Here is a 51,543-nt window from a genome sequence, read left to right on the forward strand (position 1 = left end):
GGGAGGATCGCTTGAGCCTGGGAGGTTGAGGCTGCAATGAGCTGTGATTATACCACTGTACTTCCACTTGGGTGCCAGGGTGGGACCTTATTTCTGAAAAAAAAGTACATCCTTAAAATTAAAGAGGCTTCTTGTTAATCATTGGAAACGGATATAATCCGTAGCTACTAGTCCGTAGCTACTAGGCACCTACCGCCTTCATCATCATGCTACTGTTTGAAGCTCACCTCTATGCTGGGGACCAATGGCTCTGAGACCATCATGGCTATGCCTGGCAATGCAGGAGCAGAGAGCTGACATGGGTGTCCCTCAAGCAGAGACACGGATAAGATGGCACTCTGACAGGAGGGTGAGGGTCCAGAGAGCCAGTAAATCCACAGTCACGCGACTGGTCATGGAACAAGACTGACCAAGAAAAAAGGTTTTGGAAGGTAAGAGGTTCATTTCAGATCTTCCCTTAAAGGTGCCCTGAGGCATCTTCTTCTTTAACAAGAGCACCAAAGAGGAGGTTTCTGGTAGGCAGCTCTCTCCTGAATGCTGAGCAGAACAGGCCGGCCATGCCAGGCGCTGCTTTGCTTTGTTTGAACAAAGGTCCTGGGGTCCTTACAGTGAGACACAGTTCTCACTTCCCATCTCTGCTCTCAAGGCCCTTGTGATCTTTGTGCTATCCTATTGAAGACAGATAGAGGAGAAGAACAGAGGACCCCAAACAAGTCTCTGTTCAGCCTGGACACCTGGGAAAGGGAGGAGTGTGGAAGAGGAAAGAAAGCTAGCTGGGGGACAGTGAACACCGATGTATGTGCAGATTCAGTCAGCAGCAATCTGTGAGTCAGAGGCTCTCAACATGCTCCAAAGCAAAGCTGGGTAAACACTGCCACTTTTTGTTTGCATTGAGAGTTAGCTGCCTGCAAGCACTTTAGGAAACCCTGGCAAAGAGCATTCTAAATGCATGTGGTGCCTTTGAGTTTATTTGTCTCAATTTATTCCAGTTACATTTGAGCATGACATGATTATACATCTCACACTGATTGAAGACCATGGGCCTGTGTGGCAGGCAGGGGAAGGAGGGGGGAGGAAGAGGGTTTCCTAGCGCCATCTAATTTAAAGCACCTTTAGCTGAGTGGTGCAGTGAAAAGGATGTGGCTAAAACAAATAAAAATCATAGCAGGATCAAAGTACACACACAAATTTATTCCTTCTGGAAGCAGCTTCTCTTTCCTTCTCCCCTTCCCTTGTTTTCCCCTCCTTTGAGTCCCAGTGATTCTTTCATGGCAGAACTCCAGGATGGCCTCGTCTCCTTGCAATGCAATCACAGTTTCATCTCTGATTGATGGGGCAAAGGCACCGGCACCACGGGTTTGAAGGAGATCTAAGGGCCTTCCTAATTTCATGGTGGGCATGTGAAGTGTCACATCAATCAGCGCTCTTTATGAGCAGTTCAAAGACAGTCATAGATGTTGAGAAGGTGCCTGTTTGAAGCACAGAGCCAAGGGATTTCAGGATTTTATCAACAACCTGCAGGTTCCACCTCCTGTCCCCAGTGCACCTCTTGCCTGACTGCTGGGTGGAATTTTACATGAGAATCATATGGAGCTAAAGGAGCCTACAATACCATCCAGTTCCAACCCACACTTTACATAGGAATCAGCAGAGGCTGTGAGTCTCTCTTGGGGTCACACAGAAAGCCATCTAGTCTGGAAGCAGTGGGTTATTCAAGCCTCCTGGTTGCCTGTGACAACTCAAATGAGGTTAAGCACTGATATAGTTTGGCTCTGTGTCCCCAACCCAAATCTCATGTCGAATTGTAATTCCCGGTATTGGGGAAGTGGACTGGTTGGAGGTGATTGGATCATGGGGGCAGATTTCCCCCTTGCGTTCTTGTGATGGTGAATGAGTTCTCAGGAGACCTGGTCGTTTGAAAGTGTGTGGCACCTCCCTCTTTGCTCTCTTCCTCCTTCTCCAGACACATGAAGACGTGCCTGCTTCCCCTTTGCCTTCTGCCATGACTGTAAGTTTCCTGAGGCCTCCCTGGCCTTGCAGAACTGTGAGTAATTTAAACCTCTTTCCTTTATAAATTACCCATTCTCAGGCAGTTCTTTATAGCAGCATGAGAATGGACTAATATAGTAAATTGATACTGGGTAGTGGGGCGCAGGTATAAAGATACCCAAAAATGTGGAAGTGACTTTGGAACTGGGTAACAGGCAGAGGTTGGAACAGTTTGGAGGGCTCAGAAGAAGACAGGAAGATATCTTCCAGGAAAGTTTGGAACTTCCTAGAGACTTGTTTAATGGTTTTGACCAAAATACCGATAGTGATGTGGGCAATGGAGTCCAGGCTTAGGTGGTCTCAGATGGAGATGAGGAACTTTTTGGGAACTGGAATAAAGGTGACTCTTGCTACGTTTTAGCAAAGAGACTGGTGGTATTTTGCCCTTGCCCTAAAGATCTGTGGAATTTTGAACTTGAGAGAGATGATTTAGGGTATCTGGCGGAAGAAATTTCTAAGCAGCAAAGCCTTCAAGAGGTGACTTGGGTGCTATTAAAAGCATTCAGTTTTATGTACTCACAAATGTATGGTTTGGAATTAAAACTTATGTTTAAAGGGGAACCAGAGCATAAAAATTTGGAAAGTGTGCAGCCTGATGATGTGATAGAAAAGAAAAACCCATTTTCAGAGAAGAAATTCAAGCCAGCGGGAGAAATTTGCATCAGTTATGAAAAACCAAATGTTAATCACCAAGACAATGGGGAAACTCTTTCCAGGGCATGTCAGAGTTCTTCACAGCAGCCCCTCCCATAACGGGCCCAGAGGCCTAGGAGGAAAAAATGGTTTTTTCCTAGGGCCTTGCTGCTTTGTATAGTGTAGGGATTTGGTGGTAGTGAGTTCCAGCTGTGGCTAAAGGGGCCAACATAGAGCTCAGGCTGTTGCTTCAGAGGTTGCAAGCCCCAAGCCTTGGTGGCTTACATGCAGTCTTGGACCTGTGGGGAGTCTTAGATTTCAGAGGATGTATGGAAATGCCTGGATGTCCAGGCAGAAGTCTGCTGTAGGGGCAGAGCCCTCATGGAGAACCTCTGCTAGGGCATTGAAGAAGGGAGATGTGGGGTTGGAGCCCCCACAGGGAGTCCCCACGGGGATGCTGCCCAGTAGAACTGTGAGAGGAGGGCCACCGTCCTTCAGACCCCAGAATGGTAGATCCACTGACAGCTTGCACCATGCACCTGGAAAGGCCTCAGACACTCAATGCCATCTTGTGAAAGCAAAGCCACAGGGGTGAAGCAGTCCAAGGCCATGGGAGCCCATCTCTTGATTCAGCGTGACCTAGATGTGAGACATGGAGTCAAAGGAGATTATTTTGGAACTTTAAGGTTGGTTACTGCCCTGTTGGATTTTGGACTTGGGTGGGACCTGGACCCTTTTTGTTTTGGCCAATTTCTCTCATTTGGAATGGGTGTATTTGTCTGATGCCTGTACCTCCATTGTATCTTGGAGGTAATTAACTCATATTTGATTTTACAGGCTCATAGGCAGAAGGAATTTGCCTTCTCAGATGAGACTTTAGATTTGGACTTTGGGGATAATGATGGAATGAATTAAGACTTTGGGGGACTGTTGGAAATACATAATTGTGTTTTGAAGTGTGAGGACATGGTATTTTAAAGAGACCATGAATAGAATAACATAGTTTGGCTTTGTCCCACCCAAATCTCTTCTTGAATTGTAGTTCCCGTAATCCCCATGTGTCATGGGAGGGACCTGGTGGGAAGTAGTTGAATCATGAGGGTGTTTATTAGTCTGATCTCACATTGCTATAAAGAACTGCCCAAGATGGGGTAATTTATAAAGAAAAGAAGTTTAAATGACTCATAGTTCCACAGGGCTGAGGAGGCCTCAAACAACTTACAATCACAGTGGAAGGGGAAGTAAACACATCCTTCTTTACAGGATGGCAGGAAGGAGAAGTGCCAAGTAAATGGGGGAAAAGCTCCTTATAAAACCATCAGATCTGAAAACTCAATCACTGTCACGAAAACAGCATGGAGGTAACTCCCTCCATGATTCAGTTACCTCCCACAAGGTCCCTTCTATGACATGTGGGGATTATGGGAGCTACAATTCAAGATGAGATTTGGGTGGGGACATGACAAAATCATATCACTGTACCTAAGGGATGATCCAAGACATCTCATCGTACAGTGTTCACACCTCAGGAATGATCCAAGACACCTCCTGTTGCAGTGCTCACACCTCAGGAATGACCCAAGACATCTCCTAGTGTAATGATCCTACCTCAGGGATGATCCAAGACATCTGGTGCAGTGCTCACAATTCAGGGATGATCCAAGACACCTCCTGGTCCAGTGCTCACAACTCAGGCATAATCCAAGACACCCCCTGGCGCAGTACTCCCTCCTTAGGGATGAGCCAAGACAACTGCTTGTGAAGTGCTCACATCTCAAGCGCAATCCAAGACACTTGCTGGTGCAGTGTTCCGACCTCAAGGATGATAAAATACACTTCCTGGTGCAGTGCTGACAATTCAGGCATCATCTAAGAGACCTTCTGGTGCAGTGCCTACTTGTCAAGTTTGACACATCTCCTGGTGTAGTGCTCCGACCTCGGGGATGTTATAAGATACCTCCTGGTGCAGTACTCACACCTCAGGAATGATCCAAGACAACTCCTGGTACACTGCTTCCACCTCAGGGATGATCCAAGACTCCTTCTGGTGTAGTGCTCCCACCTCAGGGATGATCCAAAACACCTCCTAGTGCAGTGCTCACTCCTCAGACATGATCAAAGACACTTCCTGGTGCAACGCTCAAGCCTTAGGGATGATTTGTGATGCCTTTTGATGCAGTGTTCACACTTCAAGGATGATCCAATACAACTTCTGGTGTAGTACTCTCTCCACAGGGATGATACAGGACAGCTCCTGCTACAATGGTCACACCTCAGAAGTGATTTAAGACAGATCCTGGTGCAGTGCTCACACCTCAGGGGTGAATCAAGACACCTCTGCTGCAGTGCTCACACCTCAGGGCTGATTCAAGACACCTCCTGGTTCAGCACCTGCACCTCAGAAATGATTCAAGACACCTCCTGGTACAGTGCCTGCACCTCAGGGATGATCTGGGACATCTCCTGGTGCAATGCTCACACCTCAAGGATGATCCAAGACACCTCCTGGTGCAGTGCTCACACTTCAGCCACCATCCAAGACACCTTATGAAGCAGTGCCTGCACCTCAGAAATGATCCAAGACACCTCCTGGTGTAGTGCTCCCTCCTCAGGGATGCTCCAAGACACCCCTCGTGTAGTGCTCCCACCTAAAGCATGATTTGAGACATCTGCTGGTGCAGTGCTTGCATCTTAGGAATGATCCAAGACACCTTCTGGTGCAGTGCTCACAAGTCAGGGTTGATCTAAGACACCTCCTGGTGCAGTGCTCACACCTCAGGGATGTTCCAAAACACCCCCTGGTGAGTAATCACAACACAGGCATGATCCAAGAAGCCTCCTGGTGCAGTGCTCACACCTCAGGGATGCTCCAAAACACTTCTTGGTTCAGTGTTCACAACTCAGATATGATTTAAGACACCCCTTGGTAGAGTGATCACACTCAGACATGATCCAAGATACCTCCTGGTGCAGTGGTCACATCTAGGGATGATTCTAAAAAACCACCTGGTACAGTGCTCACACTCAGGCATGACCCATGACACCTTCTAATCCAGTCCTCACACCTCAGGGATGATCCAAAACATCTGATGCAGTGCTCACAACTCTGGCATGATCCGAGATACCTCCTGGTGCAGTGCTCATACCTAGGAATGATCCAAAAAACCACCTAGTGCAGTGTTCACACTAAGGCATAATACAAGACATTTCCTAGTGCAGTGCACACACCTCAGGGATGATCCAAAGCACCTCCTGGTGTAGTGCTCAACCCACAGGGATGATCCAAGACACCTCCTGGTGCAGTGCTCCCACCTCAGGGATGATTCAAGACACCTCCTGGTGCAGTGCTCACACTTCAGGCATGATCTAAGATACCCCCTGTTACAGTACTCCCTCCTCAGGGATGGGTTAAGACACTTGCTGGTCAGTCATGATCAGGCATGATCCAAGACACTTGTGATGCAGTGCTCCGACCTCAGGAATAATGCAAGATAACTCCTGATGCAGTGCACACACCTCAGGGATGACTCAAGACACATCCTGGTGCAGTGCTCACATTTTAGGGATGATAAAAGACACTTCCTGGTGCAGTGCTCAAACCTCAGGCATAATCCAAGAGAGCTCCTGGTGCAGTGCCTGCACCTTAGGGATGATCAAAAACACCCCCTAGTGCAGTGCTGACACCTCAGGCACAATTTAAGACACTTCCTGGTGCAGTGTTCACACCTGAGGGACGGTCCAAGACATCTTCTGATGCAGTGCTGCCACTTCAGGGATGATCCTAGAGATCTCCTTGTGCAGTGCCTGCACCTCAGGTTTGATCCAAGACACCTCATCATGTAGTGATCCCACCTCAGAGACGATATAAGAGACCTCCTGGTACATGGGTCACACCTCAGGCATGATAAGACACTTCCGGGTGCAATGTTCACACCTCAGGGATGATCCAAGACACCTCTTGATGTAGTACTCTTCTCTCTGATGATTCAAGACACCTGCTCGTGCAGTGCTCACATCTCAGGGAGGATCCAAGACACCTCCTGCTACAGTGCTCACACCTCAGGAATGATTCAGGACATTTCCTCATGCAGTTATCCTACCTCGGGAATGATTCAAGACACCTCCTGGTGCAATGCTTAGACCTTTGAGATGATCCAAGATACCTGCTGGTACCGTGCTCAACCTTCAGGAATGATCCAAGACACCTCCTGGTGCAGTGTTCACAGGCAGAATACAAGACATCTCTTGGTGCAGTGCTCACACCTCAAGGATGACTCAAGACACCTCCTGGAGTAGTGCTCCCTCCCCAGGGATGATCCAAGACCCCTTTGGTGCAGGGCTGTTGCCTTAGGGATGATTCAAGATGTCTCCTGGTGAAGTGTTCCCACCTCAGGGAAGATTCAAGGCACCTGTTGGTGTAGTGCTCCTAGCTCAGGGATGATGCAACATGCAAGACACTTCCTGGTGCAGTGATCCCACCTCAGGGATGCTCTAAGTCACCTCGTGTAGTGCTCACAATTCAGGGATGATACTAGACACATCCTGGTACAGTGCTCACACCTCAGGTGTGATGCAAGACACCTTCTCTTGCAGTACTCCCTCCTCAGGAATGAGCCAAGACACCTGCTGGTGCAGTGCTCACACATCAGGCATGATTCAAGACACTTGCAGGTGCAATGCTCCCACCTAAGTGACGATCCAAGACACCTCTAGGTGTAGTGCTCCCAATTCAGGGAGGATAAAAGATACTTCCTGGTGCAGTGCCCAAACCTCAGGCATAATCCTACAGATCTCCTGGTGCAGTGTCTGCACCTTAAGGATGATCCAAGACACCTTCTGGTGTAGTGCTCTCACTTCAGAGATTACTTAGACACCTCCTGATGCAGTGGTTACAACTCAGTTGTCATCCGAGATACCTCCTGGTGTAGTGCTCCCTCCTCAGGGTTATCCAAAAAACCTGGTGCAGTAGTCCCTTCTCGGGGATGGATGAAGACACCGCCCTGTGCAGTACTCCCAGCTCAGAGATTATTTAAGACACCTCCTGGTGCAGTGCTCACACCTCAGGGATGATAAAAGACACTTCCTGGTGCAGTGTTCAAACCTCAGGCATAATCCAAGAGACCTACTGGTGTAGTGCCTGCACCTCAGAGATGATACAAAACACCTCCTGGTACATGGGTCACACCTCAGGGATGATATAAGATACTTCTGGGTGAAATGTTCACACGTCAGGTATGATGATCCAAAGACCTGCTGGTGAGGTGCTCACACCTCCGGGATGATCAAATAAATGTCTTGGTACAATGCTTACTCAAGGATGATTCAAGACACCTCTTGTTACAGTGATCACACCTCAGGCATGATCCAAGACATCCCTTGGTATAGTACTCTTTCCTCTGATGATTCAGGACACCTCCTGGTGCAGTGCTCACATCTCAGGGAGGATCCAAGACACTTCCTGTTACAGTGCTCACACCTCAGGGATGATTCAAGGCACTTCCTGGTACAGTGATCCTACCTCAAGGATATCCAAGACACTTCCTGGTGCAATGCTCATACCTCTGAGATGAACCAAGATACCTGCTGGTGTAGTGCACACACTCAGGCATAATTCAAGACACTTCTTGGTGCAGAGCTCGCACCTCAAAGATGACCCAAGACACCGCCTGAAGTAGTGCTGTCTCCCCAGGGATGATGCAAAACATCTCCTGGTGCAGGGCTCCCACATCAGGGATGATTGAAAACACCTTGTGCAGTTCTCACATTACAGGGATGATCCAAGACACCTCCTGCTGCAGTAATCACACCTCAGTGATGATCCAAGGCACCACCTGGTGCAGTGCTCCCACCTCAGGGATGATCCAAGATACCCCCTTTACAGTACTCCCTCCTCAGGGATGAGTTAAGACACTTGCGGGTCAGGCACAATCAAGCACGATCCAAGACACTTGCGATGGAGTGCTTTGACCTCAGGAATAATGCAAGACAACTCCTCGTGCAGTTACACCTCAGGGATGTCCAAAGACACGTCCTGGTGCAGTGCTCAGACTTCAGCGATGATAAAAGACACTTCCTGGTGCAGTGCTGAAACCTCAGGCATAATCGAAGAGATCTTCTGGTGCAGTGCCTGCACCTTAGGGATGATCAAAAACACCTCCTGGTGCAGTGCTGACACTTCAGGCATGATTTCAGACACCTCTTGTTTCAGTGCTCACACCCGAGGGATGATCCAAGACACCTCCTGGTGCAGTGCTCCCACCTCAGGGATGACCCAAGAGACCTCCTGGTGTTGTGCCTGATTCAACACACCTCATGGTGTGGTGATCCCACCTCAGAGACGATACAAGAGACCTCCTGGTACATGGGTCACACCTCAGGCATAAGACACTTCTGGGTGCAATGTTCACACCTCAGGCATGATCCAAGACACCTCTTGGTACAGTGCTCACTCCTCAAGGATGATTCAAGTCACCTCCTGTTGCAGTGCTCACACCTCAGGGAGGATCCAAGACACCTCCTGTTACAGTGCTCACACCTCAGGGATGATTCAAGACACTTCCTGATGCAGTGATCCCACCTCAGCATAGATCCAAGACACCTCGTGGTGCAGTGCTCACACCTTTGAGATGATCCAAGATACCTGCTGGTACCATGCTCAACCTTCAGGAATGATCCAAGACACCTCTTGGTTCAGTGCTCACACTCAAGCATAATACAAGATGCCCCTTGGTGCAGTGCTCACATCTCAGGGATGACCCATGACGCCTCCTGGAGTAGTACTCCCTCCCCAGGGATGATCCAAGACCCCTTTGGTGCACTGCTCTTACCTTAGGGATGAATCAAGATACCTCCTGGTGAAGTGCACCCACCTCGGGAAAGATTCAAGACACCTGCTGGTGTAGAGCTCCTACCTCAGGGATGATGCAACATGCAAAACACTTCCTGGTGAAATGCTCCCACCTCAGGGATGCTCTAAGACACCTCCTGGTGTAGTGCTCACAATTCAGGGATGATCCTAGACACCTTCTGGTGCAGCATTCACACCTCAGGTGTGATGCAAGACACCTCCTCATGCAGTACTCCCTGCTCAGGGATGAGCTAAGACACCTGCTGGTGCAGCGCTCACATGTCAGGCATAATACAAGACACCTTTTGGTGCCGTGCTCACATCTCAAGGTTGACCCAAGACACCTCCTGGAGTAGTACTGTCTCCCCAGGGATGATCGAAGACCTCTGCTGGTGAAGTGCTCCCACCTCAGGGATGAGTTAAGACCCCTTTGGTGTGGTGCTCTTACCTTAGGGATGATTGAAAACACCTCCTGAAGTGCCCACACCTCAGGAATGATCCAAGACACCTCCTGGTGTTGTGCTCCTACCTCAGGGATGATGCAACTTGGAAGACACTTCCCAGTGCAGTGCTCCCACCTCAGGGATGCTCCATGACACTACCCAGTGCAGTGCTCTCACCTCAGGGATGATCCTAAACACCTCCTGGTAAAGTGATCACCCCTCAGGCGTGATGCAAGACACCTCCTGGTGCAATGCTCCCAACTCAGGGATGATAAAAGACACTTCCTGGTGCAGTGCTCAAACCTCAGGCATAGTCCTACAGACCTCCTGGTGCAGTGTCTGCACCTCAGGGATGATCCAAGACACCTCATTACGTAGTGTTCCGACTTCAGAGATTACTTAAGACACCTCCGGGTGCAGTGGTTACAACTCAGTTATCACTCAAGATACCTCCTAGTGCAGTGATCCCTCTTCAGGGTTATCCAAAAAACCTCCTGGTGCAGTAGTCCCTTCTCGGGGATGAATGAAGACACCTCCTTGTGCAGTGCTCCCACCTCAAGGATGATAAAAGACACTTCCTGGCACAATGCTCAAACCTCAGGCATAATGTAAGAGACCTACTGGTGCAGTGCCTGCACCTCAGGGATGGTACAAAACACCTCCTGGTGCATGAATCACGCCTCTGGCATGATATAAGAAAACACTTCTGGGTGAAATGTTCACATGTCAGGTATGATGATCCAAGATACCTGCTGGTACAGTGCTCAACCTTCCGGAATGATCTGGGACACCTCCTGGTGCAGTGTTCACATTCAGGCATAATACAAGACACCTGTTGGTGCAGTGCTCACACCTCAAGGATGACCCAAGACATCTCCTGGAGTAGTGCTCTCTTCCCCGGGATGATCCAAGACAGCTCCTGGAGCAATGCTCCCACTTTACGGATGATTCAAACCCCTTTGGTGCAATGCTCTTACCTTAGGGATGATTCAAGACACCACCTGGTGAAGTGCTCCCACTTCAGGAATGATCCGAGATACCTCCTGGTGTAGTGCTCCTACCTCAGGGATGATGCAACATGCAAGACACTTCCTGGTGCAGTGCTCCCATCTCAGGGATGCTCCAAGACACCTCCTGGTGCACTGCTCTCAATTCAGGGATGATCCTAGACACATCCTGGTACAGTGCTCACACCTCAGGTGTGATGCAAGACACCTCCTCTTGCAGTACTGCCTCCTCAGGAGTGAGCCAAGACACCTGCTGGTGCAGTGCTCACACATCAGGCATGATTCAAGACACTTGCAGGTGCAATGCTCCCACCTAAGTGATGATCTGAGACACCTCCTGGTGCAGTGCTCCCAACTCAGGGGTGATAAAAGACACTTCCTGGTGCAGTGCTCAAACCTCAGGCATACTTTTACAGACCTCCTGGTGCAGTGTCTGCACCTCAGGGATGATCCAAGACACCTTCTGGTGTAGTGCTCCCACCTCAGGGATTACTTAAGACACTTCTTGGTGCAGTGGTTACAACTCAGTTATCATCCAGGATACCTCCTGGTGTAGTGCTCCCGCCTCAGGGTTATCCAAAAAACCTCCCGGTGCAGTAGTCCCTGCTCAGGGATGAATGAAGACACCTTGTGGAGTGCTCCCACCTCAGAGATTATTTAAGACACCTTGTGGTGCAATGTTCACACCTCAGGCATAATCCAAGAGACCTACTAGTGCAGTGCCTGCACCTCAGGGATGATACAGAACACCTCCTGGTGCATGAATCACACCTCAGGCATGATATAATGTGTGAAAATGTTCACACTTTATATAAGGTTCACACATTTAAGGGTGAAATGTTCACACCTCAGGTATGATTATCCAAAGACCTCCTGGTGAAGTGCTCTTACCTCCAGGAATATTCAAAACACCTCCTCTTACAGTATTCACCCCTCAGGGATGATTCAAGACACCTCCTGGTACAGTGATCACACCTCAGGCATGATCCAAGACACCTCTTGGTGTAGTGCTCACCCCTCAGGGAGGATCCAAGACACCTCCTGTTACAGTGCTTACACCTCAGGGATGATCCAAGACACTTCCTGGTGCAGTGATCACACTGAAGGGAAGATCCAAGACACCTCCTGTTACAGTGCTCACACCTCAAGGAGGATCATGCCTCAGGTATGATCCAAAACACCTCTTGGTGCAGTGCTCCTTCTTCTGATGATTCATTCTGGTGCAGTGCCTGATCCTCAGGGATGATCCAAGACATCTCCTGGTGCAGTGTTTTTACTTCAGGGATTATCCAAGACATATGGTGCAGTGCTCACAACTCAGGCATGATCCAAGATGCCTCCTGGTGCCATGCTCTCACACCTCAGGGATGAGTCAAGACCCCTTTGGTGCAGTGCTCTTACCTCAGGGATGATTCAACATACCTCCTGATGATGTGCTCATACCTCAGGAATGATCCAAGACACCTGCTGGTGCAGAGCCTGCATCTCAGGGATGATCCAAGGCACCCTTGGGTGCAGTGTTCACACCTCTAGTATGATGCGTGGAACCTCACAAGCACCTAGTGATAAGAAAAGGATCATTTAGTAAAGGAACTTGTGAGGCTGGCCTCAGAATTATCTCAGCATTGTGTTAGAAAGGCCAATATTTGTAATTCTTCAGGTGAAGAGTCTGTGAACCCACGATTTTCTCCTAGCCAAAGTTCCGGCTTGTATAATGCAGCAGAAGATAATATCTCATGTAGGAGAACTTGTTTCCCATGTATGCACTTTCTCAGTTAATGTCATCAGCAGCAACAGCTATTACTACTACATGAAGATTTATTTCAACCAACCAAAAGATGAATCCAAATCATAAGCTAAACATAGATTGGACAAAGAAAGGGCAGATGGTGAGCAGGGAATTCATTTGAATGTGAAATTAAATCCAAATAATAATCTTGAATCTGGACACACATCAGAACATAAACGTTTCCCTAATCACTAATCTAATCAGGTTTCCATATGGCTGATGGAGATTGTAAAGTGCCACCAATGATAAGGTATATGTTGCTCTCAAAGAAACTGAAAAGTTTTATATTACCATCTGAATGTTTGTGACCCCCTGGCCCCTACAAATTCATATATTGAAATTCTAACCCTTAAGGTGATGCTATTAGGACATGGGGCCTCTGGGAGGTGAGTAGGTCATGAGGATGGCACCTTCATAAATGGGATTAGTGCCCTTCTAAAAGGGACCCAAAAGAGCTTACTGGTCCCTTCCACCATGTGAGGACACAGGAAGAAGACACTGTTTATGAGCCAGAAAAATGGCCCTCGCCACACAATGAGTCTGCCTTGATCTTGGCCTTTTAGGCTCCAGAACTGTGAGAAATAAATTTTTATTGTTTACAAGCCACTTAGTTCATAGCGTTTTGTTATAGCAGCGAGCAGACCAAGGCAGACTACATGTCTATTGTGGAATTAGTCACCTAACATCTCTCTTCCCTTCTAGACTGCAATCTGTGTGAGGACAGATTATTTATTCTGAGTACATATTTTGTTTTGTGTATGACTGAGCCACCAGTAGCAACAGAACCTGGAACTTAGGGAATAACCAATAAGTATTTTCTGAATAAATGTTAATAATTTTAGTAAGATAAAAATCACAACAGATTAACCAAAATGGCAAAAAATGTGCAGAGAACACCAACCAAAAATAGGTAGCTGGGGAAGTTGGAATAAGTGTAATTCTGCTAATTTATTCACTTTGTTTTGTGACAGTATATCACAACATTCAGAAACACAGGATAAGAAGTATTTTTAAAGTTGTAAAAATAATTAAGGCTGGGTGTAGTGGCTCATGCCTGGAATCCCAGTGCTTTGGGAGGCCAAGTTGGGAGGATTGCTTGAGGCCAGGAGTTCTTGAGTCCAGCCTTGGCAACATAGAGAGATCCCATCTCTACAAAATTAAAAAAAAATTATCTGGGTGTAGGGCTGTGCACCTGAGGTCCCAGCTACTTGGGAGGCTGAGGCAGGAGGATTGCTTGAGCCCAGGAGTTCTGGGCTGCAATGAGCTGTGATGGGGCCACTGCACTTTAGCTTTCTCATGATCCTTTCGACATCCCACTCCACTCAGCAGAATTAACTTCTTCCCGTATTCATTTCCTTATATTTATATAAAAAAGAATTGCAATGAGAACAACAATGATGACTGTATTCTTCCAAGGAATAGGAGAGGAGAGAGAGAAAGAAAACAACCTAAAAATATATAAAACAACAATAGAAGAAAACCCTAGGAAGCATTCCACCAGGAGATTGAAATAAGATCCTATAACATAAGACCAAATGTATCAATTATAATTATAAATGTAAATGGGATAAATTTACACATTTTAAGAAAAAGACTCTCAGGGGGCACGTAAATCCAAAGACTTTTTGTATGTTTACAATAAGAAAAATGAACACAGAATCATGGGAATATTTCCAAGTAAATAAAAAAGAAAATAAAACCTAGAGCAAAATAGGAGTCACAATATTAATACCAGAAACTTTGAGTTCAAAGAAGAAAAACTGCATGAAGAGGATTTCTTTTTGTTGATAAAATGTTCAATCCATAATGAAGTTATACACTTCCATAAAACTAAATACAATAGACAGTATTAATATTTATTTGACGGGCCTGGTGCGGTGGCTCACGCCTGTAATCCCAGCACTTTGGGAAGCCGAGGCGGGTGGATCACGAGGTCAGCAGTTCAAGACCAACCTGGCCAAGATGGTGAAACCCCATCTCTACCAAAAATACTAAAATTAGCCAGGTGTGGTGGCGGGTGCCTGTTATCTCAGCTACTCGGGAGGCTGAGGCAGAGAATTGCTTGAAACCGGGAGGCAGAGGTTGCAGTGAGATAGCACCATTGCACTCCAGCCTGGGCAACAGAGTGAGAGTCCGTCTCAAAAAAAAAAAAAAAGAAATTATTTGAAGAGGGATTGGAACCACAAGGAGAAACTGGCGGCACTACATCTGTGGGCACTCTCGATCTCCTAGTCCCTGGAAGGTTTTGGAGACGAAGGTAAGTGGGCTTAACAGTTAATAATTACTCCATATTACTCAGAGCGTGGATGATGTCACATTAACTTTTCCCTCCAAATCAAGTAAAATTTAGCCAAAACATCCATATGCAAAGACTGGTAGCAAGCCTGACATTACATTTTTTTTTTTTTTCAATTGAAGCCTCACCCCTCCCTTGAACCCGACATAGGGACTTCTTTCTGGACAAAGGAGAGAGACCTGGTCCTCTGTCCAAGGTGGCCGCTGCTGCCCCGCCCCCAGGCCGGGCCTGTCCACTCAAAGCCTGGCAGCTCCAGCAGCGAATCAAAGCCCCTGTGCCAAGTGGGGACACAGGGATGCAGTCCCCCCCTCACTCCCACAGCCCCTTTGGCAGCCCTTCTGCCCCAGGCCTGCAGCTGAGGACCTGTCCGTTAGCTCTGCAGGTGGGCTGGAGGTATGGTCAGTTACCTTTAGCTCCTATCTTGGTCCACTTGGGCTACCGTAACAAAATACCGTAGCCGGGGTGGCTCAGGAACATCAGGAATGTGTTGCTCACAGTTCTGGATGATGGAGGTCCGAGGTCGAAGGCCCAGCAGCTTCGGTGTCTGGTGCGGAGCCGCCTTCCAGCTGGTAGGTGTCGTCTCTCAGGCCTCTTTGATAAGGGGCCCCATCCTATTGTGAGGTTTCTGCCTCTGTGACCTCATCACCGCTAATGTGAGACCCCGCCCTCACTTGGGGATGAGGATTCCAGCGTGTCAGTTTGCTGGGGACACATTCTGACCGTTGAACTCTTTAAAGCAAAGCCCTCATTTCTCCCCTTTCTTTCCGAGTGGGGCTGAGGACGCAGTGGGAAGAGTTTGACGGTCCAGATAGCCTAGCCCCAGACCCCAGACCACCAGAAATCCTGTTCAGGGGCTCAGTATTGAGAAAGGCAATGTCTGGGTCCCCTTCCTCAAGGCTGGGCAGGCAGCCCTGCTCCTATGAGAGGTGCTGCCCCTGCTACTCAGCCTTGCCCTGCGGACGCAGTCTGCTGCGGGGGTTTCCTGGCAAATCAGCCAGCACATCAGGGTCTCGAGTATGCGAATAATGGAAGACTGACGTGGAAGTCTATGTTTTAACCATCCTTGCGACAGAGCCCACCTTACTTCCTGTGACCCTGGATCCGCAATACATTCTAAATGCTGGAGATTGTAGAGGTCACATCTCCTAACTACAGTGTAACGACAGTCAAAATAACAATTCAGGAATAAACTGGAACCAGAAGACCCACTTCCTGGGAACTTAAAACAGTCATCTCATGGATAAAAGAGAAAAACCAAGTCAGCAGTGACACAGTATTTCGAAAAGAACAAAAAAGAAAAAGTTACATGCTAGAGCTTATTGGATATAGCTTGGACTATACTGAGAAAATAATTCCGCAGTTTTAAAACTGTCAAAGGAAATTAAGAAATCACTTGAAATAAAAGACAAACAAACCCAAGGAAAGCAGAAGTAAGGACTACAGATAACAGCAGAAATAATGAATTTGAAAATGGAAACAAGTGAATTGATAAATGAAGCCTGAGAGCTGACTCTAGAAAAATAGAATGGATAATCTAACTCGTTAACCAAGGAGAAATGTAAGAAAACACGAATGCTCCTCATAAGACTAGCCTTGGATAAACCAGAATTTGAAGAGAACAATTCTTACCATTGTAAGTTAAAAGAGTTTGAAAATGTAGTTGAAGAAGGTAATTTTCGAGAAGTGTATATTATTAAAATTAATTGAAGATGTGGTAACATATTCAAATGCACCAACATCTACAGAAACATTTGAGAAAGTTGTAAAAGAATCAGCGCAACAAAGTGTAGCTTGTTTGTGAGTGCATGGTGTGTGTGTGCCTATATGAGCATGTGTGCATACATATGCATATTTATGGGGTGTGTGTGCCTGTGTGTGCATGTGTGCACATGCATACGTATGGGTGATGTGCATTATGCATGGTGTGTGTGTATGTGGTAAGTGTGTGTGCCTGTCTGTGCATACATGTGCATGTGTGCATGGTGTGTGTGTGTGTGTGTGTGTTTTAGCCTTCTATAATCTTCCTCATGCTTTCCACGCTCCTTCAAATGCAAGTAATAATAATCAAAGGAAAACAAAGCCCCATATGTTTAGGGACAGTGCCATGCTTTTCTGACTGGTGAAGCTCTGTATCTTTAGGGGCGGTGCCATTCTTTGCTGACTGGTGAAGCCCTGTATCTTTAGGGACAGTGCCATGCTTTGCTGACCGGGGTGCTGGCTGTCTACTGCTGGTCCAGACCCACCTCCATCCTCACCATGCTCCATGTTGCAGGAGGCTGACTGCATGGGCCAGACCCCAGTGGCTTCTCTGCTCTTTGGCTTCTGGTCAGGTTGGCAGCCGGAGAGAGAGAGTAGAAGGGGGCAGGAGCTGGGCAAGTCCACCTGGCTCCCACCCTGTCTGTTGCTGTCATTTGCCTTCTACTTCTACCTACACCCAAACGTTGTCTCAACTTCTGCCCTTCTGCTGAGGTCTTGGCTCCTCTCAGCCTGTGTGACAGACTTGGAGATGTGCCACCCAGACGCCCCTGCCAGGAAGGACTTGCTCGCAGCTTTGAGGAGTGGTCAGAATACGGCTTCCACCTGTTAGCTCTTTAGGATCTTCCCAATGATGAGCCCCAGCCAGCCTGGGTCAAGCTTTTCATGCCCAGCTCACACCCGGAGACTGGGAGAGGGTCTTGGGAGACCCAAGGTGGGATGCTGGATGTGTACTGCACACTTGGGAGCTTCCAGACAGGCCTACACCACAGTTGAACGTCTCCCTCCACCCAATCCTCCCCCCTCCCTCCTGTCCAGGTGCTGGACCCTCATAAACATCTTGTATCCTGACTTTGTCTCAACTCCTGCTTCTGAAAAACCCAACCCACAACAGGTGGGTCCTCTCTCCGCTCCCAACCCACGATAGGTGGGTCTCTCTCCAGCTGCCATTAGCTACTCCCCCAGCCCCTTGCCTTTCAGGACTAGGGGTGGTATCTCCCAGCTGTTGCCAGTCCCAAGATACTGTGGAGGGTCATCTCAGCGATTCCCAGCACAGGCTGCTGGCTGATGGTGGCACAGTTCAGGTCGTTCACTAGCCTTCTCTGCGCACCATGATCTTGAGACAGGTTTGGCTCAGGGTCCCACAGAACAGGACAGCCTGTTGGAAACTGGCTCCTGAGGATCGTACACTCACTCCCTAATGCTGGTCTGTGGGGTCGGAGGGGGCAGCAAACTGATGGGTGGGAGGAGACCTCAAATGAATACATGCTTCACAGAAGTCTCCACGATGTTTTGTTTAACTACTGTGTTCTGAACCGTCGCCCCGCTGGAAGAGAAGACCCTCGCTCCGGGCCCCACAGCTTCCCCACAGAGCTGGGATACTGGAATAGTGTAAATGACCTTCCTTTCCCCAAAATGCCCCCAGAAGGCCCTTGCCCTCCGCCTTGTCTCACGTGTGTCAGAGGGCCTGCTGCCAGCAGGGTTGCCTCCCAGGGTCTGTCCCGGCACGGGGCGTCGTTTAGGTTGTGTGTTTCACACTGCAACACGCAGGGCCTAGCAGGCAACAGAGGAGCTCGCAGATGGGGTAATTTGGGAGCATTGTGCCTGGGTGTCTCTGGGTCAGGCAGGAAGGTGGTCAACGGCAGGGAGGTCCCACGAGGACAGTCAGGCTGGGTGCATGGGAAAGGCCCTCCGGAAGGGGCAGGCTGGTCTGGGCTGTGGGGATGTGAAGGAAGGAATGAGGCTGGAATAAGAGGGCTAGGGTCTCTAGCTCATCTTGGTTTGACTGGGAATTCATTGGTTTTAAAAGGGAAAGTCCTGCATTCAGGGAAACAGTCCCCTCTCCACCCTGAGGCCTAGGCAAATGGGAGGGAATTGGTCACTCTGAAGCAGGACTGGGTCTAGTGTGGTTGGAGTCGGGGAGATCCCAGGGGAGTGGCTCCATTGGGTTGGGTGTGTTGTGTGGGGTGCAGTCAGGGACTAAGTTGTACTCCCAAGGAGGTCAGGCTGGAAGGGCAAGTCAGGGTGGGGTCCCAGAGGGCCTTACTGATGGACCCCGACTTCATTATACATCGATTAAATAGGGTTGGGCGTTGCCCTGTCCAGCTTGGAGCAGAGTTCACACTAAGCTGTTCACATTGGGAGCGGCCAGTTGCTTGCATTGCATTCCTTAACTGGTCCAGCCTTGTGCAGATTGGCTTGCTGGAGTGGGCTCTGCCTCGAGGTATAGGAACCGGGTGCAGACCCCAGCTCAGCCCCAACTCCCCATGAGAGTTGGGGGCTGTGCCTCGCCTGTCTGCCCCTTGATTTTCTCCTTGTAGAATGGGCGCTGGATTCTGCTGTCCAAGGCCCTGCCCAGATCAGCACTTCCTGACTCTTGCACTGGGTCTTTTTCTGGCCCAGCTGAGGTCTCTGAGCCCACACCTGCCGCCTGCAGGGCTCCATCACCTTGGCAGTTACCTGGGCTCCAATCTGGCACTCTGCCCTTCCTCCCCCGGCCTCCCTCTTTGTGTCTAGGAGCTGGCTTCCCTCACCTTGCCTGGCCTCCCTCTTTGTGTCTAGGAGCTGGCTTCCCTCACCTTGCCCGGCCTCCCTCTTTGTGTCTAGGAGCTAGCTTCCCTCACCTTGCCTCTCGTCCTGGCCTCCCTCTTTGTGTCTAGGAGCTGGCTTCCCTCACCTTGCCTCTCATCCTGGCCTCCCTCAAGGAGTGAGGGTCTTCTGGGCCCCTCCAGGGCCCCGGGGCTGGTGTCCTGCCTCTGCACCCCACTCCCCAGGTAGTCACCCGGTATCCTGTGGGTTTCCTCTGCCCTCCCATGGCTGGTCCTCGAGGGCAGCCCATCCCACCTCCAGCTGAGCCAACCTCGTTTTTCTCAAGAGCTATTAACACACAGCAGAAAAAGTGTTGCAGATGATGGAAAGGAGGTGAAGTGAATTCAAGATCTCGCTTTTAGAGGCTGTACTTTCAGAGGTCAACTCAAGTGTTTCTCTCATCTGCTTTCCAAAGTTAGAACAGAAGGTATCGAAACAATCTTGGATTTCATCCCTCAACTGAGGCTCTCTTGTGGGGCTGGCACCTGAGTACCAGGTTTAGCCGGCTCTGCTGCCCTCTGCTCTATGTCCTGGGCCCATCCAAGCATGGCTGGCAGCGATCTGGATGGAGGGGGGCACCCACCATGGAGAAGGCTCACAGCCCATGACTTGAGCCCCTACCCAGCCACAGACGCAAGAAACTGAGGCACAGAGAGGAGGTGCCTCACCAGGGCTGACTTGGGTTTATAATGTGCCCTCAGAAGGCTCTGGAAGAAGTTGGAGTCCACATTTCGTCTCTAGCTGCAGCCAGAAGCAGCTATGGGAGCCCAGCACCCAGCCAGACCTGAGCCTCCCGGGTGGCTGAAAAACAAACCAGACCAGAGCCCCCAGGAGGGGACCCGTGTCAGCAGAGCTGTGGGGAGAACTGCACGGAGTGTGCCTTCTGCTGCTTAAATCCATCCCGCTAAGTGCTGGGGGCTTTATGCGCTATGGGACTCTCAGTCCGGGGAAAGGCCTTTTAATAAGTCATTATTAAAACCATTTGCCTTTTCACTGTTTGCATATATAATTCTTGAAATATCTCCTTCCTAATGAGCCCGGATATTGACATTCAACAGAGTTCTCTGCCCTTCGAGGCCCATCATCCCTGTCATAAAGCTGCCTGGTGAGGGCCCACTTGGGAGAGGAGAGGGGTTTACAGTCCGCTCACCAAACGTGAGGAGCAGGAGCTGTAGCGTGTCCATGGGAAGCTGCAGGGCGAGTTCCTGGAGTGGCCTGGCTTTTCTCAGTGCACAGAGGGGGCTCCAGAGCAGTGGGGGAGAGAAGCAAAAGGTTCTGGGCTTCTCCACCACTTGCCTCCTGAGTCGGGGGGTGGCCGATGGCCGCAGGAGTCCTCAGGTGTCTTCAGACTGTGAGGAGTCAGGCCAGCAGCCCCTGCAAGCCTGGTGCAGCCTGGCAGCCCACGCCTCAGCCCTCAGCTCACAGCTCTCTTGCATAGGCGCTCTCAGGTCTGGGTGTGCTGTTTTTGGGGCCTAGGGTGAAATGGAAGTGGGGGCCCCCAGTTCAGAAGGCCTTCAGACTTCCAAGGCAGCGATGGCCAGGCGTTCAACAGAGCATGGGGTCCCTGTGGGCTCAGCCGGGCCCTGTGAGTCTGCCCAGGTCTCACATCTGTGGAGCTGGCCCTGGGAGTCATTGTCCTCCTCTTCCTCCCCCTTGCCCATTTTTTAGGTTAAGAAACAGAGGGATGGAGAGGTCACAGTCCCACTGCTTGGCCTGGACCAAGACTAAGACCAGAGTGGCCTCTGGGCCTGTAGGGTGTTGTCTGGACACCCAGCATGGGAGGGGCTGGGAGGACACCTGGCCAGCGAGGGAAGGCCTGAGGTCCTGGGCCTGCACTGCCACCGCCAGGAGACACCAGGATGGCTGGGGCTGCCTCCTTTCTCCCACTCTCCCTCTCCCAGCACACAATGCTGGCCATTCACATCTCAGCTGCCAGAGGGCAGGAGGCCCGAGTGTGCCATTCATCAGTACTTACAGCTCCTTCCTCGTGCAGGACACTGTTGGGGTTGGGGTGTGGCGGTTGGTGAGGTGGAGGGTCCCAGCTCCGGAGCTCCAGCCTTCCAGGGAGACAGACTCATGAATCATCACCGTGCAAGTGCTGGGAATATTCCTGGGACAGGGAGCACACATGGAGGCCTCTCCACGCCCAGGGAACGGAAGGGACAGCACTGGAGGCCACAAGAGGCACCAAGTGGCCAAGAGCTCGGTGCAGCCCAGAAACTGAAACAGGTCGGAGGGGCAGAGCTGGGCCAGGAGGACACTGAGGGTTTGGAGAAGGGAGGTTGGAGGGGCTGGTAGGGACAGACCCGGACAGTGTGGTAGGAACGTTTCATTCAAGTGCAACCAAGAGATGGTGTCATGATCTGAGATGTGTTTTCAGAGGCTCCTGCTGGCTGCAGTGCACACGATGGACAGAGTGGCAGAGTGGGAGCCAGGGGACCCAAGAGGAGACCTGTGCATGGGTCCAGGCCTCCCGAGGACCGAACGAGTCCTCAGACAGCACCAGGGAATGGACCCTGGTCTGGGCCAGCCTCTCCTTCCAGGATGAAGAAATGAGGAAAATCCAACAGTGGAACTCATACGACTTTGAAGACCAGGAGGAGAAGAAATGTTTCCCTGAAAATGCAAAGTGGCGGTATCTGCTTAGCTTCTCCACTAGCTTGAATTCAACCTGAAGGCTCTGTGCATTTTAATCGTAATAGCAGTTGCAGCTTCCTAAAGAGGCCAGGATCTTAACACGCCCCTCAGCAGTGTGTTAGAGACCTTTCTCCATCTCCCTACCAGCAAAGTGTGTTACAGTTTTCTTTAAAAATTTTTTTCGTGGCCTGATGGGTGTAATGATGTCTCGCTGTTGTGCAAATATGCCTTCCCCTGACTGCTTGTGACTTCAGGCATCTTTTCAGGTTTGCTGGATTTACTTGCTGTGACTCACTTCTGCTCATTCATATCTCTTGCCCACTTTATTGCTGGATGTCTGGCCTTTTCCTGTGGCTTCATAAATGCTTACTGTATATTTTAGGCATTAACATCTTATTGGTCATCTGTGTTAAAACTATTTTTTGTCAGCTACTCGGGAGGCTGAGGCAGGAGAATCGCTTGAACCCAGGAGGTGGAGGTTGCAATGAGCCAAAATCGTGCCATTGCACTCCAGCTTGGTGACAGAGCAAGACTCCATCTAAATATATATGTATACACATTTTTTTTGTACTTTTGGTGATATCTTTTGCCATGTACATGTTTTGAGTTTGCTAAGCTTTAAAAATCAATCAAAGCATATACAAATACAGGTAAGTACATACTTTAGAATTGTACGCTGTGATGAATGTTGACATACTGAACACACCCATGTGATCTCCAGCAAATCAAGATTTAGAAAGAACACAGGTGCATCCTCCCGCCCCAGGCAGTGATCAGCCCCTGGAGGTGAACCCTGTCCTGACTCCTGGCTCCAAAATTAGCTTTGAGCTTTATCTAGATGAATTCACACTGGCTGTACTCTTTTCTGATTATGAAAATAACATGGTCATTTACAAAATTTAGAAAACATAGAAATGTATAAAGAAGAAAATATTTGTCTGTGTGGTTTAATACACTTTTTACATTCATCATCCATTTCTACTTTTTTCCTTCTGTGAGTTGCCTATGAGGTCTTTACCTCTTTTTCCTACGGAAAGCTTGGCTTAAAAAAATAATTGTGTGAATGCACCCTTCTTACAGTAAGGATATGAACTCTCTGTTACCTTTGTTGATCGTATTTTTTCCTGACTTCTTATTTGCTTAATTTTATTATTTGAGGTATGAATACTTTCCCATTTTAGATAAAATTTTCCTTTGTTGTTTGTTTTTATCCTGCTATGAAATGTTTCAAAGGGAAATATGTTTGTTCCTTTTGAAACTCATGTTGAAACTGAATCCAGGTAACAGTATCGAGAGGCGGGGCCTTTAGGAGGTGGGTAGTCCCTTCATGGATTGGTAGATCAATGGGTTCTCACAGGAGTGGGTTGGTTACCATGAGCATGGGGCTGTTATAATGGCCATTCTCTGATGCAGCCCGAGGCCCTGGCCGGAAGCCCATCGGATGTGGCCCCTGAGCCTGAGACATCCCAGCTTCCGGAACTGGCAGAAACAAATTCCTTTTCTTAATAAATTCCCCAGCCTCAGGTACTCTGTTATAGCAGCAGAAGATGGACTAAGACAATATAGTACTTTAAGAGATCTTACCCGACTTACTCTAAAGTCAGTTAAATATTCACCTCTATTTTCTTTGAAAGATTTTATGGCTTCTTTTCAACGTTCAGCTTGTCAATCTATTTGGAATTTGCTTTGGGATATGGTGTGGAGTGACATTCTAACCTGACTTTTTTTCCCAAGGAGTCACACTTTTAAGCACTATTAATTGAAAATTCCATCCTCAGTCTAATTGTCCGTAATGCGACTTTGGCCACGTGTTCAGCCTTTGCTAGAAGCGTCTTTTTCAGGAGCATCCTCTACCTGTCGTCGGCTACACCATGAAGTTCCTGTTTTGATTGTTTTCTCACTTGTTTTAATATCCCCAAAGGCAAGCCTCCTCCACTGCCCCTCTTTCCAGAAATGTTGAATTATTTTTATCCCTTCTTTCATCTTCAGAATCATTTAGTTAAGGTTTTGGAGTCGCATTAATTTGACCCATTTACAGTGTAGTTGGTCAGAGGCACACCCCATCTCTCCTCATTGTTTCTCCTTCGACACATTTCATTTCAGTGAATCAAAGTTTTCTGTTTGCTGCAGCATCTTTCCTGCTGGAGGCTGTCAATACTCTTGAGTGCACGATGAGATCGTCTCAGATATTTGTATCCTTAGGGACACAGGGGACTTGTGCAGTGCTTGGCACATTGTGGGACTCCATGGACAGATGGAGCGACGCACTGGGGATTGATGAGGGTGCCCCCCACCCCGTTTTAGAAATTGCTGTGTAAAATTTTATTTTACAAATGGTTCTCTTGCTTAAAAATGTTTGAGAACTCATACCTTTGTGCAAAACACTAAGCCGCCAGAAGTGAGATGAAGCTCTCAGCTCCAGGAAGGGAGATATTGGAAATCGGGGAATGTTTCTGGCAACCGCAGCTTCCCAACACGTGGGTGGTCTTCGGATCCACTTACACATAAAACCCAGGCAACGTTTAACTCTTTTTTAAGGGAAAGGGGAGTAATGCGAGTGGAAGTGATCATGAAGCGTCTCTTTTTATCCGGAACATTCCAGTTGAGCCGTGTCACTATTCTTAAGGAAGAAGGTTGAGGGAAGCAGTGGTGGACAGGTGGTCTGGGCAAGGTGAGGTCACCCAGGGGGCTCCCCCACCAGCTGATGTAAGTGGAGAGACGGCCTTCACCTCCCTAGAAGCAGCAAGTGGGGCATATTCTCTTTTCTTGGTGGCTTCGAAGAGCACGTAAGAGTATATTTCCTGCTGCAAATTCACTCACAGGGCTTGATTCTTTTTCCTCCTGCCAAAGGAATTTCCATTCAGTACCTTCTATTGGGGCAGAGTTTCTTTCAAGCAATGCATTTCCTGAGGAGTGAGACTGGCAAACTCTATGGTCTTTGATGAGCCTCACTGTTGAAGGGAAAACAGCCCTTTTCTTTCTTGTTGCTTCGACCCTCACTGATAGTAATTGGCTGTTGCCTCTTACAATTTCTCCAGAGAAATGGAAATAGCAGCTCAGAGTCCTAAAACAATGTCCTTTGATCTAAAAGTTCCAGGAAATAAAACACCTTTGCAGTTATGGAGTCCAGACAGGGACGCATTTCCAGAAGGTCTTGGAGCTGGGCTGCTGCCCCTTGCACGTCAAGTGTGGCATCTTCAGGCCTCCATGGTGAGTCCTCCGTGCAGTCTGGCTCTCTTTCTGCTTGCAGACATCTGCAAATGACTCCACGGATGACACACACCCTCACAGCCCACGCCTCAGTGCGTCTCCCAGTGGCCTATTCCCAGGACTATTGCAACAGGCTCGACCTTTCCCCAACCTTTCCCCAACCTCTTTCTGCTGAAGTTCACCTTCACCTGCATGGCAGAGCCTCCATGTGAAGTGTGGAGATTCCTTCGAAGCAGCCAAGGAAAGCCAGCCAGAGCGGGGGCTGCTGGTAAGGTCTGGTTTTCCGGGTGCTGGAAGCCCAGCTCATCCAGAGGACGGCCCATCACACTGCATTCTCAGGAAGACAGCGTCCCCTGTAAGGGGCTTCCCCTACCCCGTATTTCCAGACCTGACACCAGGCACCTTTGCTGACACCAGGTAAGATGTGTCTGGCTGTTATGGGCTGAGCTGTGTCCCACTCAATTCATATATTTTCATATATTGAAGTTCTAACGTCAGTACCCCAGAGTGTCACTGTATTCGGAGGCAGGGTCTTTAAAGAAGTAATGAAGTTATAGTGAGGTCATTGGGGTGGGCCCCAGTGACTGGTGTCCTTATAGGAAGAGGAAATTAGGACACAGCAGCCAGGGAGGGATGCCCAAGTGAGGACACAGGGGAAGGATGGTGTCTACAACCAAGGGGAGAGACCTCAGAAGAAACCACTCCTGCTGCAAACTTGATCTCGGACTTCGGGTCTCCAGAACTGTGAGGATACCTGCTGTTCAAGCCCCTTGTCAGGGGTACGCTGTCATGACAGCCTGAGCAGGCTACCACACGGGCCCACTAGACCTCGGGCCCTTCTTTAACTTCTCGCATAAGATGAAAGGATTCCTTTAGATTGTCTAAACCACCGTTAGAATGGGAACTAGGTGTGGTGTATTTAAACCAGTTACACAGATGACACAGTGAACTCAAGTCATGGTCCGCAGGCTGGGCTGCCTATGGGGCTATCTGGAGAGCTTTCACAAATGCGACGCTTGGGTCCCGTTTTTGTGGTTCTGGTTAATTGGCCTGGGGTGCAGCCAGGGCTTTGCAAGCTTCACAGATAATTCTCATGCATGACCATTCTGTGTGTTCTGCATCAGCCCCTAGGTCCCCATCAAGAAACGCGCTAGCCGCTCTCCTCCTGGAGGCCCGAATGCTCCGCTTGGAGGCTGGGACCTCTCTGGGCGGTGTGTGTCTGTGAGGGGCTCTGCAAGGGGATTAAAGACCCTTGTTGGCAGGAAGCCTCATTTCCTGTGCAGTGGAACAATATTCTCCGAGGCCACACACGCAAAGTTTAAAAAGTAACTATTTTTTATGGGTATCCCTAGTTCATGAAAAAAATTCACTGAGCCCAACACTTATGATATGCACACTTTTCTGTCTGTGTATTATACTTTAATGAAAACTTTCAAAAAATGATTATTTTTCCATAAGCAAGCTTATTTTTGGAATCAAGGCTCCACGGAGCCTGATAACACAAGCGTAACCGAATGTCTTCCGGATCAGCCCAGTTGTGTGAACTCTGCCAATTCTGGGTTTCTTCCCCCTGTCTTTCTGGGCTGGGTCCAGACTCTTCTGTGACGGGGTGGCCCCTGCCTGGTGTGGATGGAGGAAGCATCGGGCCCACCTCTCTGGGTCTCAGCTAGCCTCTGCCATGCCCGTTGCCAGCTGGCATTGATCCTGGCTGGGCTGCAGGCCCTGCCTCCAAAGCCCACCTTGGGAGCCACATCTCTCTGCATCTCTAGCTGGGATGAGACCAAGCTACTGGGTGGGGGCCCCAGAAAATGGCTGAGTTCCAGCCAGCTTGAAGACTCCTTCCAAGGGGAAGGCAGGAAAGATGGGAGAGTTGGGCCATTGGGGGCGTGAGCTGGGGCAGGTGGGCAGCGGTCAGCCGGGATAGCATGAGGACAGGCAGCGCCAGAGGTCCCCATGGTGAGTGTGTGGGCAAACGTCAGTGCAGGTCACCGGTGCAGGCGACAACAGCCCCTTGTCTCCCCTCCCACACTCCTCCCACCCTAGAGAACCGTGGTGGCGGGTGGAGAAGGAGAAGCATCAGGGTGGAAGGAGACGGCCGCCTCTGCTCTGCACCACTGTGCGAGGACTTTGTGCGTCAGGCCTGAGCTGGAGGTGGAGAGAAGCTTTAAACTGGTGAGAAGTTCAAGTTTTAATTTAGATCAGAGTGTACAGGGATGGGGACAGCACCCATCTCCCAGGCTGGGCCGCCCCTCCAAGGCCAGCTCATTCAGGAATGCAGTGGTTCCTGTTTCCATGCGAGACCTCGTCTGTGGCCTGTGGGATCCAGGAATCTGAGGCCTCTGCTGACTCCTCAGCCTCTGGACGTGCAGAGCCTCCTGGGGTTCCTGAAGCCCCTGGAAGTTCACCTCTCTGGGCGCCCTCTCCTTCCTGGGCTCCTGCGTCCTGCCTCTTATCTGCATTGAACCCTGTTGGTGCAGATGCGAGGCCCAGCACCTCCTCAAGCCCCTCAGAACGCACTGCAGTGCAATGTGTGCACGGCACAGACCTTCCTGGGAGAGTCCTCGTGGATGCAGAGGAAGGTGTGACAGTGTGGTGGCCAAGCCCCCTCCTGGGTTCCCTGCTGGGCATCCACCTGCTGTCCCGTAATTTGTCCCAGGCCCTGGCTTCTTACTGATGTCAGGGTGAGGACGCTGGAATCCCCTGGGAATCAACACTTGTGCCACTGGAGGGTTCTGGCCTCTGGCAAGTGCTGGTCAGTGGGAGATAGAGTCAGCCGTCACCCTTCCTCCCCGGCCGGGTGGCCCTGGGCCCCGTCTGTACATCGCCTGGGTTGTGGCCCACTGCAGTGCTGGTCTTGGGTGAGCTGACAAAACGCCCTGGTGCCGGTTCTTCCTCCTGATATGGGAGAGGGGCAGGGAAGTGCTGGGTAGAGAAGAAGGGCAGGTCCCTGATGAGGGCTTCACCCCCGGGCCTGTGCCCATGGACCTCGGTGAGGACAGGCACTCCTGCCTTCACACCCAAATGTTGCATTTCCCAAGACCACCCTGGCCTGCCACGCCCCCATCTTGTGCCTGTGAAAAGCCCTGAGACCCCAGCAGGCAGGCACACAAGCAGCTGGATGTCGAGAGGAGCAAATCAGTGGAGGAACGCACGGGTGGCTGGATGTGGAGAGGAATGCCCTGACACACACCGGCATGCCGGCAGGCCACTGACGGGCAGAAGCAGAATGATGTGGAGTTTAGCTGGGGCAGTCAGAGGAGAGCCCAGGCCGCTGAGCAGCCCAGCTCCCCGGGAAAATCTTTCCACTCCATCCTGCTTCTGGCTTCCCCTCTGCTGAGAGCTACCTCCACTTGATAAAACCTTGCACTCATTCTCCAAGCCCACGTGTGACCTGATCCTTCCGGTACACCAAGGAAGAACCTGGGATACAGAAAGCCCTTTGTCCTTGCGACAAGGCAGAGGGTGTAATTGAGCTGGTTAACACAAGCCGCCTAAAGATGGCAAAACTAAAAGAGCACACTGACGCATGCCCACTGGGGCTTCAGGAGCTGAAAACATTCACCCCTAGACACTGCCTGGGGTCAGAGCCCCACAGCCTGCCCGTCTATATGCTCCCCTAGAGGTCTGAGAGCGGGGCATAAAGAAGTGAGTCACACCCCCATTGCACACCCTGCGAGGGGGACGAGGGAACTTTTCCCGTTTCACTCCTACTCTTGCTCTTACTCCTGTTTGTGGGGATCACAGCCCCCAACAGAGGATGGCCTGAAAAGCTCTGCATCTTAGGCTCTGCTTTCAATGGAAGCCGGCTGATGTGGTGCCTCCTGCCATTCTCGATTCAGCAGATGCAGAGCAGCAGCTCCATGGCGGGGAGGGTACTGCACCTGGGGGGTGCTGCGTCACAGGGGGTGCTGCGCCTGAGAGTGCTGTGCCTGGGGGCTACCGCGCCTGGGGGATGCCGTGCCTGAGGGTGCTGCGCCTGAGGGTGCTGCGCCTGGGGGGGTGCTGCGTCTAGGGGGTACTGTGCCTGGGGATGCTGTGCCTGAGGGTGCTGCGCCTGGGGGGTGCTACGTCTAGGGGGTACTGTGCCTGGGGGGTGCTGTGTCTTGGGGGGGGTACTATGCCTGGGGGATGCTGTGCCTGAGGGTGCTGTGCCTGGGGCATGCTGTGCCTGGCGGCTGCTGCACCTGGGTTTCCTGTTGTCCCACAGACTCAGACACTGAAGGTCCCTGGGCTGATCTGTCCACCTGGAGCCAGCTGGGGCTACAGCCACACCGGACTCTGCTCCAGCCTCTGAGGCCTCTGCTGCGGAGTCCCCAAGAGCCTTCTGAGCCCTGCCTTTCTCACGGTCTCTCTAGCAGGTGGAGAGGGGATGCTGGTGGCTGAGAACCACTGCGGGGCGGGGCGGACAGTGTGAGCCTGGGCTCTCAACACCAGCCAAGCATTTCGGCACCCTCATTCTTTGTTTTACCTTTAATCTTTATTAAATGACTATCGAAATTAACTCGTTCTTCATAATTTTCACAAAGTAGCCTAGGTAAAATAAAACAGACTTTGGAGCCAGAAGAATTGAAATAAAATTCTCATTTCCCACTTACTTGCTGTGTTAGCTGGTACAAATGACTTGGCCTCTCTGAGCCTGTCTCTGCATTTTTGAAAGGAAATGACGACAGCTGCCTCACGGTACAGCTGAAAGGACTGAGTGAGATGAAACGTCTCTGGCCCTGCGCAGGACACCAGTGGTGCCCACAGTGCCAGTTACTGGGGTGAGTGTCACTCGTGTTGAGCTGAGCAGGGGGCCAAGCTCCAGTCCTGGGCTGTATCTGTATCTCCACGGAAGATCAAAACGTGGGGGCCGAGGAGTCCTCTGTGGATCATTGCTTCTGAACAGAAACAGTGTGTGAAGTCAAGCAGGGGAGCCCTCCGTTTCCGGAAGCGAGTCATTGAAGCAATGCCCCCGTGCAGACTCCACACACGTTAGCGCTGGCGGCCGGGCCGGCCTCCCATGGAGAGCCCCTCTTCAGAGCCACCTTGTCCCCACTTCCCCCTCAACTGCTCAGCTCGCTGGGGAGGAAGGCAGCGAAGTTGTAAAAACTTACTTTTTGGAAAAATAAGAATTATGGGGAATGACATTAATTTAAAAGCTTTTAAGGAGCCAATTCACCTGTGAAAGTGCTCCCCAGGTGAGAGCCTTCCTGTGTGGAGAACAGCCCGGTCTTTAAAAGGATTTTAATTAATGTTGCTGAGAAACACGCCGATGGCATTTAAGTCTGAAGCTAAAGAGCAAAGGTACCAGCCAAGAGTTTTATGACGTGGAGCTAGTTTTCTTAAAGGCTGTTGAAATAATATTCCGTGCACTCAGCCTCCCCACTTAGTGCCGGTGACGGCCAAGAGTAAGTGCTGGAATTCTCGGTGGCCTAACCCCGGCCCTCAGGACAGAACAGAAGGTAGCGGCCCCTGCCAGGACGTGCTCAGTGGAATTGCAGAGGCACTTTCAGGAGCACAGCGCCTTCTCACCTTCTGCTCGGCACACACCTCGAGGGGTGGCAGCCAGCTCCTGGCGGCCCACCCAGCGCCCTGAAGCCTGAACTGCCTGGACTGTCGCTGAGCAAATGCCAGGGCCTGAAGAGGACCTGGAAGAGGGCGGGTGAGGGGCTGCAGGGGTGTGAGGCCTGGATGATCCCGTCTGGACGACGAGCTGGGCACTGCAGACTGGTGTCGTCCTGGCTGGAGATGGAGGTCACCACGTGGCTCCCCGTGTGGCCAGACCACTGTGGCTGGACCAGAGTTTCCCTATGGCCTCTGGGAATGGCAGGGACGGTGGGGGAGGAGGTCCCAGGGGATTTTATTAACAGAGGGGGAAAGAGGGTAGAAAAAGGTAACGGGAACAAGTAGCTGAACATATGCCCTGGAGAGCAGGGGAGGAGGCTGAGCAGGCAACTTCAAAAGGGATGGAAGAAAATGGGGGCTGTGGAGAGTTGAAGAGTGACCCCAAAAGATATGTCCATCCAGAACCTCAGAATGTGACCTTGTTTGGAATAAGGACTTTTGAGGATATAATTAAGGTAAGAATCTTGGGAGGAGATGGTCCTGGATTAGGGTGGGGCCTAAATCCAAGGACAGTTGCCCTTATAAGGGACAGAAGGGGACACAGTAGCACAGGGGAGGAGGCCACATGAAGATGGAGGCAGCTCAGAGTGATGCAGCCACCAGCCAAGGGATGTGGGGGCAGTGGGAAGCTGCAGGAGGCGGGAGGGATGCCCCCGAGAGCCTCTGGAGGGAGCAAGACTGTCTGCACCTGGATTTCAGACGTCGGGGCTCCACAACTGTGAGAGAATAAATCTCTGTTGTTCTAGGCCACCCGTTTGCAGCCATGTGTTACGGCAGACCAGAGGCACAGGCACACAGAAGAGACTCCCACAGCTGTTCCCAGAGCCCTGGATGAGGCATCCTCCAAAGGATTATGTCACCAAAGTTTCTGCAGGTGGTGAGTTTGGGAGCTGCTGGGTCAACTGAAGGTCATATATGTGAGTGTGTTGCAAATCTCCAGGGGGCTTTAGAATGTGGGGTTCTCAAACTGTTTAACAAGATGGCTGTGTTTCCATGGCATGTCTCCTTGTCCTTGTGTGTCTTGCAATGCCCCTTGGGAAATGTGGGTCAGGGGTTTGGGGAGGGGTTTGGGGAGGGGTTTGGGGTTTGCTGCAGCAGAACGAGCCTGGACCAGGAGTCGGGAGGCTGGCCCGCCGAACTCTGTCGGTGTCACAGAAGTGACTCTGGGCAGCCCCTGATCTTTCTTGACTCCGCTCTTAGCCCAGGTCCTCCAGAAAACAGAGCTGGAAACCTGACTTCCCATGTCACTGCTTTAGTGGAATTGTGAGCCCAGGAAAGGAGTGAGGAAACAGCTGGGCGCAGTGGCTCACGCCTGTAATCCCAGCACTTTGGGAGCTGAGGTGGGCGGATCGCTTGAGCTCAGGAGTTTGAGATCAGCCTGGGCAACACAGCAAAACCCTGTCTCTGCAAAAATACAAAAATTAGCCAGGTGTGGTGGTGTGTGCCTGTAGTCCCAGCTACGTGTGGGGATTGCTTGAGTCCAAGGAGGTCAAGGCTACAGTGAGCAGAGATTGCACCACTGCATGCCAGCCTGGGTGACAGAGCAAGACCCTGTCTCGGAAGAAGAAGAGGAAGAAAAAAGAGTGAGGAAACAGAGAAGTGAGCCATGATGGGAGACGCCAGAGCTGCCTCACTCAGCTGGCCTAGCTGCACAACACCCTCGGCCGGCTGTTTGGTCCTTGGGGCACGCCTGCATCATGGCAGGACCAAGCACTGGCAGCTGCGGCACGAAGGCTGGCTGTGCATCTGCTGGGGGCCGCCCACTGCCCTTTGCCTCCCTCTGCCCTCCATATTTTATCAGCCATTCTGGCCCACGATATATCGACTGCCCTGTGCTCCTGGGCTGTGTTGCGGGCTGCTCCAGAGCCTCTGGGGGCCCATCCAACCCTGGCATAGGCTTGGTGGTGGGTCCTCTTCTATAGGTGTCATAAGAGAGGCCCTCAGTTGTGGGGTGGAGGCCACTCTGACAGCAGCAGCTGAGCCCGATGACTAGAGATTGCTGGGAGCTGTTGCTATGGTTGTCTCACCTGGGATGAGCAGCCAAGGTAGGAGGGACTGAGCAGGCCCGGAGAACGCAATGACTGGCCCAGGACAGTCCTTATCCCTGAATTATCGAGGCGTGAGAGGAGTCTCTGGGCTCCCTCCTGGCTGTAGCATTCTGGGAGTTGGTAGGATCTGAGTCTGTTATTGCTGCCCTGGGTTCTGGTCATCTCCCAGGACAGAAATCAAGAGAGATCACCAGACACAGCAGCAAAGAGGACGAGGAAGCTTTATGTTAGCTTGTGCACAAGAAGTCAGTGCCACAAAAGGAAAGGGCGGGCGGCCACTCCCTGAGAGTAGTCTGTGGGTTAATTTCACAGGGAAGGGTCTCAGCAGGGCAGGCATAGGAGGGGTTTCTCTAGCGGCTCTACATGCTTCCTCATACGTCACATGTAACATTTGCGTTTTACATCTCCACCCCAGGCATGATTTTTCGCATTAAGATGAAGGACGGGTAACTGCACAGGGTGGGCCCCGGGGAAGTCCCTAGCTTCCTAATGCAGGAGCTTCTGGGGTCTTTTGTTGCTGATTGGCTGGACGTTCCGTAAAGCCACAGCTTGATAAGGGGCTTTTGTTCTTTTTCTCTAAACCACATCGAAACAGGAAACCCACTAGCCTGCCTGCCTCGAGTCCACCAGGAGAGTACCTTGGTGAAGACCAGAAGCCCTCCTGTCTTCTTTAGGAGGCGGGAGGCCTCCAGGGACTAGCACGGGCCTGCAAAGTCACCTCATTTATTCAGTGGACAGATAAGCACTTATTCATGTTTCATGAAGAACAAAATGAAATTACCTTTCCCTGAAATTCTTACCACCAGCTCTCACTTCCCAAGAGACAGCAGATCTCAGTGGTTAAGTGGAACCACTATTAAGTATGGAGCCAGAGGGCCCAGGTTCAAATCCTGGCTATGCCCCTTACTAGCTGGGTGACCTTGGGAAAATTACTTCTCTCTGTGCCTGAACTTTCCCACTTTGAAATAGGGATAAGAATAGCACTCCTTTATAGGACTGTGGTGAGAACTAAGGGAGTCAGTAGTAAGTAAAGCCTTTCAAACAGGACATGGCATGTCCTTTGCAAATGCTATTTTAAGAGTTTGCTAAAGAAATCTTGCTGATGGCACTGTTTTGAAGAAAAATAAAGGTTGACTGCTCCAGCAGTGCCCTCTTTCCTTTTGAAGGCAGAGGCAGATATGCCTGTGGAGGAGTGACAGAGGGGATGTATCAGTCAGGAATGGGCTAGTTTGCATGTGGTAACAAACACACCTCAAGTCTCGGTGGCTCAAACACCAGAGATCTCTCTGTCATTCACTCTTCACATGTTGGTGAGAGGCTCAGGCTGACCCATGGTTATTCACCTGGTGTGTCATGGGTTGTAGTTGCAGCTGGAGGGGGAGAGACGGAGTCACTCTCGGGCCCTTAGGAAGGGACATGCACACACCTCATTGGTCAAGGTGAGTTAGCGGCTGCTCCTGGTTTCCAGGTGCAGGGAGGTGCAATCCTCCTGCATGGCCAGTAGGGGCAGCAGCAGACACCTGCAAGCACCCTGACGCTGATGTCCCCTGCCCCAGGTGCCCTTGCCCCAGCTGACCTGGCCGGAGATCTGCACTGAGGGCCAATGGCTTGCACCATGACAGCACTATGCCAAGGGCAGGTGAATGGTGGGGCTGGCTCAGCAGCTGTGCTGGCGGCTCTGGATCCCAGCTCCCAAGCTTCTCCTCATCCCAAGGCTCTTCTCCCACAGTCTGTTACTTAGTTCACGTAGCCATGCCTATCATTGGCCCTACTGACATCTCCCTGCTGGCGGACCTCCCTTGCACTCCCTGTGCACACCGCCTGTCTGATACACAAAGCTCGTCTGAGCGCTTTTTTTTTTTTTTTAACTTAAAATGCCCCATTGGCTGCCTGATGTACTTTGTCCAACAGGGCCCCCTGCTGAGCCTCTTTGGGTCTCCCAGAGTGGCCCTGCCTTCCCTGAGACGGAAGTATCCCACCAGCCTCCCTGTGCCCCGTGCACACTCACTCCCTACCCTGCCCACTCATAGCCACCAGCTCCCTCTGGCTACATCACCCTCATCTTTCCAGTTCCACCTTCAGAGCTTATTGGATCTCATTCCCGGGCAGCCAAACCTGGGTCCAGCCCTCACCGCTTCCACCCTGCCCCAGCACGGCGTCAGGCTTGCCCCCTGGCCGGCTACACGCTGCGCTGGACATCACAAGAGGACAGGAGACGGCAGCTCGCACGCTGTCCCAAGGCCTGCATGGGCAGGGGAAGCTGTTGGCGCCACCAACGCCAGCTGCTGGCTGAGCAGTGGGTCCGTCGGGTTCTGCTACTGCTTTTCTCGTCCTACCTGATGCCTGAAAAAGACAACTTTTCTGCTCCCTGAAACAGGTACCCCACACGTTTTTGAAGTGCTATATTTTTCTCTCTTGAAATGTCCTTTGCCCCTCCCGCCAAGAACCCAAGTGTTACACAGTCTGAGCGCTGGGGACGTTGTATCTGATTTCCACACGGGCTGCAGTCAGTCCCCTCTGTCGTGCCTCTTCTGTCACTGGGGTCGCCGTTCAGGGCTCGTGGTCTAGTGTCCAACAGGCACACCGGCCCACCCAGAGAGGAGCTGCCTCCCGGGCTCTGCTCCCAGGAGGCCTCGTCTTGTCGAGGCAGCGCTTTCCACTCCCTCTGCGCTAAGCTGGGTCAGGGTCACCCCCACGGATGCTCCCAGAGACCTTGGTCCCCAGTGCTGTCAAGACCACACCCCGCCATCTCCAAGCCTGATCCTCCAGGGCTTATGAGGGTCAACTCCGGGCAGCGGGACCCAGAGCCACAGTTGGTCCCTTTTCTTACCTGAAGATTTTTGCCTGCAGGGATTGGGCAAAATTTCCTTTTCTTTGCCCCACTAACTTACATGTTGAGCATTTTCAAACCTGCAGAAAGTTTGAAAGAATGAAACAGTGAAGCCTGAGATTGCCCAATGGTGAGCACTTGGGCCAGATTTTCTTTCTCAATCTTAGAGCACAGAGTTCCTGATCATGCCTTTTTCCTGGGCAGTGGTGCCCCCTTCTCACCCTTTTCTAGGTCAGTGCCCCAACTGTCTGGGGGGATCCACATTCCCGGAATGCCAGCTGTCCAGGACCACCTCCCTCCACGCACTTGTCTGTCTCCATGCCGTGTTCTCTCCTTCCTGAGCGTTCTCTCCCAGGTGCTCAGTCCTTTTCTCTCCTCCTCCCCTTCTTAGGGACGTCTTTGGAGTGTCCTGTGCCAGGTGGTGTCTCCCCTCACTCACTTCCTCAGTCACTTCCCTGTCTCCAAAGGGCTTACCATCCTTCCTCACTTCTTTTCTTTTCTTCTTTTTTTTTTTTTTTTGTGTTTACGAGAGCGTCCCGCTGCGTTGCACAGGCTGGACTGGAGTGCAGTGGTGTGATCTCAGCTCACTGCAGCCTCTGCCTTCTGGGTTCAAGCGATTCTCCCACCTCAGCCTCCCCAGTAGTTGGGACTACAGGTGCGAACCACCACACCCAGCTAATTTTTGTATTTTTAGTAGAGATAGGGTTTCACCATGTTGGCCAGGCCGGTCTTGAACTTCTGACCTCGGTGATCCACCTGCCTTGGCCTCCCAAAGTGCTGGGATTACAGGTGTGAGGCACCATGCAGGCCTTGAGAGCCCCGTCCCCCTGTGTCCCTTTAGCCGCTGCGCCATTCCCCTGTGTCCCTTTAGCCGCTGCCCCGTTCCCCCGCGTCCCTTTAGCCACTGCCCTGTTCCCCTGTGTCTCTTTAGCCGCTGCCCCGTTCCCCTGTGTCCCTTTAGCAGCTGCCCCATTCCCGTGTCCCTTTAGCTGCTGCGCCGTTCCTCTGTGTCCCTTTAGCAACATTTCTTGCAAGTGTTGCTGATCTTCCTCACCTGTCTCCACTTCTTCACTTCCCACCTGTTCCTCAAGCCAGTCTAATTGGCTTCCACAACCTCAGGGCTACTAAAACTGCTGTCAAGGTCAGTAATGATCTCCCTGCCAGCTCCAAGTGTGAATTCTCAACCTCATCCCACTCACCCTCTCAGCACCTTTGGTCACAGCCTTTCTTTGAAATCTTTCCTTTGCTTCAAGGACACCCCCCACTGCAGTTTCTCCTCTCTGCCCTCTCCCCTCTGAGTCCATGCAGGTGGCTTCTCCTCCTCCTCCTCCTCTAACCTCTCCAAGTTAGTGTGTCCTGAGCTCAGCCCTTGGCCCTTCTCTGATCCAGCTATGTCCATTCTCTGGGAGACTTCACCCAGCCCATGGTGTAATACAGCATCAGCACAGTGATGACTCCTGAGTACTCCAAACAGATGCTAAATTGTCTACTCTCCATCACCAACTCAATGTCCAACTGACATATCAGACTTAAAATATTCAACCTTGAATGCTGATTTCCACCCCTGAATAAAACCCCACTCTCTCCTCCTTGATCCAGCCACAGCACCAGTCAGCTAGTGCTCAGGCCCACCATCTTGGAGTCAATCTTGACTCCTCTTTCTGCTCCCACCTGTAGTTTCAACTACCCATTGCTATGCAACAAACTATTCCCAAATTTAGTGGCTTAAAGCCTAGCATCCATTCATTATCTCTTGAATCCTGTGAGTTGATTGGGCTCAGCTGGGTGGTTCTTTTGCTTCTTGTGGTTTTGCCTGGGGCTGCAGTCACCTGGAGGATCCCCTGGGCTGGAATCTCCAGGATGGTTCACCTCATAGCTGGCAGTTGGTACTGGCTTTCAGCTGGGGGCTCAGCTGGAACTGAGTTCCTGGTGGTCTTCCATATGACCTTTCCACATGGCTTGGCTTCTTTATGGGAAGAGTGTCAGAGAATGTGGGGCCATCTTTAATCCAGCACAGTCTTCTCTATGGCCACAAGTTATTTATATCTATCTCCTAAGCAAAGTCCTTTCATTCTATCCCATTACAGCGTCAGACTCAGGCTTGAGGTCCAGGATCTCATCTCTAAATCAGGTCCAGATGTGGGTGGGGCTCCTTGGTGGAAGCTACTTGGGTGCTGCTCCTCTACATTAGTAAACTATAAAGACAATACTTGCCATAGTTAAGTAACAGCCAACGTTTATTTTCTCTCATGACTCTTTGGGTTGATTAGGCTTAGCCAGCTGATTCTTCTGTTCCACATAGTATTGGGAGGGCTGTGATTGTCTGAAGGCTGGGACATTCATTCATATTGCTGGTAGTTGATGTTGGCTGCTGGCTGGGAGCTCAGCAAGGGCTATCAATCAGAGTTCCCTGGTTCTGCTCCAGGTGGCCTCTCCATCTTGGTGGCTGCATTCCAAGAACAAAGGTGAAAACTACAGATCTTAGGGCCCAAGCTTGGAATTTATGCAGTGTCACTTCTGTCACAGTTTATTGGCCAAAGCATGGAGCCAACCCAGATTCAAGGAGAAGGGAAGAAGACTCCATCACTGTATTAGTCGGTTTTGCATTGCTGTGAAGGGATACTGGAGACTGGGTAATTTATAAAGAAAAGAGGTTTGTTTGGCTCACAGTTCTGCAGACTGTACAAGAAGTGTGGTGCTGACATCTGCTTCTGGTGAGGCCTCAGGAAGCTTCCAATCATGGTGGAAGGTGAAGGAGAAGCAGGTGCATCACATGGCAAGAGAGGGAACAAGAGAGTGAGGGGTGGGGGAGATGCCACATTTTAAAACAACCAGCTCTTGCATGGAGGAAAAGAGTGAGAACTCACTCATCACCAAGGGGATGGTACTAAGCCATTCATGAGGGATCCGCCGCCATGATACAGACACCTCCCACCAGGCCCTTTCAACACCGGGGATCACAAGATTTGGAGGGGACAAACATCCAAACCATATCAGTCACTTTGACGGAAGAAATGGCAAAGAATTTGTAGTCATTTTTAACCTACCACACGATCTGTCAGTAAGTCTTTTCAGTTTCACATTCAAAATATATATATAATTATAACTCTTATTTTTGTCACTACATCCACGTGTCACCCTAACCCAAATCATCAGCAATTCTAGCTTGGAGCATTGCAATGGCCTCCTAGTGTTCACCCCACCTCTTCCTTGCCACCTTACCACCATCCCCACACAGCACATGTACCTGGGGATTGGCTGGGACTCTGATAGTCTCACTTGAGGTCAGAGTGGCTCCAGGTCTGCTCCGTGCACCTCCTCATCTTGGGACTGCTGGCTGCCCAGGGCATGTTCCTCTCCCGACAGAAGTGCAAGAACCACTTACATCCTATGCTACCCTCATGCCTGCTTGCACCCCAGTGGCCAAAGCCAGTCACACAATCCAGTCCAGCACCAACAGGATGGAGAAGATGTACTCTTCCATGGATGGGCAGAGTCATGGAAGGGCAGGGGAGGAAGAGAAGAATGTGGACAAGCAGTACAGCCCAGTGCAGACTGCATTTAGATTTGCTTATTCCAGCAGTCAGTGCTATGTCAACTATCTGATGTGTCCACACATCTCTCGCTCTATTTATTTCCCTCTTTTTCATGTCTCTGTCTCTGTCTAATGCCAGTGTCACCCAGTATCCATAGAGTTAGGGACTAGATACATAGTTCTACTGACTGACAGTTTTCTAGATGGCAACAGGTATATAAACCCTTGAGAATGTTTGTGCCATTTGACTCAGTAATTCCACTTCTACTTTTTTTTTAAGTGTTTTTTTTTTTTTTTTTTTTTTTTTTTTGAGATGGAGTCTTGCTCTGTCGCCCAGGCTGGAGGGCAGTGGCACGATCTCAGCTCACTGCAACCTCCGCCTTCCGTGTTCAAGCAATTCTCTGCCTCACCTCGAGTAGCTGGGATCACAGGCACCGCCACCACACCCGGCTAATTTTTGTATTTTTAGTAGAGACGGGGTTTCACCATCTTGGCCAGGCTGGTCTTGAACTCCTGACCTCATGATCCATCTGCTTTGGCCTCCCAAAGTGCTGGGATTACAGCACCCAGCCTATACTTACTTATTTTTAAAAAACAATCAGAGACATACAGACATTAACATGCCAGCAGGTTCTTGGCCTCATTATTAATAATAGGAAAAATCTGGAAACAACTTCTTCATTCTCACTGCACTGTTGAGCATTTTTCTTCTGTGTGTCTGGATTTTCTTGCAATATAGAATTAATTGAGTATAGGAAGAACTTCTGAGATGCAGATTTTCTTGATTTGTTCATTTCTTCCTTCACTTACTTTTGCTTAGGGAGGGCATTTTCCTGAGCACTTACTATGCACTACATGCCAGATATTAAAAAGTGTTATGGGGTCTCAGGAACTTATGTTTAGAGTGAAGGAGACATTTAATAAGTAGGTTAGCAGCCAGTAACATGCATACTTATAATTTGTGATAAATGCTATAAAAGAAACACAATGCACAGTAAAAACGATGGGACCTCACCTAGGTCATGTGGTCAGGGCTGGCCACCCTTAGGAGGTAGCATTGAGGTTAACTCATAAAAACTCTTCCCAACCATTGTAAGACCAGAGGAAAGCATGGCCGGCAGAGGATGCAGGGCATGCCGAGGTCCTGGGGCAGCACAGACCTGGGTGTGGGGGGAGAAGCCGAAAGGGCTGGGGGCAGGTCTGCAGAGTGATGTCCATTCCTGGCAATTTTCTTTTATCTGAGGACACTTCCCTAGAGATCCTGCAGCCATGAGCATGGTACAAGATCCCTGCCTCAAGGAAGGGAGGCCCTCCTAGGACAATGGAAAACAAAGGAGCCTATTTTCAGCGTTTGGGCTTCAAAATAAACTTTTGAAACTTCCCACATGAGATAGTATATTGAGAAAAGGCTTTTTGCAGTCTTAGAATGTTAAATTTTTCTGTCCCCAATGTTATAAACATAGTAACACAATAAACAACAGTTTTGGAAGAATGCAGGATGAATGTGAGGCAGTTTCTCCACCTCAACTTGATACACACTCCACAGGCTGGGGAGGGAGAGAAGATTCAGGGCAAAAGCAAATGAACCAGGACATGAAAACAGGACATGGCTCCTACCCAGGGCACCGTCTTCCAGAGTGAGCTGAAGACTGTCATGGAGGCCCTGCAGAGGTGAAAGAAAACCAGTTTATAACCTCAGTGGACCACCCATTTCCAGCCTACAAAAGATATGGAGAGGCTGAGGGAAGGGATGGTTGGAGATTGGAAGGCAATTCCTTTGAAGAGTGCTGTGCAGGGGTTGGGGAGCCCTGACCTGGAGGAGGGTTTCATTCTGACCCTGGTTCCAGGGCTGCACTGAGTGTGACTCCCCTGCACTTGGGAGACCCTGAGACAGGCTGGAGCCGCAGAGTGGGGCCTTCATCTGGGAAACACTGCATCCCCAGAGTGCTTTGGGGCAGGTGGGGTGCCCACATGCAGGCCCCATACCATGAGAGGCTTGGAGTCAACTGACATCCTGTCCACCAGGGGCCACCCAGAGGCTGGAAAGAACTGGGCATACAGGAACTAGAGATGGGGCCACCAGCCTAGGGCTGAGGGAGGGATGATTCACACTGGCCTTGGCCAAGAGACTGAGATGAGAGATCCAGTAAAGGGATGGGAAAGGGATCTCGGTAAACTGACCAAAGGTGAAGCCTCGGGTTCAGGCTCCAAGCACTCTGACCCTAGGCCCACAGGACAGGCCAGCCAGGAAGGACTGTTCCTGGGCCCCTCTGTCTCCTCCCTCCCCCGACCCCTTAGACCTGGCAGGAGCCTTCTCTGCTTCCATCATCTTCCTCCTCCGTACACATCCTCAGCCTGTCCTGAGGAATTCGTAGTCATCTTTTGGGACTGAGCTTGGCCGTCAGTTCTAGAGACCTTTTCCAATCTCTCAGAGTCAGGCTTCTGCTCTAAGTCTTCCTAAGTCTGCTATGTTTGCCTGAATACATCATGTTATCCTACAGATGCCTGTGGACCTGTGTGTGTCCCTCACTGGATTACAGACTCAGGAGACAGACAGGATTGTCTGTGACTGAAACGTGGGAGGCAGTGACTTTAGTTTTGAAAAGACCGAGTGGTTGAAGGGGGTGTGATGAAATACATTCATACCATTAGCAGCATGTGGCCCATTAAAATCATGCCTTAGAAAAATATGTAGCAGCACTAGAAAAGTTTCCTTCTATATACAATGCTGAATGTGGTGATTTCTACAGCAGTATGCATTTACAAGAAGGACTAAAATGAAAAAGACTGACAACACCCAATGCCAGCAAGGCTGGGGATGCGGGGTGCAGCCACCCTTGTTGTGGGCTAGTACATGGTGCAGTCACTTTGGGAAAGTTCTGGTGGCTTCTTATCATTTGACCCAATGATCCTCTGCTAGGTATTGATCCAAAGAAAGAAAAATATGCCTTCACAAAAAACATGTACAAACATGACCACAGCCATTTTGTACATCAGTTCCCTAAACTGGAAACAGCTCAGGCATATATCAGTTGTTACCTGGATGTGCAGGTTGGGGCATAGCCCTGCAATGGGATACTCCTTTGTGGAACAAGGTGTGACCTGTTGATACGTACAACATAGATGGACCTCAAATGATTATGCTGATTGAAAGAAGCCTTACATACAAGTTACATACTTATGGTCCTGTTATATAGTCTTCTAGAATAGCCAAAACCATTTTATGATAAAATAAATCAGACCAGTGATTGTCTTTGTGGAATGCAAGAGAAGATTGGCCGGGAAGGGTGACAGTGCTATTCTATGTCTTGACAGGAGGTTGGCTCACACATTTGTCAAAACTCAGCAAATACACAAATAAGATTTGTACATTGTATATAGATTATGCATCAAAATAAAAAACAATTATCGAATTATAATTAATGCAAAGCATGCTGAGGTGTTTAGAAGTGTATGAATATCTGTAATTTGCTTTGAGTTGCATAACAAAGAAGATAGATTAGTGCATGGCTAGAGGGGTGGATGTATGGATAACTGGTAAAGCCAGTGTAGTTGAAATGTGAGTGGTAACTGAGGGAGAGTATCTGGGTAGTCACTGTGCATGAATTTTCTGTGGTGGTTGTAATGCATTAGAGCAACAGATGGTTGTGGTGGCTTAAAACAACAGAAATTTATTCTCATGCTGCAGGCCAGAAGTCTGCAAGGCCATATTCCTTCCAGAGGCTTTAGGGGAGCATGTTTCCTGCCTTTTCCAGCTTTTGCTGGCTGCTGGCATTCCTTGACTTGTGGTCACATCACCCAGGATCTGCCTCTGTGGTCACATCACCTTTTCCTCTGTATCAAATCTCTCTCTGCCCCTTTCTTATAAGGATACTTGTGATTGCATATAGAGCCCACTTGTATAATCCAGGTTAAGCCCCAAGCCCCATCCTTAACTTAATCATAACTGCATGAACCCTTTTTCCAAATAAGGTAAGATTTATAGTGATCCACAGATTAGGACCTTAGTCATATTTTCAGCTCATCTGGATAAATACCAAGGAGCACAGTTGCTGAATCATATGGTAAGAGTGTTTAATTTTGTAAAAAGCTGCCAAACTATCTTCTAAAGCAGTTGTATTAGTCCATTTTCACACTGCTATAAAGAACTGTCAGAGACTGGGTAATTTATAAAGGAAAGAGGTTTAATTGACTCACAGTTCAGTGTGGCTGGGGAGGCCTGAGGAAACTTACAATCATGGTGGAAAGGAAAGGGGAAGCAAAGCACCTTCTTCACAAGGCGGCAGGAAGGAGAATGAACACAGGAGGAACTACCAAACACTTATAAAACCATCAGATCTTGTGAGAACTCACTATTATGAGAACAGCATGGAGGAAACCACCCCAATGGTCCAATTACCTCCACCTGGTCTCTCCCTTGACATATGGGAATTATGGGGATTATGGGGATTATAATTCAAGATGAGATTTGGGTGGGGACACAAAGCCTAACCATATTAGTAGGTATACCATTTTTTCATTCCCACCAGCAATGAATGGGAGTTCCTGTTGCTCCCCATCCTTGTCAGCATTTGGTGTTATCAGTGTTTTGAATTTTGGCCATGGTAATAGGTGTGTACTGGTAACTCATTGTTTTAATTTGCAGTTCCCTAATGACATATGATGTGGGAGATCTTTTTATACCCTTATTTGCTATCTGTATATCTTCTTCGGTGAGATATTTGCTCAGGACTTTTGCCTGTTTTATTAATTAAGTTGCATATTTTCCTGTTGAGTTTTAAGAGTTCTTTGTATATTTAGATAATAGTCCTTTATCAGATGTATATTTTGCAAATATTTTCTCCCAGTCTGTGGCTATTCTTTTCATTCTTTTGATAGTTTTTGTTTTTACATCGTTTAAGTTTTAAATTTTACGTAAGTACAGCTTATCAACTTTCTTTCATCATTTATGTCATTGGTCTTATATGTAAAAAGTCATTTCCATACCTAAAGTCACCTAGGTTTTCTCTTATGTTGTCTTCTAGGAGTTTTCCGTTTTACATTTGGGTCTATGGTCCATTTTGAGTTAATTTTTGTTAAGGGTGTGAGGTCTGTGTCTACGTAATTTTTGCATGTGGATGGCAGTTGTTCTAGCACTCTTTGTTGAAAAGACTGTCTTTGCTCTCTTGACTTGCCTTTGCTCCTTTGTCCAAGGTCAGTTGTCTCTATTTATGTGGGTCTATTACTGGGCTCCCCATTGTGTTCCATTGATTTATTTGTTTATTCTTTTGCTAATGCCACACTCTGTTGCCCAGGCTGGAGTGCAGTGGCATGATCATGACTCACTGCAGCCTTGATCTCTCAGGCTCAAGTGATCCTTCCACCTCAGCTTCTTGAGTAGCTGGGACTACAGCTGTATGTTACCAGGCCTGGCTAATCTTTTAAAACATTTTTTGTGGAGGTGGGGCCTCACTATGTTGCCCTGACTGGTCTTGAACTCCTACGCTCAAACAGTCCTCCTGCCTCAGCCTTCCAAAGTTTCGGGATTATAGGCTTGAACCTGTTTTGATTACTCATAGTAAATCTTGAAGTCTGATAACGATGGTCCTCTAATTGTGTTCTTCTGCTTCAATATTGATTGCATTGGCTATCCTGGGCATTTTGCCTCTTCATATAAACTTTAGGATCAGTTTGTTGATATTTGCAAAACAACTTGCTAAGACTTTGACTGAGATTGTGTTGAATCTAAGATCAACTTGTAAAAAACTGACATTTTGACAGTATTGAGTTTTTCTATCCATGAACATGGAGTATCTCTCCATGTATTCAGTGCTTTTTTGATTTCTTTCATCAGAGTTCTATAGTTTTTCTCATAGAGATCTTATACATATTTTGTGAGATTTATACTTAAGTATTTTATTTTTTGGGTGCTAATGTAAATGATATGTTTTTAATTTTAAATTCCACTTGTTCATTGTTGCAATATAGCAAAGTGATTTACCTTTGTATATTATCTTTGTACCCTGCAATCTTGATATAATCACTTATTAGTTCTAGACATTTTCTGTCAATTCTTTTGGACCTTCTACATAGATAATGGCGTCTATGAACAAAGAGAATTTAATTTCTTCCTTCCTTATGAGTATACCTTTTATTTCCAAATTTTGTTTTATTGCATTAGCTAGGACTTCAGTACAACATTGTGAAGGAGTGGTAAGAGAGGGCATCTGTGACTTGTTTCTGATTTTAGTGGGAAAGCTTCTAGTTTTAAGTATGTTATACATATTCCATATATACATATAACATTATTAAATATGATCTTAGCTGCAGGGTTTTTTTGTAGATTTAAAAAATCAACTTGAAGGATTTTCTATTTCTAATTTCCTGAGAGTTTTTATTTTATTTTATTTTTTAAATCATGAATGGGGTTGGATTTTGTCAAATGCTCTTCTACATCTATTGATTGATCAATATCATATCAAGGAAGGAAGGTGATTTCCTTCTTAAACTTGTTAGTGTAATGGATTGCATCAATCGATTTTCGAATGTTGAACCAACCTTGCCAACCTGGGATAAATCTCACTTAGTCATGGTGTACAATTCTTTTTATACATCCTTGCACTCAATTTGCTAATATTCGTTGAGAATTTTTACACCTATATGCATAAGAGATATTGGTCTGTAGTTTCTTTCCTTGCAGTGTCTTTGGTTTTGGTATTAGGGTAATGCTGGCCTAATGCTGAAATGAGTTAGGAAGAATGAGTTAGGAAGTATTAAGTAGTATTACAATGAGTTAGAAAGTATTCCTTCTGATTCTGTCTTCTGAAAGATATTATAGAGTATTGGTGTAATTTCTTTCTTAAATGTTTGGTAGAATTCACTAGGAAATCCATTTAAGTCTAGTGCTTTCTGTTTTGGAAGGTTATTAATTATTGCTTCAATTTCTTTAACAGATATAAGCCTATTTATATTGTCCATTTCTTCTTGTGTGAGTTTTGGTAGATTGTGTCTTTCAAAAAACGGGCCCATTTCATCTAAGTCATCAAATTTGTAGGCATAGAGTTGTTCATAGTATTCCTTTATGACCCTTTTTAATGTCCATGGGCTCTGTAGTGATGTACCCTCCTTTATGTCTGCTGTTAGTAATTCATGTCTCCTTTCTTTTTTTCCTTAGCATATTAACCACAGTTATTTTAAATTCCTGGTCTGAGAATTCCAACATTCCTGCCCTGAGTCTAGTTCTGATGCTTGGTCTATCTCTCCAAACTGTGTTTTTTGGCTTTTGGTGTGCCTTGTAATTTTTTTTCTTGGTAGCTTAACATGACATCCTGGGTGAAAGGAACTCTGGAAGACAGGCCTTCAGTGATGTGGTGTAAGGCATGGCGGGAGAAGTGAAGGGAGCATCCTATAGTCCTATGAATAGGTCTCAGACCTTTGGTAAGACTATGTCTCTGGACTGTGAACTTCACAAGTGTTTCTCAATTTTTCTCTCCCCTCCTAGCTAGGACACGATGTGTAGAGGGGGTTGGAGCTGGGTATTTCCCTTCCTAGGTAGTTAGGCTCTGCTAAAATCCCAGCAGGTTAGGCTCTGGTAACGTAGTTTCTTCTGAGGGCAGGCCTCAGGATGCCCCCAGTGTAGTTTAAACTGGTTCCTTTTTCTCTCCCCTTGCCAGAAGCATGAGGAGATTCTCCCCTGATTTCATTGTGAGAACCTCGTGGAGCTTCTGGAGGTAAAAGTCACAAAAGAGGCCAGGGCCCCCTATGATTGGGCCTGCCTGGAGTTTGTAACTCTCAAACTTGCCCACCATGAGCCTCTGGCAATTTGTCAGTTACAGTTCAGGATTTCGACCTGGCCCTGATTGCCGCAGATGTGTCTGCTCTGGTGGGCTGGGATTCTTCGTATCCACCTGTTTTTTATTTTTTCTTTCTTTCTCATAGCTCATTTTTTTTTTTTTAATACTTTAAGTTCTGGGATACATGTGCAGAACGTGCAGGTTTGTTACATACGTATAGACGTGCCATGGTGGTTTGCTGCTCCCATCAACCCGTCATCTACATTAGTTATTTCTCTTAATGCTATCCCTCCCCTAGCTCCCCACCCGCCCGGCGACCGGTTTCTATCTCCAGTTTGGAAAGCAGCAGTTTGCCCTGTGACCTCATTGCTCTGATAGACCCAAGAATAATTGTTGATTTTTCAGTTCATTAAGCTTTTCACTTGTTAGGATAAAGGGATGACTTCTAAGTTCCTTACGTGAGGAGCAGGAAACTGAATTCTGACATTATTTTAAAATTTAAAACAGTGAATAGAAACCAGCCACCACGGAAACCACTTTCCCCCAAATAGACGGACTTGACCAAAATATCATCATACAAAATTTCTTTTTCTATGATGAGCATGTGTTATTTCTATTAAAAAATGGTTATTTAAATATTAAATTTTGAGGGGGGATCCTACTTTGACCCACTAGTTACACTTTTATGTATGATGCTGAGCCCAGGGCGGGGCCAGGACCTGGCTCTCCCCTCGCTCTTGAGACCATACTCCTTTCTGAGAGGGAGAATAAAATTCATGTAAAGGGAGCTTCTTGAACAAAGATGTCCACAGTGGTCAGTCTTCAAGAATAGTCTGGAAACACCGTAGGTTCTCTGATGTTAGAACAGAATGAGGGCAGCCAATGTGAAACCTAGGTTTAAAAAGAATCTGAGAACAACATGGCATAGCAAGACCTGAGCTTGTAAATTCAGTGTTTGAAAGTTTTATAGATTCAAAAGTTTTATAGATTCCAAATTTTCCATAATATAAATATTTGTTACATTTATATTTAGAAAAACTGTTCTAAAATGTCACTTAGTGGAAAGCCCCCTAATCTTTCTGCTTACCCCTCTAGTGGTAGCCAGGCCCCTGTCCTAGAGCTGAGCCTCGGTGAGGCTGAGGTTTCCTGCATTGTGTCGGCGCCCAGCTGTGCCACATGCAGTTGGTAGCTGATTTTTCGGTCAAGTTGGTCTAGTTGGGGGAAAGTGGTTTCCGTGGTTGCTGGGTCTACCCTCCAGGTTCTCTTGTTCAGTTCAGCAAAGTTCCTCATTTCCTGCCACTGCACTGTCAGCCCGGCTTCAATCTGCCGCATGGCATTCACATTCTTCCAACCAGAAAAAACCGCAACAGCAAGAAGCTGCTTTGCAGAATGACTGAAAAGCCATGAGGGTCTCCTGGCCAAGACAAGCAGGCTGATGGGCCCAGCCTTGGAGTGGTCAGGCAGCAGGGCCAGCGTGGGGTGTCCAGGTGGAGGTGTGGCAGCCTCTGGGAGATGGGAGCTGCTAGGGGTGCTCTGGGGCGGATGACCGGCCCTGGAGTGGTCAGGCGGCAGGGCCAGCGTGGGGTGTCCAGGTGGAGGTGTGGCGGCCTCTGGGAGATGGGAGCTGCTGGGGGTGCTCTGGGGCAGATGACCGGCCCACGAGGCTTTGTGCACTGGCAGGCACAGTCCCTGCCACATGGGGTCCAAGACACTCCACGGCAGCATTCCTGCTTTGACAACACATTTCCCACTTGGAGTGAAATCAGTCCGTGAAAATCTCTGCCTGTGACCGCCTGCTCTCTGCCCAAATGCAGCAGCCGCAGAACAAGCCTGATTCCCCGGGCCCCGTGAGCTGTCCACGTGAATCCTTTCAAACATGAAAAGGAGGCGCGCTGGCCTCTGGCTTGTGTCTTGAGCCTTTGAATGAGCAATTCCCCTGCCAGGAACGTGTTCTGAATGGCTGTTTTGCGTGGTTCCTTGCAGATTCAGAATCTAGATGACAACTAACGAGCGTAAAGCGCCTGGTGGTTTTGGAAGTAAGCCTTCCCAGACTTCATTTCAGGACCCGTGTGAGTCCCCCGACCACAAAGAGCACATTTGAGCTGCTGAGTGAGGGAGCAGCCAGTGGAATCCCATGGCTGTGTGTTAGTATGGGCTTCCCTGAAAACAGACTCTGGCAGGAAGACTCGGATGCAAGTGGTTTAGTTGCGAGGAGATGCCAGGTGAGGCTTGTGACCTGGGAGAGAGAGCAGGGAGGAGAGCTGAGGGGGAGGTCAGTGAGCAGGGTCCTGCTGTGGTCACTGGGACTCAGCCCCAGGATCCTCTGAGGAACTACTGTTCCCCCAAAGGACTCTAAAGCAGGCTGCATGCTTCATTGGCCCTGGCTTTAAGTCCCTGGGACTTCTGGGCTGCCCTACAGAGGGTTAAGCAGTTCCTATGGCCAGAGAAAGCCCCCAGTCAGGGAGCAGAGAATACAATACATAGCATTCCAACTGGTTCCTGGATGCAAACTCGATCCCCCATTTCATCAAGCTGGTGTGTCACAGAGCATCTGCCACCTGTCGGGCAGGGTCCCAGGGACCAGGAATGTCAGGGAGAAAAGACCGAGCAAGCTCATCTCTTGGAGCTTCCATCCAGAATAAAATAAATATGAAAACCTCATAGTATACAACATGGTAATGAGAGCTACAGGAAAAAGAAAAGGAAGAGCGAGGGTGGATGAGGGGCAGGGGTACTGCCTGGGGGACCAAGGGGACATTTGAGCCAAGACTTGAAGCTTCCATTTGAGGGCCATTTGGGCAGTGGCTGTTGGCCACGAGAACCATCACCAATGTGGCATCTCCTGGGCTGTGCAGGGTTACCTGGTGCCATTGCAAGACCCGCTGGTCCCCCATCAGAGCTTCCTGCTGCAAGTGGGGCTGGGAGCCTGGGCCTCTGATGCCCACATGGACCCATCCAAGACTTGGCCCACTGAGCAAACCCAGGCATCTTTTCCTGGCTTCAATGAGTCACGCACCCACTTCAAAGACTCTTCCCTCTTTTGTCCTCTTGTGGAGCCCAGTCACAAGAGAGTTCAAAGAAATCGGCAAGTCAGTCAGTGGGTGGGCAGGTAGAGACTCTTAAGATTAATCAGAGAAATCGCCCACTGAATGGGTGCTCCTAGGTCTGTGCTAAGGGCTTCTGTAACAAACCGCCCCAACCTGGGGCCTTAAACAACGGAAATGTGTTCCTTCACAGTCCTGGTGATCAGCCAGTCCAAAGCCAAGGTGTCCACAGGGCCACACTCTTCCCACAGCCTCTAGGGGAGAACTGGTTCCTTGCCTCTCATCCGGTTTCTGGAGATGCTGCCACCCTTGTGGTCCTAGGCTTGGTGGCGTGCCCACGCTTGTGGTCCTAGGCTTGGTGGCGTGCCCACGCTTGTGGTCCTAGGCTTGGTGGCGTGCCCACCCTTGTGGTCCTAGGCTTGGTGGCGTGCCCACCCTTGTGGTCCTAGGCTTGGTGGCGTGTCCACGCTTGTGGTCCTAGGCTTGGTGGCGTGTCCACCCTTGTGGTCCTAGGCTTGGTGGCGTGTCCACCCTTGTGGTCCTAGGCTTGGTGGTGTGTCCACGCTTGTGGTCCTAGGCTTGGTGGCGTGTCCACCCTTGTGGTCCTAGGCTTAGATATGTGTTGCTCCAACCTCCCCATCTGTCTTCACGTCACCTTCCCTTCTCTGCATCTGTCTCCTTCTCTTTCTTTATGAAGTCTCCAGTCATTAGATTTAGAGCCCCCGCTAATCCAGGAACATCTCATCTCAAGATTCTTAATTGCATCTGCAAAGACCCTTTTTCCAAACAAGATCCCATTCACAGGCTCTGGGTAGACATATATTTTAGAGGCCGCCATTCAACCCACTACAGCCTGCATGGGAGACAGAACTGACAGGCTTTTGGGGACAATTTTACACTTTTAAAGCACATATTATAGCACCAGCTTTCCTGCTGCAGGTGGAGCTGGGAGCGTGGGTCTCTCATGCCCACATGGGGCCCAGCCAGGACTTGGCCTACTGAACAAACTACAAGAATCTCTTCCTGTTTCAATGGATCACGCACCTCCTTGAAGATCCATCCTTTATCTGTTCTTCAGCAGCATCCCATGGCAGTTGTTCTGAAGTATTTACTGACAAAATATCCCTGCCTATTGGTTCATCTTCTAGCTTGTCTCCATGAGTGACAATGATTTGGGTGAGCCAGGGTGGATTTCTGCAGGCTCCTGGACTCAAGCCTTCCTGAACTCATCCC

The 51,543-nt window shown here is 49.4% G+C and overlaps 2 long non-coding RNA genes across 4 annotated transcripts; one reads left to right on the top strand and one right to left on the bottom strand.

Annotated features, from left to right (window-relative positions):
- Window positions 1–3,190: 3,190 nt before the first annotated feature.
- On the bottom strand, window positions 3,191–16,497 carry LOC139357268 (uncharacterized). 2 transcript variants are annotated; one of them, XR_011610199.1, is made up of 4 exons: window positions 15,472–16,497; window positions 12,161–12,538; window positions 11,995–12,017; window positions 3,198–3,321 (listed from the first exon to the last, which is right to left on the bottom strand). It is a non-coding gene; the product is annotated as an uncharacterized lncRNA (long non-coding RNA). The 2 variants fall into 2 exon arrangements; XR_011610200.1 differs by lacking the exon at window positions 11,995–12,017 and having other exon boundaries at window positions 3,191–3,321; window positions 12,423–12,538; window positions 15,472–15,609.
- On the top strand, window positions 16,006–39,748 carry LOC105474000 (uncharacterized). Of its 2 annotated transcripts, XR_003016301.2 has the most exons (5): window positions 16,006–16,697; window positions 17,534–29,119; window positions 29,682–31,536; window positions 31,828–31,958; window positions 33,725–39,748. It is a non-coding gene; the product is annotated as an uncharacterized lncRNA (long non-coding RNA). The 2 variants fall into 2 exon arrangements; XR_011610201.1 differs by lacking the exon at window positions 33,725–39,748 and having other exon boundaries at window positions 31,828–32,128.
- Window positions 39,749–51,543: the final 11,795 nt, after the last annotated feature.

This window comes from Macaca nemestrina, chromosome 11, assembly GCF_043159975.1.
Source record: "Macaca nemestrina isolate mMacNem1 chromosome 11, mMacNem.hap1, whole genome shotgun sequence".
NCBI classification, from domain to species: Eukaryota; Metazoa; Chordata; class Mammalia; order Primates; family Cercopithecidae; genus Macaca; species Macaca nemestrina.